Source organism: Chionomys nivalis, chromosome 5 (assembly GCF_950005125.1).
Source record: "Chionomys nivalis chromosome 5, mChiNiv1.1, whole genome shotgun sequence".
Taxonomy (NCBI): Eukaryota; Metazoa; Chordata; class Mammalia; order Rodentia; family Cricetidae; genus Chionomys; species Chionomys nivalis.
The window spans coordinates 86990123-87060703 of record NC_080090.1 but is presented as its reverse complement, the minus strand read 5'-3'; the positions used below and the strand labels follow the sequence as shown (position 1 = coordinate 87060703).

The following is a 70581-nucleotide window of genomic DNA, read 5'->3' as shown; positions in this document are numbered from 1 at the left end:
TATTGTTTCTCTCAGTGACTGTGCTACTGGATTATATTTAGGAATTAGTGTCCTGGGCCAATACTTTCAAGTGTACTTCCCACTTTCTCTTCTTTGAGGTTCAGTGTGGTTGGTTTTATGTTGAGGTCTTTGATCTGTTTGGACTTGAGTTTTGTGCATGATGATAGGTATGAGTCTATTTTCATTCTTCTACATGTTGATATCCAGTTATACCAACCATTTGTTGAATATGCTTTCTTTTTTCCTATATATGTGTGTGTGTGTGTGTGTGTGTGTGTATATATTTGCTTCTTTGTCAAAAATCAGGTGTTCGAAGATGTGTGGATTGATATCCTGGTCTTTTGTTCGGTTCCACTGGTCCTCTTGTCTGTTTTTATGCCAATACCAGGCTGTTTTCAGTACTGTAGCTTTGTAGTAGAGTTTGAAGTCAGGGATTGTGATGCCTCCAGAAGTTCCTTTATTATACAGGATTGTTTTGGCTATCCTGGGTTTTTTTCTTTTTCATATGAAGTTGAGTATTGTTCTTTCGAGGTCTGTGAAGAATTTTGCTGGGCATTGCATTGAATCTGTAGATTGCTTTTGGTAAGATTGCCATTTTTACTATGTTAATTCTGCCTATGCAAGAGCATGGGAAATCTTTTCATTTTCTGGTGTCTTCTTCAATTTCTTTCTTCAAAGATTTTAAGTTCTTGTCATACAGGTCTTCCACTTGTTTGGTTAGAGTTACTCCAAGATATTTTATGTTATTTGTGGCTATTGTGAAGGGTGATGTTTCTCTGATTTCTTTCTCAGCCCATTTATCATCTGTGTAAAAGAGGGCTACTGAGTTTTTCGAGTTAATCTTGTATTCTTGGTTTCTTTTAATGACTGAATAATACTGCAACATATGTACTATATTTTATTTTATTATTCCAATCATAAGTTGGATAAACATTTGAATTGATTTTATGCTTATGATTTATGATTAAAATCTGCTATGAACATTTCTGGTTTTGTTTTTTTGTTTTGAGACAGTTTTGCAATGCATTTCTGGCTGGCTTAGAACTTGCTATGTTAACCAGGCTGGCATTGAGCTCACAGAACTCTACCTGCTTCTGCCTCCTAGAGTTGGACTTAAAGGCATGTGCTACCGTGTAGCTCTTCTGTGGACATTTGTTTCCATTATCTAGATGTGTACCTGGTCATGTGGTAAACTTAGCTGTAGAGGAATTGCATTTAATATTTCTACCAGCAACGTGTGAGTTTCAGTTTCTGTCTTTGTCAGCTTATTGTTACTCTTTCTGGTTACAAGAGGCATACGGTGGGTTTTGCTTGTTTTTGAGTTCCAGTCCCTATTCTTAATGATGGGGAGATCTTTCCTAGAGCTTATTGGCTATTTCCAGCTTTTCTGTGGAGAGACTCCAGTACCTGGCTTTTCTTTTTATGCTATAAGAGTTGTTTACCTGCTTCGGGTGCAAGTTCCTTTTATGAGACATGATTTGTGAGAGTGTTTTGGGGTTAGAACATACAGGGGGGATTGTTTGCTGGCACAGCACAGGTTGCAGTTTTGATGTAGTTCAGTTTGCCTGTGTAGTGTTTCAGTAGAACTGATCTGTCTTCAAACCCTCTTCTGAACTGCTGGGATTTCATTCTTAGATAACGAGGGTTTTTCTGATTTTATTATGAAGACGTTCAGTCACTTTGTCTCGTGTGAATAATCGTATGTTGATTCGGTCAGAGCTGCTGTGTAAGGAATTCTTCCCTTGAAGTTCTGTCTGGAAAATGTTCCTGTGAGAGCACTACCTTTTTGCATGCTGTCTGGGAGACTGGTTGTCAGCTGGGATGATTTGATTGCAGAGATGGTTTCAGTGGCAAGGGGACTAATGTCTAGTAGGCGGACGCCAGGGAGCTGTTGAACCAGCTGCAGTGTGCTGGACAGTCCCACAGCACAGGGTTAACCAGCTCCAGTGCAGGCTAGCTGGAATTGAGAACGGTGCAACTGGAAGACCCCAACATTGAAGGCTTTTTCTTCTGTTCCTGTCCTGATCACTAATTAAATAGAAGAAACTCTGTAGGCTGTGAACGGTAACAGACCTTGCAGATTGAATTGGGGAACATTTTGTTGACTTCCCAGCATTGCCAATTTATATGTAAACTACCCTGCCATGGTGCTTACTATTTGGAGGAGAAATACCAGTTGGACTAGGAACAAATTGTTCCCTCCACCTCAGCCTCCTAGACACACATCTTGTCAGATAAGCGCAGTGGGCTTTTAGCTAGACACTGAAATGGTGGTCTTCTGAGACTTTGAAGGTAAAAGTTAAGAACTGACCCTCTGTTGACTTCCAGTCTTTAGCTCGCTCCTATCATTTATGCAACCGGTTTTATTTTCCTTGGAAGCTGCTTGTTTGGAGGTATCTTTTTTTTCCTGTCATGCTGGAGATGGAACCCAAGGCCTCCTGCTACCCAGCCATGCTTAAGACTTGTGAAGCTGAGGGCTGGAGAGATGGCTCAGCTCTTAAGAGTGTGTTCTGCTTTTGGGGACTTGTTTGATTCCCAACACTCATGTCAAGCACTCCATCCAGCTCCAGGGGCTCTGACAACCCCTTTTGGCCCCTGTGGGACACTGTCATGTCCACAAATGCACACACAGACACACACATACACATGCATAATACACATAATTCAAAATAAAATATTTTTTAAAAGATTCTTAAGGGAGCTAGCAGTAGTAGTACATAATCTAATCCCAGTGCTTGACTGACTGAGGCCGGAGAACTGTGAGTTCAAGGCCAGCCAAGGCCACACAGGAGACACTGTTGAAACAAAACCTAAGTAGCATAGCTTATCTAAGAATGTGAGCTCTGGATTCAGGTTTCCTAGGTGTAAGTCTTAGTGTTAGCATTTGTTGTGTGTCCTTGAACAAGATACTTAGCCCAGTGTTAATCTCCCTTTTGACATGTGGAATGATGATGGAGTAGTATGTGTCTCGCAGGAGTGTTGTGCAGGGCACTTAGAACACTTAACACAGTGCCTGTTGGCATTAAGTGACTGTCTCCCCTGTCCGTATGCTCTTCCAGCCCATTGCTATGGACAGTGCCATCACTCTGTGGCAGTTCCTTCTTCAGCTCCTGCAGGAACCTCAGAATGAGCACATGATCTGCTGGACATCTAACAATGGGGAGTTCAAGCTTCTGCAGGCTGAGGAGGTGGCTCGTCTCTGGGGAATTCGCAAGAACAAACCTAATATGAATTATGATAAGCTCAGCAGAGCCCTGAGATACTACTATGTAAAGGTAAGCACTTGCCCTGACCTGACACTGTGCAGAGAACCTCAAAACAAGGTGTTGAGTACTGCTGTGGCTTACTTAGCTCAGTTTATTTAACAACTTAAATGATTTTGATTATATTCCGACAACCTCCTTAAAAGTTTTTAAATATTATCTTCATCGGTGCCCACGTGGAGGTCAGAGGACGACTTGTCAGAGTTAGTTCTCTCCTCCCATCATAGGGGTCCCAGGGATCAAATCCAGGTAATCAGGCTTGGATGTCTGTGTATCATGTACATACAGTGCCCCTAGGTGCCAGAAGAGGGCATCGCCCCATTGGAACTGGAGTTGCCAACAGTTCTTAGCTACCTGACTTGGGTCTGGGAACTGAGCTCAGGTTCATGCTCTTAACCACTGGGCCATCTCTCTAGCCCAGAATTTTATTTTTTACTATCTTGTGACTTAATATTTTCTTGGAGAAAAATACACATCTCCAAAGAATGGACTTAGAGTAAGAGTCTGAGCTGTTGCTTCCTCCGTCTTGCAGGAGCGCCCTTTTTGGCCTTCCTGAGGTAAGGCCATGCTCTGAGACCCCTTAGCTTCCTCAGAATGCTTATGGTTTACTCCACTGGACCCATTTGAGATTGGAGTGCAGTGAGTTCTGACTTCATACAGGTGTTTGATGGAGAGAGTCAGACAATCACAGCCTCAGCTCCTATGTGCTGTCTTAGTCCAGTTGCTTAGGAGGCTTTGAACTGCTTTAATTTCTCTGAGCAGGCACTGTGTTTGGCTTGGGAAGATGAATATTGATGCTTTTGGAGCTTTTTAAAAGCTATGCATAGTTCTCAAATAGGGCACTCACTGGGTTCCCTTTTGCATGAATTGTGAGATGTAAATTTATAAGTAAGTTTGAGTGTGCTTATCTTTTCTGTCTACAGAACATCATTAAAAAAGTGAATGGTCAGAAGTTTGTGTACAAGTTTGTCTCTTATCCAGAGATTTTGAAAATGGATCCACTGACAGTAGGCAGGATTGAGGGAGACTGTGAAACTCTAACCTCCATTGAAGCCAGCAGTTCCAGAGATGCTGAGAGCGGGGGAAAGGAACGGGCACCTCAGCCTACAGCCAAGACATCTAGTCGGAATGACTACATACACTCTGGTTTGTATTCTTCATTTACTCTCAACTCTTTGAACACCTCCAATAAGAAGCTTTTCAAGTCAATAAAGATAGAAAATCCAGCTGAAAAACTGGCAGAGAAAAAACCTCAGGAGCCAACACCAACTGTCATCAAATTTGTAACAACACCTGCTAAAAAACCACCCATCGACCCTGTTGCCATCACCTTCTCAGCAAGCCCAAGCATTTCTCCGTCTTCTGAAGAAACTATCCAAGCTTTGGAGACACTGGTTCCTCCCACACTACCTTCTCTGGAAGCTCCAGCCTCTGCATCCATTCTGGCTACCACCTTTAACCCCACTTCTCCTGTTCCCTCCGGACCCCTTCCTCTAAAGGACCCTCCTAGGACGCCTTCTCCGCCATTGAGTTCTAACCCAGATATTGACACAGACATCGACTCAGTGGCTTCTCAGCCAATGGAACTTCCAGAGAACTTGTCACTGGAGACTAAAAATGAGGATTCAGCTTTGCCAGAAAAGGACAAAACAAATAACTCATCAAGATCCAAGAAGCCCAAAGGGTTAGAACTGACGCCTGCCCTTGTAGTCACAGGCAGTGACCCCAGCCCTCTGGGGATCTTAAGTCCATCGCTCCCAACAGCGTCTCTTACACCAGCACTTTTCTCACAGGTAACTTGCTCTTCCTCTTAAGTAGGACTGCGTTTATTCACCTTTTAAATTGTCTCTAGAGTTTATACCTGTAAAATTCAATTTCTGCTAATTAGGGCTGTCTTAGAAAGGTTATATATAAACTGGGAAATTCATTACTTTACCTTAACTAGAATCTGCAAAACAAAAAAGATTTGCCGTTTCATCTTTTAAAATTCATTGTTCTTGGGCCGAGGATGTAGCCCAGATGGTGGACTGCTTGCCTATCATGCACAGCTCCCTGGGCTCCATCCCCAGCATTGAATAAACCAGACATGGGCTGCATAATTGCAATCCCAGTACTCGGGAGGTAGAGGCAAGAAGATCAGAGGTTAAAGGTCATCTTTGACTATGTGGCCAGTTTGAGAGCAGCCTGGGCTACATGAGATTAAATAAGCAGAAGTCATTGATCTGCAAGGCTTTCTGTCTCCTTCTAAAGAAAGCAAAATTAGAGACTCCCTTAAAACTGTTGCTGTCTTAGGAGAGAGAAAACAGAAGTGACTGAGAGCCTTGAGAGAAGGAATGTGTGGCTTTGTGCTTACCTAGTTACATTATGTATTAACTTGGTCACCTTGGGGAGCTCTTGGATAAGATCATCCCAGATGGTCTGATATTATAGGGACTTGGCTGTTGTTCTTTTGTACCGGATTTAGGTTTGCTTTCTAGTTTGGAAAGACCAGGTAAAAGTTCGGTTATAAAGTGATTTTGTGGCCTTTACCTTTCCTAGGTTATAAAGGGATTTCTGAGCTTTTCATCATGATAAAATTTTGGGCTTAGAGATGTTTGGGGAGGAGAAGGACATGTTATGTGGATTCTGTTTGTATCTTTGGAATGATAGAGCAATCCTGGCAAGTCCTTGAGCGACCTTCTTGTGTGTTGCAGACACCCATCTTGCTGACTCCGAGCCCCTTGCTCTCCAGCATCCACTTCTGGAGCACCCTCAGCCCATTTGCTCCCCTGAGCCCAGCCAGACTGCAAGGTGCTAATACGCTTTTCCAGGTAAACTACACAGTGTGCCTCTTGTCATTGGGGAATGCGTACTGCAGAAATGGGCAGGGGTTGTGCTCAGTGTCATCGTCACACACGACTGCAGAGTACTTTGCTTTTCCTTGTGGTGCAGTATGTGACTGGGGGACTGTGGCTCTCAGTTGCTGCCCAGCATAGCAAGAAACTTTCAGACTGAAAATTGCTAGCCCAGAAAAATACTGTTCAAGGTATAGTTTCTATTGAATGCATATGGCATTTTTTTTGTGCTCTGTTAAGTTAAACCTCTGTAAATCAGGCAGTCTGTGTACATACACTACTAATGTGTGCAGATACAAAGCCAATATGAGGTCACATTTAATGCAGTTTTGATTGGAATTGCATACCTACACACATACACAACCTAGTCCCCTTGCTTATCCTCCTTCTGTTCTCTTTGGAACCCTTCTTCATCCCTCTTCACAACACATCATCCTATGTTTATGTCTTTTGGTTTTTGTTTTGTTTTGTTTTTTGGTTACTTGCCTTGCATGAGTGGGTTTGGGCTTATTACTGGATCTGGGGCTACACCGCTGAAGAAAAGTGACTCCTTAGTCAGCAGCTCCTAACTGTCACAGCTCCTCTCCTCTCTGTGCTGGAATGTTGACTTGCTTGATTTTGCTTGATCTAGTGTGAGTAATTGGAGCTGCTGTGAGTTAATGACTGAAACACCATGTCACACTGAGAAAAAAGTACATCCCAGCACTGTTCCCATCATCTGTCCGCTCCATCACAATGCTTCCTGAGTCTTGGGGTGTGTGTGCATGTGTGTGTTTACTATAGACATCCCATGCCACAGATACTTACTTGCTGCACTTTTCTGGTGTGAGTTTCAATATTAACCATCATTTATTGCAAAAAGAAGCCTCTCTAGAGCTAGAGAAGCGGCTCAGCGCTTAAGAGAGTGCATTGCTCTTGCTGTGGACTGGAGTTCAGTTCCCAGCCCCCCCTTTGGGCACCTGTACTCACATATACAAACCTATACACACAGACATATATAATTTTTTTTTTTTAAGAAAAAGCTTCTCGTATGGGGGTTGAGAGCTGCATTCATCACTTGCTGAAAATGTTAAGTATTTAGAAGGCTGTTTGACAACATGTCCATTTAGCAAAACAATAATACTATGTCCCTTTAAGTCCTATGAGCACCCCAGCCATGGGCTTTGACCAGATTTATAGTACTAGGCATGGACTCTCAGCTGTGAAGTGGGCTTTAAGTCTAATTAACAAAAGTGGTTGGTTACTCTCATAATATTGATGGTACAATAGCACCAGTACACATATTGTCTGGCAGGTCAGTATTTCAGCATGTAAGATCCATTGCCAGGTAATATCACTGGTGGCTCTTCTCTTCCAGAGGCCTACATACCATGTTCCTGCACTATGAAAGCTAGCCAGCAGGGAGGAAGTTTCTGGGTCAGTTCCAGCTTGATTTCTCTGACCTGCAACCAAAGTGCGTGGTGTCTTTAGCAATAGGTCTTAGCAACAGGTGGGCAACCAAGATCAGTAGCAATAGCCTACATTGTTTCTGAGGACTCCCTGGCCAACAGCTCCTAAGGAGGTATCCCGTGCTTGGCACTGCAATTTGTTTAATTGCCCATGACTTCTGGGCGCAGCATTACTCATACCCATGCAAGGTATCTTCATTCAAAATACTTTTTTAAAAAAATATTTTTTAATTATCTTACAAAGTAGTAAATTCCATTAAGAATTTTAAAGTACTTTGGTTTTGGTTTATCTCCCACTCCCTTCTTTCTCCTCCTTCCTTCCCATTCCCTTTCCTGCTTAAACTTTTTCATTCTTAGTACCCCTCGTCCCCCGCAGCACACGTGTTCCACTGTTGACAGGGACATATTCTGAGAAAGGAATTATTAAGTAGTTTTTGTTTTGTGTCATCATGTTGTACTCATGTATGATGGAATAGCCTGCGATGCTGTGTGTATGTGAGGTGCACGGTGAGGAATAATTCTGGACCTCACGCCTGTAATCCCAGAGTAATCCCAGCACTTGGGAGACTAGGGAGGAGGGTCACGGTGAGCTTGAGCTACGTAGTTCCAGGCCAGCCTAAGATAATGTGACCCTGTCTAAAAACACAGTGGAAACTGAGATTTAAGTCCAAGGCTGCTGGTGCTAAGAGAACACTAAAGTAATAATGGCGAACAGTAAATATATCGACCAGTGACGTTTTCATTACTAAGTTCACAACCCTGTGTGCTGCACTGGTACTCTCCTACAAGGAGCCCAGCAGTGGATGATTGACACAAGCACCTGAGCACTGTGTTACACGAAGACTCGAGGATAGCTATAACGTTACTAGCTGATAGAAAATTTCAGCTTCACAGAAATGTGCTCTGCCTGACTCTGGGTGTACACATGCTAGGTGCAGATTATGCCCGTAGGTTTCTCTCTTTAAAATTTAATTACTTGTTTGTAGGTTCCCACTTTTAATTACATTTAATAAAATTTTCGTTTTGAAAATTTTTAAGTGATTTATTCCTTTTTATTTTATGTGTGTTGGTGTTTACCTGCATGTATATCTGTGAGAGAGTGTTGGGTCCCCTGGAACTGGGGTTACAGACAGTTGTGAGCTGCCATTTGGGTGCTGGGAATTGAACTGGGTCCTCTGGAAGAGCAGCCAGTGTTTTTAACCATTGAGCCATCGCTCCAGCCCCCCCCCCCCTTTTTTTTTTTTTTCGAGACAGGGTTTCTCTGTAGCTTTGGAGCCTGTTCTGGAACTAGCTCTTGTAGACCAGACTGGCCTCGAACTCCCAGAGATCCTCCTGCCTCTGCCTCCCGAGTGCTGGGATTAAAGGCGTGTGCCACCACCGCCCGGCTTCTTTCTTTCTTTCTTTCTTTCTTTCTTTCTTTCTTTCTTTCTTTCTTTCTTTCTTTCTTTCTTTCTTTCTTTCTTTTTTATATTTATTTATTTGTTATGTATGCAATATTCTATCTGTGTGTATGCCTGCAGGCCAGAAGAGGGCACCAGACCTTATTACAGATGGCTATGAGCCACCATGTGGTTGCTGGGAATTGAACTCAGGGCCTTTGGAAGAGCAGGCAATGCTCTTAACCACTGAGCCATCTCTCCAGCCCCCCCCCCCCCTTTTTTTTAAAAGAGGAAAATCTTGAGACTCTTGTATCAGTTACCTCTCAGAGTTGATATATGCCAGCATTTTCCTGCTGAGCCATCCTCCCAGCCTGTATCAGCACTTTAATTATGAAGTTTAGGAACTGAATTTTGTATTATCTCCCCACCAAGGTATTAGGAAGGGTCTTGTATTGAGGTTTCAGATCACTCTTAATGCTCCCCCTCCCCCAGGGAGAACCACTCCTCATATACAAAAAAAGTAAAAATGAAATATTGCAAAACTTAATACTCTTCTCATTCAGTAACGTTTAGTAATCTGATCTCACCTTTGTCCTGCCCCAAGCATTTAGATTATAAACGGCAGGCATTCTTCTAGCTGGCTTATTTACTTCTCGGGTGACTGGCTCTGGGCACTTTTCTTATGTTTTATAATTAATCATTTGTTCTTTCAAGAATAAAATAAGGCCACATCTGCTGTTACCTGCCTGTAATCTCACTTACTTCAAAGGCAGAGTTCAAGGCCAGCATGGGTAGCTTCTTGAGACTTGATCTCAATATTATAAAGGAAGGATGTGGATATATAGCTCAGTGATGACATCTTTGCCTGGCACATGTTACTGATACTGTAAAAAATAGAAATATCATAAGGAGAGCTGGGTGTGATGGCACAAGCCTATGACGGCAGCACCTGAGAGGGACGTAGAAAGTGGATGTTGAACAGCAGGGGATACTAGGCTACAGAATCAGATACTGGGATTTATTTTTTTATTTTGAGACAGGTTTTTTCTGTATAACATTCCTGACTATCCTGGAAGTTGCTTTGTAGACCAGGCTGGCTTTGAACTTACAGAGATCCACCTGTCTCTGCCTCTTGAGTGCTAGGATTAAAGGTGTGCACCACCACTACCTGGCCAGACACTGGTTTTAAAAAAGGAAAAACAACAGCAGTCAGGAGGCAGAAAAAAGCGTATCTCTGTGAGTTTGAGGCCAGCCTGGTCTACAGAGCAAGTTCCAGGAGAGGCTACAGAGAAACCTTGTCTCGTAAACAAGCAAGACAAAACAGAAAGGAAAAACAAAGCAAAAAAAACCAAAAACCAAAAAACAAACGAACAAAAAAAACCTTCAACATCTTAGGCACTGGGGTCTGAGTAGCTCAGTGGTAGTTAGGCTGTGGATTTGGTCCCAGCACCAGATTCCACCCTGAGGCCGGTTCGTTTCTGCCTGATTTGTTTGTTTATTTTTTGGTGTGATACTGGGGATTGGATTTGGAGCCTTGCATGTGTGTGGAATATGCATCACTGGTGTCCTCTGCCCCCACCCCCAATTCTTAAATTATTGGATGTTACTATATGGGAAGAGCATCGAGAGGCTTTTTTCTCTGTTACGTTTTTAGTTCTCCGTATGTGGGGAATGGTTCTCCCTAGAAGAAGTGGAGTGTGGAGCGGTCTGAAACCTTAAGCCGCTCCTGTGCTGTGCAGGTGCTCTAAGAATGTTGGGCCTCTGATTTCTAGGATCAGCATCTGGGAATCACTGTGCCTCTCTGGAGGTCTTGTTGAGGGTTCAGGGTTGACCCTGTTACTATCCCCTGTAGTGAGTATTGTCATTTAATGAATTTCTTAACCCTTTGAGGTTAGATGTGAAGGTCTGTATCAGGATCATTAGGGTAAAGGTAGATTAGAAAGAGTTAGTCTATACATTGTTAGGACAAACACAGTTTTTTAAAAAAAAAATTTATTAAAAACATTTTTTATGCAATATAGTTTGATCATATTCTTTCTGCTCCCCCAACTCCTCCAACGTCCTTCTCACTTCCTTACCCACACAACTACATGTTCTCTCTCTCTCTCTCTCTCTCTCTCTCCCTCCCTCCCCCCTTTCTCACTGTCTAATAAATACATGATCTGTTTATCTCTTAAAAACCAACAAAAAGCTGAATGGTGGTGGCACATGCTTTTAATCCCAGCACTCAGGAGGCAGAGGCAGGTGGATCTCTGTGAGTCTGAGGCCAGCCTGGTCTACAGAGTGAGACTCTGTCTCAAAAACAACCAAAAAAAACCCAACAACAAAAAAAAAGTTAATCAAATAGACAAACTAAAAATAAATCAATAAAACAGAAGAAAAAACTCAACAACAAAAACCAGGGAGTCTGTTTTGTATTGGCCAATTACTCCTTGTCATAGGGTCTGGAGTATGGTTGGTGTACCCAGGAATGGTTCATGGAGAAGACTGATTTTCCCTTTGCCAGCGGGAGTATCGATTGCAAATAGCTTCTGAGAGGACAAAGAAATTTTTGTTTGTATGTCTTTGCCACAATAATATTTTGGGCCTGCGAGATGTCTCAGTGGGTAAAGTACTCGCTGTGCAAGTCTGGCAGCCTGTCTGATCCCTGGAACTGACGTAGAGGTGGAAGGAGAGAACAGCCTTTACAGTGTGGTCTCTGACATCACATCATTGCCATGGTGCCTGTGTGTGTATCACCCCACCCTGCCCCACATGTGAAATGCATTGTAATCTTCTGTGATACAGTCACTGCTGTTACCCTGAGGACATGTCTTGTGTTTGTCCTGCCGTGGGGGAATAGGAGGGACAGAAAGTGGAAGCAGAGGTTGTAATAGGATGCTGATCTGCTTTTGTCTCCTCAGTTTCCTTCTGTGCTCAACAGTCATGGACCATTCACTCTGTCTAGCCTGGATGGACCTTCCACTCCTGGCCCATTTTCTCCAGACCTGCAGAAGACATAACCTGTGCAGTTGGGAACTAAGAGACCAAGGAACTAAGAAACAGAGATGTCCAGCAGGATTGGTTTGAAATGCTCTTATAGACTGTCGTAATTTTCTCATTGCCTGTTGAAAGCCTTTTCAGGATTCTCAAAAGTTGGACTGTATAAAAATGCCTTAATTGGAGTTCAAACTCCGCCTCACTTCTTTTTTAAAAAGGTGTTTTGTTGTTGTTGCTGTTTTTTGTTTGTTTAAGCTTTGTGCAAAAAACATTGGTCTCTTGGGATTCAGCAGCTGTGTTTTGCAAGAAAGTCGCAGAACAAAGTTACTGATCCTGGATGTTAGGACTCTTTGGCCAGGGGGAAAAGTATGCTTAGAATCTGTTATTTAAAGAAATACTTGTTAGCTGTGTATGATGACCTGCTTCTGTGATCCCAGCACTTGGGAAGCTGAGGCAGGAGGAGAACACCAAGAGTTGAGGGCCAGCCTGGACTATAAATAAAGTGGGACTGTCTCAAAAGGATAAAAATACTACTTAAACAAAGTTGATGGTATGTTTAGTGGTCAGTGTGCTCTGTTGAATGACTAAAAGGAGCCACTCCCTAACAGTGGGAGAGAGAATCATTCCTGTTCTGAGGAGGATTAGAGCATTATCACATGGGAGGCTCTCTGTGCTCTACCCTTGATCTCGTCTGAACCTATCAATGGATCCTGGCCCTGAGCTTTTTTAAACACAAGGCTTTGAAAGCTCAGTTTTAATGTGGGTTTCGGTAGGAATTACAGGACCCCACCTGGGGTACAGCGCTCTCGTCTGCGCTGAGTGGTGTGGTTCTGTGCAACACATCTTGGAAAATGATGACTTTCGGAAGTAGAGTTGGGGTTTGAAAATTGAATATTAGAAACAAGCAAAAAAGTTCAATTGAATACCCTGAGACACAGGTGGGGGCATTTTCCAGCTAGAAGACACCCAGAGTGACCGACTCCCTTCTTCCTGCTAATTTTACCCACTCTGCTCTGCACTTACAGGCTTCCTTCTAAACCTATGGTCAGAGGATGAAGCAGCATTCATTCAGGTGCAGTCAGGAAGGTGGACTTCAAAGTGAAATATTCTGGTCAGGAAATAAAGATGTGCTTACTTGTTTCCAAAAATGTTTTAAATGAAGGAAGATCAGATTGCATTTGGGCATTCTCATACTTAAGAATATGGCTGTTAAATTAGTAGCGAGAACTACTTTTCATTACTACGGACCTTCGTCTGCAGATTGTCATCTATAAAATGCTGTGTGTAAGTCAGAGTCAGGTGCACACAGGTACATTGATCTATCAGTCTGAATTGAGGGCCATATCACAGCAGAATCTTGAAAATTTCTACTCTACAGTCCAGAACTGAATTAAATTACATGCCCTGCCCTCCACCCATTAAACCCCAGACATGACCAGAGTGGAATGACGTAGGGACCTGCAGGCTTAGAATGACACTGATGCAGAGTGACATCTTTCAGGTGCACAGCATTGGCTGTCCAGTGCAGAGATGCTTACGTATGGAAATGTGTGCTGGCTGGGTAGTGAAGGGCGACAGTTGGAGACCTGTTACTGGTTCATTGTGGTTATCTAAGTGTCCTGTTCCCATGATGTGCAATAGTAGGGCTGAAAGGTAGTGCTCAGAGTGGGGGGAACAGGCACTGCAGTGGGCTTTCCTCCCATGGCGGATATTTAGTTTGCATGCATATTTGGAATTACCCGCAGCAGCACTTTGTAGTAACTTAGTGGGTTTTCATTTTGTGTACTAAGTAAATATTGAGAGTTGACCTAACTAGATGTTTGCAGTTCTGAAAACATCAAGTTTTATCTTCTTGAGTTAAAGGAGAAAAGCCATTGTTTTGTTTTGACAGATGATATATTTGATAATTTACTGTTTTAGCACAGGGTGCCAAGGGCCCAAGGGCACCATTTAAACTCTGGCTGGGTGTGGTAGCGAGGTCTGTGATCCCAGCACTTGGGAAGTGGAAGCTGGAGGATCAAGAATCAGGGATAGCCTCAGCTACATAATGAGTTTGACACTAGCTTGGACTACATGAGACCTTGTCTTAAAAAAACAGAAGCAAAAAACTCAGAGCAAGTTAATAAGAAACCATGAGGCCTTGGGGAGGGGGGGTAGATGGACCTGCTCTCTTCTTGAAATGAATGAATTCCAGGAAGCGTGTGCTTGTTCTCTGTGCATGTGCGTTTCCGCCTTGCTGTGTGTGTGTGAGGCAGACATTTCTTTCTGTAGACTACCTCCTTCCTGAAAAAGTTTGAGCTTTGTATAGAATTCTTAGTGTCAACAGATCAGTATTCAGGGAGAATTCTGGACCTTTGGCTCACATCTGGTGTCCACCCAGCCACCTTGCCAGGCGAATGGCGCTGACCGTCAGTAGCCTGAGCGGGGTCTCTAGGTCCTGGGAATACCTGGGTTTGAAGGATCTGCTGGTTTCCTTGTTTTTCTGTGGCTCGGTGTGGTGGTGCCACACACCCCTGTGTATACGTCTCTGGGTGTGTTTTCACTTGGCCTTTACTTTTGCTCTTACTCATGCTGATTTTTCTTAAAATACAAAATGAAAATGTCAGGTCTAACTTAAATAATCTTTTAATGATTTCTTAGAGTATTATTGTGATGTTACAGTCTCTGTGGCGTAGTCTGTGTGTTTGAATAAGGGTAGAAATTTCCACTGATTAAAAAAATATATAATTATATAATTGAATCTAGAAGCCCTCAAAAGGCCAACCTTAAGCTTCATCAAGTTAAAATATAAGTTTTTTTCCCTTACATTTTAACAGTTAAAATAAAAATTTTTTCACTGTGTTTTTTTGTTTTATTTTGTTTTTGAGATAGGATCGTTCTTTATCACTCTGGCTGACTGAACCAAACCCCAAATGCTCAAGTGTCCACCACCAGGTCTGTTTTTTCAAATTTTGGTGGAGAAAGTAAGGCATGAACTTGCGTAGAGTACTGGATTTTTCTTCTTAACCTGGAAAATTCCTTTCAGATGTGTACTATACTAGAGATCAAAAGGGGCAGAGTAGCTGGCCGGTATACTGGAGGATTGGTGTTCATGGCTTAATGCCAGCTGTTGATATTGCAGTGTTATTTCGTTCACCTTGGCCTTGTGCCGCGTGAGGTCAGGTACTCTTACTGAGGCCTGTGGTTTTAGCATCTGAAAGGCAGCTTTGTGTGTGAAGTCTTCAGCACCGTGGAGGCCTCAGTGGAGGCGCAGAGCAGTCAGCAGTCTTCTGGACACATACCTTGATTAGGAAAAGGTTTTCTTTTTGGTTTATTTTCTTTTTTGATTTTTGAGACTGGGTCTAAGTCTTTAGTCTAGGCTGACCTCAAACTCTCGGCAACTTTCCTGCCTTGACATCCTAAGTACTGAGATTATGAAAGTGAGCTACTGTTTGGCACAGTAGAAGTTTGTCAACATAGAAATTTCTCTCAAAAAATATATACATATCTCACTCTATTAAACTCACAGTCCTGCTCTACTGTACATACAAAGTGGAGGTTTAGCATAAGAAGGAAATTCTATAAAGCATCCAGGCCTCTGAGCCCTTCCTGTACCCAGCAGATGCCTCTACACCTAGAATTAAACAATTTCCTAAATCATTGACTCAACATGAAGGTGCTCATTTGGTTCTCAATACAGATTTTTTCTTTTAATGTGGAGAAATTCTAACTTGAAATTTTCTGGAGCTTTGTCATAGCTTTTCAAATTTCCCAGTAATTCTTTCTCGTGGGGATTCATTCCCAAATGCTTTCTGGATTCCGTGCATGTCCTGACAGCTTTTCCTTTTCATCTGTGTGTTACCCATGACTGACATTTTTATTTGTATAGTCTTCTTTCAGGCTTCTTTGGCCTTGTGTTGTATTTTACCAGCAGCCTCACAATTACGTTAGGACATTTTATGCTAAAGTATATGCCAGCTTCAGCTTTCGCTGGATTAGAAAGTGCTGTTTTTGTTGTGTTTTTTTATTTGGGACATTTAAGCATCTGAAGGAATAGTTTACTCAGTGGCTTGCTCTGTTTATCACTTATTTACTACATACGTGTCATTAGCCCGTGCCGAGAACTGGGAGTCATGCCAACGGTGCCATTCTTTGGCTTGGGAAGGTGTGGAGACAAGTGCAGGCCTGAGCAGAAACCCGAGGCGCGGAGTGGATTCCAAACCAACAAGATTGAGAGTGTTGATGCTGTAGTCTGTTGTCGGGTGGGGGCGGGGTCTTCGACACACAACACTGGGAAGGGACAAACACACGGACACACGGTCTGTCTCCGGCAGACTCTCCCAGACACTGGCTTCTGTGGGAAGCGCTTTGTTCCTTTCCTTTCTGGGTCTGCTGTTGTCAGTGTGGTGCTGCCCGTCTTCTCTTACGTTATCAGAACTACTTACTGCAGGCGCGGGCTCTTAGGGGTGATGGTGTGTCTTGTGCTCGGTGGAACTGGTCACTATCAGGGTCATGTCTTCACCTATGAACAGCAGATGGGAGAGGTCAGTTGTCATCAGACTGCAAGTCCAGCAAGTGCTCCATCTCAAGCTGACAGGCCTTCAAGCTGCCTTGCCGTTGCTGAAACAGAAAGTGACATGTGGCCAGCTTGCCAAAAGGAAGCCATTTCTTAGGTGCTGCTGTTTGTAGTTAGCCCTTGTGAAAGGTCGAAATGCAGGGTGGCTCGTGGGAGAGTTACTCTGCGTGTTAGATGCTGCGGTGCTGGGGACAGAACCAGGCCCTCACACGTGCTAAAGAAGTGACACTGCTGGGCTGCGTCCTAGTAAACTCCCCTTAACTAAAGGGCAGCTTCGCCAGGAAATTCCTGCGGATTGCAGCAGTCTCCTGAAGGTCAAGTGTTCTGCACACCTGCAGTCTCCTGAAGGTCAAGTGTTCTGCACACCTACACGCTGGAAAGTTTCAAGAAGTTAACTTGACCTTGAAGTATGTACCTGGGAACCAAGCACATTTCTAAGTCCTGCCAAAGTACTGGCTGTGGACATCTTTATACTACCATGTTGATGGGGCTATGCGAATGTTTTCCCAGGAGAGGCATCTTTATCCCCTAGGATGGAAACCCCTTACTGCTGTCTACAGGTGGCACGTTCGAAGACAGTGCCCTGCTCTGTTCAGTTTTCAGTGCACAGTCATAGGCCTTCCAGACCAGTTGCCGCTGTGTTGAGACCCCGACCTTAGACTACTCTCAACAGTCATCTTACCCTGCACGCTTCTCTTCATCAGTAAGTGTAAGGACATCTTTCCTAAAGCTCTCTGCATGTCTGTTTGCTCCTAGGTCGTCTGGGAAGTTTCTCATGAGGAGTCCAGGGTGTAAGTGGAGGGAGGACTCCTGGCTTGTTGGCATAATGAACTCTTTAAACCCTATATTAGCATTAGCAGAAACCTCCCAGGGGGTCAGGCTGAATAGCCTCAGCTTTGCCTTGTTCCCATTTAGTAAGGTCCACCGATTCTCCTCCCTCCAGGGATGTGAGCTGTGTTCACATAGTCTGGAATCTTCTTGATAAGGTGAGAGGGAGATGGTGTGCCTGGCGGCTGGCCCACGACTCCTGCCAATAGAGTCATTCACTCTGCCAGTTTTCAGGAGTGGGAATTCTGTGGACTGCTATTAAATCACTTGGCACTTTCTTGGGATTTATATTAGCACTGTTTGCTTATTTGTTGTTTTTTGTTGGTTGGCTTTTGAGACAACGTCTCGCTGTGCTATGTGAACCAGGCTGGCCTTGAACTCACATAGATCCTCATTCTTCTGCCTCTAAGTGCTGGGATTAAAGGCACGCACCACCATGCCAGCTGTTTTTGTTTTTAATAACTGGAAGCAGTTAATGGTTATTTTGCTTGATTTCAGCTTCAGGACATTGAGGGTCAGGGAAATATGGCTCATTTCTCATTTCTAGTTTTGGGAACCTAGGTGTGTCTGGAGAAGGAGAAATGGATTACCTGATAGGTCTTCTTCCAGGCTCCGTAAGGCAGCCTCTTCCAGCTAGGATGTAAATGACTCACAGACTTTTAATATTGTTCTTTGTAGAAATTTAATGATTTTGAAAGATTTGCATTGGTAGATTGCACTGTAAATTCAAAAAGTATACAGCTGCAAGGGATTCTAGTTGTTGCTTTCCTTCTTTGTTTATTTCTGTTACGTAGGGAACACAGTCCCTTCTGAGACATTTCATTGTTTGCTTGAGGACAGTATTACCAGTGGGCTCTGTGTGACAGCAGTTGCTGCTGCCATTGCTGGCATGTGTGATGGAACAGCGTGTTTCAGCCCTCCCCGTTGGGCGTTACGGGGATTAGCTAAAATGCACACCTAGGCAGGTCTTTGAGTTCCTGGAGGCCTGCTTACCAGTGTGGCCGAGGTTCTTTCCTTTGCTTCTGGTGGTTTCATGTATCTTTGTGGGCAGGAAAGACTAAGTATAAAAGCACATGCCTGTAATCCCAGTGCTTGGGAGGTGCAGGAAGGAAGATTCTAGAGGTCAGGGTCATCCTTGGCTACAGAGTGCGTGGGCAGCCTGAGTCATGTGACAGCCTGCCTAAAAATACATTTAAAAAGACGAGGCAGGGGTTCAGTGGTTCACAGCACTGGGTGCTCTTCTAGAGGAGCAGAGTGTGATTCTCAGCACGCAGGTGGCTCAAAACTGCTGTACTCCTGTGCTAGAGGATCTGACACCCTTATAGCCTCTGTGGGCATCTGCACACATATTGAACACGCGCCACCCTTTTTTTTTTTTTTTTAGAAGCTTTGGTTCATTTTGATACTGATTAGTTTGGGTCTAAACATAAAATTTTGGGTTAAAATTAGTTTATTAGAATTAAGTCCTTTATTCACCAAATAATTAAATTGACTTTTTTTTTTTTTCTTTTTTGGTTTTTCGAGACAAGGTTTCTCTGTAGCTTTGGAGCCTGTCCTGGAACTCCCTTTGTAGACCAGGCTGGCCTCGAACTCACAGAGATCCGCCTGCCTCTCTGCCTCTGCCTCCCAAGTGCTGGGATTAAAGGCGTGCGCCACCACCGCCCGGCTTTTTTTTAAAAGTAGATTTTGTTTTCATGTGCTGGTTCTTGTCTTGCTTGTCTGGTTACAACAGTCTCTTCAGTCAACATCCTGAGTAGCTGGGACTGCAGGTACATGCTACCACATCTGTCTTAAGTCTGCATTAAGAACAACCTAATGATTTCCTGTGAGTCCTACTAGAACTTCTTTGTAAAGAAGACCTCCTAAGCAGGGACTTCAACTCATTTGCTAGAGTGCCTGCCTGACACACTAGCCCAAAGTTTGATCCCCATTATGTCATAAACTGGGAGTGGAGGCAAAGCCTGTAATGTGGAGTCCAAGGTCAAGTGGCGAGTTCAGGGCCAACCTGGGGTACAAGATCCTTATGACTAATGGGAAATAACCACGGGTTATTTTAAATGATGTGTGCCAGGTGGTTGAGTCCCAGTGAACCTGGCAGTTGCTGCAGTATAAAGAGTGAACGTGAGCTAAAAGGTAAATGGCATTAAATAACAAACTCTTACTTTCCATTCAGTTCATCTGTAATTTAGTAAAAAGCATGTGTTCTGCCATAAAGTGATTGCAATGTATACCCACCAGTGTTTGCACAGGATGGTGAGTGGGGACAGGTTCCTGTGTGTGAGTTTGGGGTGGGTGGTAAAGAACTTGGCAGGGCACTCAGCTCCTTAGAGGAACTGTTGCCTGTGTGTCCACCCCTCCTTGCTTATTTTATTGAAATCTATATCTCATATTACTCAATGTCACCACTTGGTTTAGTAGATCTTAGATGGGTGTAAGCAACACCTGCCCAAAAGAAGAGCTGTCAGGGCGATACTAGTAACATGTCTTAATTTAGTTTAGTTTATATTAAAGAGATCTGCAGAGTATTAAATCACTTTTTGTGTTTTTCAGGAAAAGCAGTTGAAATGGTAACTGCTAACAGTCCTTAAAATTAACACTGGTGGTTCTTACACCCGGACAGACTGTGTCATCTCACCCAGCTACAGAGTAGTAACACTTAACTGCAGAGATAAAGGGGTGTTGTTTTCAGGCTGGTGTGGAGTCTTGAATTCTGCCTTGGGGTGACAGAAATGTCATGGAGTTGAGGGAGGGGGGGTGAAGGACGCATGCGCACTTTGAGGGCTTTCTAACGCACTGCTGTTCAAAAACAAGATGGTGGTCCACTGGGTGCCATCTGCAGGCATTGCTAGGGACCTTACTTCTGTTGCTTCTAAGCTTTATGCAAAAGCTTTGTTAACTTCTATAAATATCATGTGTATTTTGAAAAAAATGATACATTTTTTAAAAACTTTTATGTAAGAACTGACAGAGGGATTTACTTGTTTGTGGGAAGCTGGCTTTGAGGAAGCACTCTGGCGTGTTTACTGTAAGCCCAGAGCTGTAGAGATCTGTTTATAGATATATGTGCAACTAGATATGGACAACGTATTTTTTTAAAATAAATATTTTTAACAAAATGACGTGAGTTGATCATTCCTTCCCCTGCCTCACATCCATCACAGTATAGCTGAGATTTTCATCACACTGACTGAGTAAGGACTGAATTCAGTGGGTGCTGTTGAAACCTGGTCTCCGGCTGCTTGACACGTCTCCGTGAAAGTGTTTAAAGCCCAGGTCAGAAGAGGTAGTGAGAAGGTGAGATGGCAAAATGATTGCTGGCATGGAACAGATGGGCTGGGGGCCACCTCCACAGTGACACACCTCCTCCAGCAAGGCCACATCTCCTAACAGTGCCACCCCCCTTTGGGGTCCATTTTCGTTCAAACCACGATAGAGACGATGCTTGAGAGTCATAAGATCACCATTCATCGTTACTACCGAGCGATTCGCCGACCAGGGTACACCCGGACGGAAGTACAGTGGTTTGTCAGCGAGACTGCCCAGGAGTGGGAATTTCAACATGAGTGTAGGCGCCTGGCAGAGGCTGGCGGTGCTGCTGGAGCATAAGTGTGTTGATCCCACATATTTGAACACACTGCTGTCATTTACCAAAGCGCCCCCGTCTGGCCCAGTGGTGGCTTGGTCCTCCTAATGACCTCTCCTTGAGATGCTTTTTGCATACCTACCAGGAAACCACTTTGACCCTGAAATGTCCCTACCCCTGGCTTCTCATTTTTATTCTACTGCATCTAACTCTCTAGTTTTGGGAGAACTGCCAGGGTTCAAACTCTCCCAGTCCCTACAACCACTATCTAGGTGATTTCATTTGGCCCTTGGCTTTGAACACTATAAGTTATTTGACGTATATAAAACATCATAAACGGATGTGTAAAACTTTTTGGGGGGAGGTTAAATTCTTTTAATATATTTTTATTGAGCTCTACATTTTTCTCTGCTCCCCTCCCTGCCTCTCCTCTCCCCTTTAACCCTCTCCCAAGGTCCCCATGCTCCCAATTTACTCAGGAGACCTTGTCTTTTTCTACTTCCCTTGTAGATTAGATCTATGTATGTCTCTCTTAGGGTCCTCATTGTTGTCTAAGTTCTCTGGGATTGTGATTTGTGGGCTGGTTTTCTTTGCTTTATGTTTAAAAACCACTTATGAGTGAGTACATGTAATAATTATCTTTCTGATTCTGGGTTACCTCATTCAAAATGATGTTTTCTAGCTCCATACATTTGCAAAACTTTTTAAAAAGACATGGTCTCACTATATAGCTCTGGCTGACCTGACTCAATATGTAAACCAAGCTGGCTTCAAACCCACAGGTCTGCCTACCTCTCTCTCTTGAGTGTTGGCATTAAAAGTGTGCACCATCACACATATCAGCTAATCTGACTTCTGGTAGCTATTCTTGAAAGATAAATATTTCCACTTTTTATGTGTAGAAGTGTTTAGCCTGTGTGTGTATAAATGTAGCACACAGGTGCCTGCTGCCTGCGGAGACCGGAAGCAATAATCAGATCCCCTGGGAGGAGTTAGAACTGACAGTGGGTTGTCAGGTGGTGCTGGGAATTGAACCTGAGTCCTCTGAAAGAGCAAGTGTCCGCAATTGCTGACCTCTCTCTGACCCTAACAGCTCTTGGGTGTTCCTGGGTTTCCAGTGTTGGAGCTGTTACCAGCGGTCTCTGTCTGGACGGAGCGTTTCTAGCTCCATAGCATCCTTCAGAGAGTTCAAGTGAGGCAGTGAGAGTGTGTTGGGGAGCTAAGTGAGTGCAGAGTAGATAAACCTAGATACACCGAGCCAGGGAGATGGCTCAGTGGATAGCGGTGCTTCCTGCACAAGCCTGGCAACCTCAGTTCAGATCCCCGGAATACAAGGAAAAGCCACATTTACAATCCTAGCTTCCTCTACCCCAGTGGTTCTTAACCTATCGCTGCAACCCTTTGATAGGTTTCCTGGTACTCACACGTGGGTGTGTCTGCATGAGGGTGGACTGGCCTGGAGAGAGGAGCAGTGTCCCAGTTCCTAAGGCCATCGGAAATTGTGTTTTCCAGTGGTCATAGGTGACCCCAAAGGGGTTGTGACCCCCAGGTTGAGAACTGCTCTACCCAGAGATGGGAAGCTAAGGCCGGAGAATCCACTGTAAGTTTTGGGCCCGATAGCTTGGCCTATGCAGCAGCAAAGAGCCCTCCCTTTTCAGACAGGATGGAAAGGCAGGGACCAGCACCTGAAGGCTGCTTTCTGACCTCCACAGGCGTGTGTGGATGCATGCACTGTACATGCCTTTCCCATGATGCATCTGATTCTAATCTCATGGACATTCAGTCATGCACAGGCATGATGATGGTAAGTAGGGCTTTTTTCTACATGTACTCCAAACCAGTCCAGGCTGCCTCACGTTCCCAGCCAGACATGTTTCAGACTGCGTGGCCACAGAAGGGAGGTTACTAAGGATTGCTAGCAGACTCCAGGTCAGTGTTTCTAGGTACTTTGTTTAGGGAGGGGTGTGCAGCTCCTGTTGGCAGGCTCTCACTGGTAAGTGCCGCGGGTATAGTTCAAGCTAAGTGGAGTCTTCCCATTGCGTGCCTGCCTCAAAATGGGCCAGACACCTGGGGCTTATCTGGGACTGCCACCTTCCTCAGACACACCCAACCCATCAGCAGATTCCGCCAGCTTGACCTTCAGACTAAATCCAATCTCACCACTCCTGCTACCCACGCTGTCACTGTCAGTTCTCTAGCTGGGCTGTACGCTGTACCTGAGCTGATCTCAACCCAGCCCTGCAGTTGTTAGACAACCAAAGTCACCATTTTAAACATGGAAATCATGCCATGTCACCTGCCGATCCCCGCATGTCCCCCAGAAGAACCAACATTCTTAGCCTGGTATGTGTGATCTGGGCCCCAAATAGCATGTCATCCTGTTTCTTTCTTTTTTTTTTTTTTTTTTCCGAGACAGGGTTTCTCTGTGGTTTTGGAGCCTGTCCTGGAACTAGCTCTTGTAGACCAGGCTGGTCTCGAACTCACAGAGATCCGCCTGCCTCTGCCTCCCAAGTGCTGGGATTAAAGGCGTGCGCCACCACCGCCCGGCTGTCATCCTGTTTCTTGCCACCGTCTGTCTTCTTTGTAGCTGGTCCACACCGGCCTGCCAGTAACTTCTCACAATCTATGAAGGCTATTCCAACTCAAAACCCTTTCATTCCCCTGCTGTAGCCCCCGCCTGGCAGGATTATCCCCAGGTACCCAGCTGGCTTGCTCCTGTGTAGCACAAATGCTGTTCTCTTGGCAAGGTAGCCTGAGCATCTCTAGGCATCTCCGTGCCTACGCCTTCCCTGCTTTTTCTTTACTCCACTAGCCGCATGTTATCTATTTATCTGCTGTTTCTATGGCTTTGACCTTTAGTCCTTGCGAGGCAGGGACTTTTCTCATGCACTGCTGAACCTGCACTTCAGCTTCTGCTTTGCCGTGGTGGGTGCTCAGTCTTCTCTTTCTTTCTCTCTTTCCTTCTTTTTTTGATTGGGTAAATGCAGTCTCTAAGAAACCAGACCCCTCTGGTATCCTCTGGTAGATCACCTCCCTCCCTCCCCTCGTGCACCCTGCGTTTGGTTCCCACACCCACGTAAACTGACTATGATGAGGCATGTCAGTAATCTTAGCATTCGGGGTGTAGATACAGAAAAATCCGGAGTTCAAGATAATCTGAACTACATAGCAAGCAAGATCTAGTCTATCTTAGGCTACGTAAGACTGCTTTCAACAGAAAGACCCTTTCCAGTGGAGACAACCTCCCTAGAACTTGCCTCTTGCAAAGATCTCCTTCATCCCTCTCCAGAAGAGGAGAAGAGGAAACATAAGAAAACGTGCCTGGAGCAGAGCCCCAGTTCCTAGTTTACGGATGTGAACAGCCCAGGATGCTATAAAATCACCATGGTCTTTAGCCATGCACAAATGGTGGTGTTGGGTGCCCCACTGTCCCATCAGCCTACAGGTGAGAAAGCGGGGCTGACAGAAGAGATGCTCCTTCAGGAGGACGCAGCACTGAAAACACCTGATTCAAGATGAGTCGGTACCATCCCAAGAAACAAACTTTGAAAAAAAATATATGAAAGAAAAAAATAAATATATGAAATAATAATAATAACCCTCATTTATGTTACTGGGCCTTCCTCTAGGGAACAAGGTGTGCTGGCGGGTTAGGGTCCCATGTCTGCAAAAGGAATCTGGGAACAGGGAGACTTCACAACACTCTGAAATGACAAAAGTTTTGAGAGCTAGAAATGCGGCTCGGGGGTAAGTGCATGCCTAGAATAGAATAGTGATTGCACAGAAATCCCTAGCACTGCCCCAGACCCCCAGTGTTTACATACATACATACGCACTTGTCATGTATGTGTCGCAGATATGAGGTGTGTGCATGTGTGTACACCATGTGAACCTGTAAGAGAGACCTGTCTCCGGGGAGCATTAGACCAGTCGGGTTTCTGTAGAAAGGGTCACCTGCCTTTCATGATGGATCACACACCTACTAATTTTAAAATAGTTTATTTTAGGAAAGTATTAGATTTGTTTAATCTTCTCTGTTAATACATCAATCGTCACCAATGTAGATATAACCAGTGATTTTTCTTTCTAAATCTGTATAAAAAGGATGTTTTCTTGAAAAACTACAAGAAAAATACAACTGCTTTTCTCCTTACCCAGGTCAGTTGCTAGAGTTAGATTGCAAGTTTCAACTTGGCTAGTTAGCATCAGGTGCTTCGGAAAGGATTTATAAATAGAGTTAAAAGGATTTACTTAGGCCATCAGCGTTTCAAAGTGGCCTTTGCTTGCGTTACAGTTTGTACCAAACGTGAATGGCGTCTAAGCTGCTCATGAGGCTTGTAATAAACGTGAAAAGTTGAGCACTCGGAAGGTAGTTCCCATGTTGGGCATGTAGCAAATACTCCATACACACTTAATTCTCTCAGAATTCCTGTGAGGTAGGGTGCTTTTAGAAAGGCCGCCATACTGGTAATGCCTGGGGTGGGGCAGGGGGCGGAGCTGACGGGGCGGAGCCGGATGGGGGCGGGGTCAGGCTCACAGCTCCGAAGGTGAGGCTGGTACTTGATCCGGGTCTCTGCTCTGTTGGTGTCGGGTGTGTGAACAGCCCTTAGGGCTTTCACATGAACACATGTCTACGCACAGAGAATGTACAGGTAAACACATGACTGTAACGGAATGTTTCATTCCTTCCAGAAGTCTGTAACAGCCACACCAGTGATTCCAGAAACCTTGAGCTCAGCCTTGTCCAGGCTGGTGAGCCTGCATTCTTGCATTCTCTGCCTTACTAACCCTATGTGTTCTGTATAGAACTGCGGACTCCTGACAGACACCGCTCTCTGTATACTGCATGGCTTGAATTATTCAGTAGGCCTAGATTTCTATGAAAAAAAAAAAAAAGACTTTGACACCGTATAAAATTTTCCTCTATGAAAGGTACAAAACGTCAATGAGCTGTTTTTTAAAATTCTCAGCGCTGCTTCTGCACCTTGTAGATGTCAGTAAAGAAAAACAGGATGTCCATTTCATTCTCCTTGTGCTTTCTGAACCAATTAAACTTTGCTTATTAGCAGTGAGATGCTGGCAAAACCATCTGTTCCCGGGGAGGGGGGAGACACGGTCGCAATGTGTAGGTTTTGCCATTTTCTGTGCCGTGGCTGACCTCAGACTGCCACTGAACAGCTGAGAGGAGCAGCAACATTCTGTCACATAGAAATACCACCCCTTCTGTGTCACAGACCTCAGGAGCATCAGCCATGTAAAATTAGAAAGTGGTGTCTTGAGTATTACCTCCGTTTAGCTGCAAATTAATTCACTTAGAAATCATGGCTGCACGACTAGCTCTCAAAATGAAAATTTAACATCCGGCTTGTTTAAAGCTGGTCCGAGTTAGCCCCGTGTGCCACTGACCTAGGGTCTCAAAACAAGATTCAGCATTTCCTTTGCTGTCTTAGGACACAAGTGACCTCCTGGTTTCTGCAGGAGTAATGCGAGGGACTTTGGACCATGGGTAAGGGAAGAACACATAAATCCTTTTCAACATGCCAGAGGGTTTTGATTAATTTAAAGTATATCTAAATATATCTACACCTTGCAATGATTAAGCTTTATGATTTCGGCATTTTTGTCAAACCTCAACTAAAAGTGATCTCAAGCCCAGAGTGTAGCCCATGCACAGGGTGATGGGACGGGGAGGTGTGAGCGCTGTCTTTTGCCCTCCCATCTGGTTACTGTGGGCTGTAAGTCTGAACCAGAGAAGACACTAAAGTGCCAGGCAGGTGCTTGATTTGTCCAGGGAACACTCAGGGAACAGGACCCAACTTCTTGGCTAAGTGTGAAAGGAAAAGATAAAAAGCGAGGTGTCAGGAGAGACCCCTCAGTGACCCTTGGCCTCCTGTGTCAGTTTGGTCACCCTGTCGCTCAGAAGGCTGAGGTCTTCACCTCTGGTAGCTCTCAGGGTTCTCCACGCCAAGGGGTTTGTCTTGGGTAAGGACTACGAAAGAAAACATAAACAGCACAGGTAGCAGATGTGGGTGGCCCCAGCTTGCTCCGCAACAGCTCGCTTTAGAGAGTGAATTAGGTTTTTGCTTCTCTGCTGTTCTGGGGCTCTGTGGCACACACGGTGGGAGGTCAGACCAAGTTCTGGTGAAGTGCTGATAGGGGCAGCTAGCCGAGACTAGTGCCTGGGGCTGGGGGAGACACAGGGGCCGTCAGTCACTGGATATTTGACAGAATGGTGTGCCTCTTTTTCCTTCTTCCTTCCTCCTCCTCTCGTTCTCCTCCTTCTTCTGCACTGTCTTTATTGGGATATTTGTGTGTGTATGTGTGTGTTGGGGGAGCATTGTTTGTGTGGAGGTCAGAGGCCTGCTTACAGGAGTCAGTCAGTCCTCTCCTTCCACCTTGGGGGTCCCAGGAGTGAACTTAAGTGTCAGTCCTGGTGGCCAGCACCCTCGCCTTTACACGTGCACTGAAGCGCTGTATAAGACTGGACTAGACAGTGGCCACTACTTCCCATCTCAGAGGTTGTCCTGGGGGGTGGGCAGTTCTTCCTCCTGCTAGGCCTCTACAGTTCTGGGGGCTAGGGTGTCTTCTCTCCTGTTGGGCCAGTATAGTTAATTTTTGTTGGTTTTTGTTTTGTTTTGTTGAGACAGAGTTTCACCCTCTAGTCCCGTCTGACCTGGAACTCACTCTGTAGACCAGGCTGGCCTTGAACTCACAGAGAACCACTTGCCTCTACCTCCCAAATGCTGCCACCATGCCTGGCTCAGTGCTTAGTATGTAGAGTGGACATGGCTACTTAGCAAGAAAGGGTAGTAGTTCTTCAGGGTGTTTTTTTTTTTGTGTGTGTGTATGTGGGTGTGTGGGTGGGAGGGTGTATTGTATGTATTATTCTGCTTTCATAGAAAGAACGCTGGTTCTGCTTGGGCACCTTCTGCTAAGGACAGCACAATGCATGGCTGAAGTCCCTGGGCAAAGGGACATGCAGAGTTACAAAAATAGCCTTCGTACTACCCTGGCCTGGGGTCTTCAGGAGGGAGACTATTCTTAGGAGTATCTCTGTCCCAAAGGAACTCTTCCCTGCCATTTGGCCAAAATGATTTCTTTTTGAAGAAGCAATTTGGACAAGAGTCAAAACCTCAAACTGCAAGGAAGTGGCCAGTTAGGCCACTGGGCCAAGCTCCAGCCAGGGAAGCAAGCTCTGTCCTCTCCTGCTCTCGACTTTTGGCCCCAGGACCCACTGTGAAAGGAACTGCAGGAAGACAGGTTCACAGTCCATGCCCCTCTGCTAACAGGGAAGCCGTGAGTCAGCCTGTTCTACTCTCGGCTGCCTTCAGACTCCAGCGTGAACAATCAAGGAAAGCAGGAAGAGGGGAAAGGGCAGCAGTAGGAAAATAAACACTTCCTTGCACTTCATTTGGGACAGAACAGCTCTTCTGACTGTTAAAATCACAGTCTTTCCCCGCCCCCGCTGTTTCCCCCTCTGCGCAGAAACAAGTTTTCTCCTTACCTGATGAGAGTTCAGGGTGTATCCTGTGGAAAAACAGGAGTGAGATGTAGAAGATAAAAGCCAGGCAGCCAAAGATCACCCCACAGACCAGGAAACTGTAACTGCCCTGGGCCTGGAAGATCTGCCAGAGAGGAACAGAAGAATGGCCATTAAATTCCCACGTGACCGTGCACCAGAAGATAAAATGGCCACCTTGGGCCCTGGTAGGCTTCTCAGTCAAGTTGGGGCCATCCTACCAGACACAAGAATGTAGGGGAAGTCTTCCCAAGGTTACAGGTCTGGTGAAGACAAAAGCTCTGCTCTAAAGCCAGGGTTGGACCTGTCTATACCCCATATACTCTTTCAGTTCCATCTTCTAGAACTTTCTGGAAAACTCCATATGATAACTGAAATTTCAAACGCATGAGATGTTTCTATACCCATAGGTCTAACTGAAACTTTGCTGAAGGGGTGTGTGTGTGTGTGTGGGGAGGATCTTTTAATTTTTTATTATGGAAATTTAGAACATGTCAAAGTAGCAAATAGAGCTTTCCTAGGCCACCAACTTAAGAAACCACACTGCGTCCAGTATGGTGGTACATGCCTTTAATTCCAGAGGCAGGTGGATCTCTGTGAGTTCAAGGCCAGCCTTGTCTACCTAGTAAGTTCCAGGACTACATAGAGAAACTGTCTAAAATTTAGAAAAAGAAAAAAGAAAGAAACCACATCAAATCAGACCCCAGACATGGCATTTCAATGCAGAAAACAACAAAATTAATTCTTCGCCTTCATCAGGACGGAGGGAAGAGAAAGGAGGCTCCAGGAGCTGGCGGGAATTTTGGAAGGTATACATCCTATGCTATACACCCCTGCTGGCTGTTACTAAGAGCCAACTGACCTAGGGAAAGCTGCTCTGTTTATTTATGTTTTGGGGTCCTGTGCTGTAAAAAGCCTGGCCTCTCTGTATGGTAGTCAAGGAAAGCAATGTTGATTTTAACATTTGATTTCCTGGGAAACAAATGTAACCTGGGCATGTTGAAGGAAAGCTAGGGCAGGCCCTAGACGTGAGCGGGGGTCCTGGTTAGCAGGGCTACAGACTGGGAGACATGGACCTGGGCAGATGGCTAAAAAACACTGCCAGACTCGGGCACACCATCTGGACTCTGAGGGCCAACAGCATTCTCATGGGGCCCCCCTGGCCTCAGGCCCAGACAGCCGTGTTTGCTTTGGATTTGTGCATTCGGTCATTAAGGTCTCCGCGTCCCACATCCAGAGGCCTGGCTTTTGAGTCTGGCTGGCGTGGAAATGGGAAGCGGCTAGCTCCAGCCTGGTGGGATTCAGGAAGTGAGAGCTTGGACTTAAAGGCGGTTGGCCGAATCTTCTCATCTACCTGGAGGAATGCTCCCCTACTACTGCCCTCCCACCCCGAGAGGACCCCACTTACCAAACCAACCAGCATCTGCAGGACCATCTCGCCAATTCCTGCCCCGGTCACCAGCACTGTAGTCGCACAGCCTAGCCAAACGGGAAGGGAAGGTTGGGTGAGAGCAAGCCAAGGATGCAGGAGTGAAGCTATCCGAATCCAGAGCATCCTGGGACGCCTCCGGAAGGTCTAAGAGAGGACTGTGGGTTCAGACATCTAGGGCTCTGATCTGTGACTACCTCAGGATGGTCTCCCTCCAGTTATTCCTATGTCTCTTTCTTGTTCTCAAACCTTCAATCGTTCATAGTTGTGTAGCCTGGCATTCGGGACTCTTCTCAGCCTGACCACTGTCTGCCCTTCCAGAGAGATGGAGACCTTCAGAGCACAAGCATAGCCTCAGAAGCTGAAGTCCAAGGCCAGTTATAACACCCCTCGCCAGGTGCCCTTCGACAAGTTGCGTCTCTAGAATGCTGATCCAGGACAGACACTTGAGGCCAGAGTTTATCAGTGGCACTGTGGCCAATGATGACACATCTCCTGTGGGCCCTACCTTCTTCCAGCTCTTTCTCCCTCAAGTCAATCCCTGCCCTGCCTGTGCCTGCGCATCCTTCCTCCACATCTTACTTCTGTTTCCCACCCTTTTTTCCGTGCAGGGCAGCTCAGACTTCTAAACTGCACGCTGCTCACTCTCCTCTCTGAATTCCAAGGGCTCCCCACTGTTGTGTGTGTTCTTTTGAGTCACCCTGGGACCCTTCTGCACATCAGCAATAGTGTCATAAACGTGCAGCTAGGGAGCCCTGTGAGCCGTCAGTGATGCCAATCAACCAAGAGCTTTCCATTTTCTACCATGCAGCACATTCCTATGGGAACAGCATCTGTCTTTGGGTTGTTTTCGTGGTGCTGGGGAGCAAACCCAGGGCTTCCACATGAAAGGCAAGTGCTCAGCTATTGAGGTGCAACCAGCCAAGCAGAGGAAGGCAGCTGCTGCTTCCTCCTCCGTCCTCTTCCTCCTCCTCTTCTTCCTTCTTCTTCCTCCTCCCTCCTCTTTCTTCTTCTTTCCTCTTCCTTCTCCTTCTTCCTTCTTCTTCCTCCTCCTCCTTTTTCTTCTCCTTTCTCTTCCTCCTCCCCCTTCCTCCTCCTCCTTTTTAGAGATCAGGTCTTACTACGTAGCACTGACTGGCCTAGAACTTACATAGCTCTGCCAGCTTCTGTTTCCCAAGTGTTAGAATTACAGGTGTGATCCACCATATGACAGAGAAGCCACCACCATATGACAGACAAGAAAACTGAGGCTTAGTGAGAAGAAAGAAATGAGGTCACTGGAGGTCATTGACCTGAAAATACAGAGGTGGGACTGATGCTTGCGTCTGCAACGTCCTTAAAGCCTAGACTTTCTGTTGTCCCTTTCTGGGACTGTGTTGGAGAGGACACAGCCTAGGTACAGGAGCTGTGAGATGGGCCACACAGCAGGGATGGGCCTGAGTCAGCGGTCCACAAAGAAGGCGGCCATTCCTCTCTGTGGAGATCAGAGATACTTCCTGGAAGGGCACAGAGTGGGGGACCTGATGGAGGCAGTCCAGATCGAGAGGGGTTATGGCCAAAGCATGATGGGTCAAAGTGACTGCTGTGTCATCAAGGAACTCCAAGTAGTTAGTGTGGCTAGACTGCAGGCCTGTCACTCAGAGGGCCCCCTAAGGCAGCACAGAGAGTGGCCTTGTGACATTCCCACACCTAGATGCTGTCAGAGCAGGCCACCTCCCGCTCTGTGACATCCCACTCAGAGGAGCCTGGGTTCTGGTTGTAGATTAGAACGCCAGGGAATCCCAATGCTGAGCCAGTGGGTCAGAGGGGGGCAAGATTGAGGGACAACGAGCAAGTCCAGACCTACAAAGGCAGAGGAAGTGACTGGAAAGGGCAGCACTATTAATATTAAATATGCCAAGCAAGTAAATGATGAGGCAGGCTGAATTAAGTGTGGACCGTGGGAAGTGACAGGCAGGAAGTGATGGGGCTGAGCGTCATCCGGCAGAGCCTGTTACCGCCATGGGGCTGAGCGGTCATCCAGCAGAGCCTGTTACTGCCATACTGGCACACCAGTTCATCTCTCAAAACCGACATGGGACGTTGTCCATCACTTAATTGACTTTCCTGAGTTAGAGTCTGAGAACTTGGGTCTCCTGGGGAGTTGCCCTCCCTGCTGCCAGGATGAGCTGGGGGAAGGGACTGTGTCTCCTGGGCATGTCCCCTGTTCTTCATGATGTCCTCAGTAGCACACAGGTGTGTTCCCAGGATGGGTGCTGACTCTGTCCTCAGTTCCACCAAGGTCAAGGCTGCTTCTGAATCACCGTTCAAAAGAATTCTTCCTGATTTGAGATGTGTCTCAGCCATGTGCTGAACCCCACTTAGAGGATCCAGAAGCCAGAAACTCAAAGCCACTTGATTCTTCAACTCATCCTATCTCTGGATTGTTTTTCTTCTAAGTTGATCACAGACATGACACTATGGCAGCCAATATATCAGCTGACCCATAATGTTTACGAGGAAGAGGAAGGAGATGGACGAGGAAGCCACAAGACTTCCCTGTGGCCTACAAGGACACACACAGGAGACACAGAAAGCCACGGACCGGACACACAGGAGACACAGAAAGCCACGGACCAGACACACAGGAGACACAGAAAGCCACAGATCGGACACACAGGAGACACAGAAAGCCACAGATCGGACACACAGGAGACACAGAAAGCCACGGACTGGACACACAGGAGACACAGAAAGCCACAGACCGGACACACAGGAGACACAGAAAGCCACGGACTGGACACCTGTGACCAAACATGCTTGCTCTCACAGGCCAGGGGGCGTTTTAATTTTCCCAGTAAAAGAAAGTCCAGGCCTAGAATACCACAGCAAGCTGGGAGCAGGAGAGGAGGTGGCCACCAGCTGCAGAGAACATGCTTCTGTGTTCCCCCGCCACTCACCTTTGTACTGGAGGATGTCCTCGGTGTAGGCCAGCATACTGGGGAAGGTGCTACTCAGAAACAGCCCCAGGCTTGCGGTCCCCACGAACAGGAAGATGACATTGTAGGAGAAAATAAGCAGCAACAGGAATGTCACCACCACTCCCACCTGTCACAGCGGAGGCAGAGGCAGTTTAGAGAGGGCACAAGGCTGGGCACCTTAGAGAAAGGCAGGCGCATCCTCGCTGGCCCCAGGAGAATGGTGTAGCCCACGCGCCACCCTGTGGTCTCATTGATACCTGCAACATCGCTAGTGCAGGCTCCGGGAAAGACTGCAACCTGAGCAATCACGCACTCCTACCCCCGCCATACAGTGAACACAGGGATTAAGCACTGCTGGTCCCCAGGGTATTCTATGAATCTGGGTCATCAATATTTCCCTTCCCACTGGTGGAGGGGGGTAACACCCCACTCTTCTATGAAGCATTGTTTCTTGCCCCTGAAACCTGAGTTCCAGGGTCCAAAGTGGGGAAGCCATGAGCCAGCAGGATGGGTGGTGGACATTGGGTCCCCACTCTCTGGGAATCAACACAAGCACCCAGGAGGACCAATGGTGGTGGCAACCAGCTTGGTGCCTCCTGGATTTCTCTTAAATCCCATGGCTGGAGCTGAGAAGTGGATAACTCAGATTGCATGCTCAGACATCTTTGTGGCTCAGCCGAGTCTCTGCCCTACAGGCAGAGTTTCACGAAAATAACCCAGTTTCTATGCTTTTTAAAAATGTTTTTTTATGTAAGTGTTGAATGATTTCTATGTGAAACCCAACTGGGAAGAAAGCAGAACAGCACAAGGCTGGGAGTCCAAAGCCCCAGGAGCGGGTCCACACTGGGAACCCTGAAGTGGCAGTCCCCGTGAACCCTGTAGTCTTCATCTCTACACCAGGCGCTAGCAAGGGGATGGCAAGGCTGGTGGTGAAATGATTTGAGACTGGAAGTGTTGAGCTTCCAATGAATGTCCCATTACTCTAGGATTTCTGTGTGATTTCTCTACCCTGAAGGCTGGGAGACAAACCCACCACTTGGTACCCACTTGGCAAGTCCTGCACCCCTGCACTGCAGCCCCAGCTCTGTGCTCTAAAGACACTCCGTGTTCTATGCCAAGTCCTAGCTTGGATGAGAAAATGTCCCTGGATTGGGGCTGTACATGTAGATCAGCATTAGAGAGCTCAGCCTGGGTGCCCAAGGCCCTGGGTTTGATCCTCAGCACCACAAAGCAAATTGTATCCTAGGATGTGCCTGTATGTCTGTTTCTAGGACCTAAAAGTCATGCAAAAAATCACAGCCAAAGCCGGGCGATGGTGGCGCACGCCTTTAATCCCAGCACTCGGGAGGCAGAGGCAGGCGGATCTCTGTGAGTTCGAGACCAGCCTGGTCTACAGAGCTAGTTCCAGGACAGGCTCCAAAGCCACAGAGAAACCCTGTCTCGAAAAACCAAAAAAAAAAAAAAAAAAAAAATCACAGCCAGTCCCAAACCCATTCCTCCACTCGCAGATGAAGGACTGGACAGGCTGAGAGGAAGGGACCTTCACAGAGTCACAACAGACCTTGGGGGAGAAGGAGGCGAGTGACCCCAGCACATGAACCCCATTAGCTCTGCCTCAAGATCTCTCAAAAGTGAGGTGTTCTAGAATCACCCTCCCCCCTCCTGCCCGAGAGAAAGCCATCAGGAAATAGAGGTTGAAGATAAACATGTCCCTTCACCATGGAGAGGCAACTTCAAGGCCTCTTTCATGTGGTAAAAACACAAGGCAGCAGGCTATGGCGGTGCACACCTGTAATCCCAGGGTTTAGGAGTCTGAGGCAGGAGGATTATGAATTAGAAGCAGCCTGGGCTACACAGTAAGACCTTGTCTCAAACAAAACCAGAAAAGCAGGCGATGGAGCGATTACTCAGCAGTAAAAGAGCACTGGCTTCTCTTTCCGAGGACCTGGGTTTGAGTCCCAGCACCTACATGATGACTCACAGGCAGCAGTAACTCCAGTTCCAGAGAGTCTGATGTCCCAACCCTGCCTCTGTGGGCACCAGGCAGGCAAGGGACCTGCACAGACACATATTCAGGCAAAGCACCCACACACAACACTCTGGAACCCTCATAAAGGTGGAAAGAGAAAACCAGCTCTTCAGAGTTGTCCTGTGGCCTCCACACACATACCATGGTCCAGGTATACCTCCTGACATCTCTCTCTCTCTCTCTCTCTCTCTCTCTCTCTCTCTCTCTCTCTCTCTCTCTCTCTCTCTCTCTCACACACACACACACACACACACACACACACCTACTACTACTAAATTAAGTTAAAAGAGCAGAAGTTGCTGGGCGGCAGTGGCGCATGCCTTTAATCCCAGCACTCAAGAGGCAGGCGATCTCTGTGAGTTTGAGATCAGCTTGGTCTACAAGAGCTAGTTCCAGGACAAGCTCCAAAGCAACACAGAGAAACTCTGTCTCAAAAAAGAGAAAAAAAACCAAAAAACAAAAACAGAAGTCACAGGTATATCTGTGGTTCCAAATATAACACATTTCTTTGGCACGATGACCCCACAGCTCTGTTTATTCTTTCTTTCTCTCTACCCAGTTCCTGGGCGTGACCAGAATTCTATTGTGGGGTCTCCACTCACATCCCATTTGCTGCAATCACAAGGTTCAAATGTCTCCATGCTAGGGACACTTACTATCCTTACAACCATGATGTTGGTCCACAAATCCAGACACACGTAAGAAACTGCTCCACAGACACAGCCATCCCCTGGACCACCGACAGTGTGATCCCCACTGAACTTGGAGTTTCCACTACCTGTCTGTCTCTGCCCAGCAGCTAACTGAAAACCCTATTCATTCTCTGCTGTCCACCAGTCAGCAGCCCTGACAGTTAGGAGTTGACTCTAGGGGCTGGTATAGCTCAGCAGTCTAGCACATCCTCAGCACCCCACCCCCTGAAAAAACAAGACTCCACACACCTGTAACCCAGAAACAAAGCGGACATTGTTCTGGAGTCTGCTGAACATTGGAGGAGGCGCTGAACAAGAGGTGCTGAAAACCATCCTGACCCCTGGTGGCCCAGCACTTGGAACTCATGAAGCTGTGAAAGCCTCTGACTAGCGCCAAGCACCTTTTTGTGCGCCTGCACCTAACTGTGAGGAGCTGCGTTTGTCAAGGTGGTGAAGCCTTTGAGGCTGGGCACATCAACCTGGTGACTAGGAGACAGGAGAGGATTGGTGGGCTGGGGAAACCCCCAGGGTGGTCAGCTGCTACCGGTTAAAGACTAGTGCAAAGAGTCACCTCAAGATGCCATCAAAGATGACTTTCCGCACAGGAAATGAGCAAAGAAAATACTTATCTCTGAGGGGCGGGGGAACACTTCCGTGTCGTCATTTGGATTTCAGAAGACCCACAGGTACAGGCTGCGTCTTTAGGGTATTTTTATAGCTTGAACTTACAAGCGGTAGGACCCTGACCCTGTGGGAACTCCCTAGGTTCCTGGAGGCATGTCATTGGAAGAGACTGTGGCAATCCCACCCTTCCTTTCTGCCCCTTTCCCCGCCTTATGACACTAACAATATGCCCAGCCCTACTCCAGCCTTTGCCATCCAGCACCCCATAGACTAGATCATAGACTAGAACACCCCAAAGTGAGAGCTAGACTAACCCCTTTTTCTTTATAGTTACCGTACACATGTTACTGTAGTGATGGAAGGGCCTCATCCATGTGGTCGCTCTAGCCCCCTCCTTGAATCCTGTTTTCTTCCTCCTTCACTCAGAAAAGTCCTGTCTCCCCTGCCCCACGAAACGTCAGAGAACCTTTCTGCCTAGTTCTGCCCTCTCTCAACTATTCTGCAGGAGCGAACAACCTCTCCCTGACTAGGGTCAGAAGCATTTTAATTGCTGCTTGTTTATTCATAGGTGAGTTCTCTCTGTTGCCCAGGCTGACCTTGAACTTAACCCTTCTGTCCCCTCCCAAGTGCTGGGACTGTAGGGATGCACCATTACCACACCTAGCTGGGAAGTCTTTTTTTGTTTCTTTCTTTTTTTTAATGTTATGTGTATGGGTGTTTTGCTTGCATACATGTTTGTGCACCAAATGTGTGCAATGTCAGAGGAGGACACAAGAGGGCGTCAGATCCCTGGACCTGGATTTACAGAGTGTAGTTAGTCATCCCATGGGTACTAGAAATCAAACTGGGTCCTGGAAGGGCAGCCAGTACCCTTAACCACCGAGCCATCACTCCATCTTGGGAAGTGCTTTCTTTCAGTGGATTTCCTAGAAAAGCCTCCCTGGAGGTTTTAAAACAGAGACTGGCAGGGATATCACAGAAGTGATCCAAGACTCAGAGGAAGTTTGACAGAGATGTACCCTAAGGGTTCTGTAATCTGGAGTCCTTTGTCATAGATGGTGACATGGACGTACATCAGGACACAAACCTTTATCTATTGCTTGGCCCAGACCCTGTTCCCAGCCAAGTTAGTTCCTTTACCTGGCTAGATGCTAGTCTGGCCATCCAAGACTCTCCTGGAGAGCTGCCAAAGGCAAATCCTAGGTCAGGCCAGAAGCATTGACTCCAAAGCCTTGCTCCACTGGCGAGAGGGCTCCGAACAGCCAGACACAGTGAGGAGTGCAGGAGGACCAAGGCTGAGACCTACATCCCTCATAATCCTGGCAGATGTCAGCTAGGGACCACTTTCCACACCATATTAATCACCCACTGTTCCTTCTGTTGAGGTGTTTAAGGACGTCAGAGGCCCAGACAGGGGAAGGAACTCTGCCAAGGATACACAGCAGGTTCCTCTTCCTTGATCTCCACCCTCCCTTGCCGGCATCTCCCCTCCTCCATTTCTACCTCCTCACCGTTCCAGCAGAATACAGTCCTGAACAAATGTCTCAGGCAGTGGTAAGGGCAGGAAGAAACAAAGTCTGTGTTCCTAAGAAGGGAAAGGCGGCCGCTTGGCCACTTACCACGTTGATGAACACCATGGTGGCTGGCCTCATCCTTGAGGAGACAGGGATGGAGATGAGCCGGCCCAGGGTGATGAAGCCCCAGAAGAGGCTGGGGAGGTACCCAGCCGTCTTGTGTCCGACAGACAGTGGCTTCTCCACAGCATAGCTATACACAAAGGCGGAATATGCACCCTGTGTGAAGAGTGGAGAGAGCAAGCCTCACTGAGCACGCCAGAGCCTCAGCTGGGACAGGCTGGGGAGGGCGAGCAGAGGCCATCTGGTCTTGTCCCTAGTGGCTCAGCCCAAGATGCCCTGGGAGCTAAGATCATGTGGTACACTCACACCCAAGCTGAGGACAGAAATGGTGCCACATAGGGCACCTGAGATGTCACCAGGTCCCCATGGACAGGCCTGGCTAAAAAGAAAAGGGCTTAGCCTCTTGCTTTACAAAAGAAAGAAAGACAGGAGAGGGGTCCACATTCACCCTAGAGCCGTCTGCTGTGGGTTGGGGCTTGTGAATAGGGCCTTCTCTTAGGAAAGTCCCTCCTACAGCAGTCAATCACAGCCAATCAAGACGTCCCTAACCTAGAAGACTTCTGGAAAGGGCACTAAATAGAGTTCACAGAGTCATCCACTGGTTGGACAGATGGGCTGGAATGTGGCTTGTTTATGACATGAGCTTGTGAAGCCCCATTGACAGCACACCGGAGTTTATATAGTGTGGCCTCTCACAGGGCAACAGGGCTGTGAGCTGTCAAAACTGTGGGTCACAGCCAGGCATGGTGCTTTTGGGAGAAGGACCAAGAGTTCAAAGCCAGCCTAGGCTACCTTTGATCTTGGCCAAAACAGAGCAAAGCAACTAGAACTGAAAAATCTTGGGTCACATAGAATTGGAAATAAACAAAACACCAGACAGGCCTCTTTCTAGAATTCACCAATAAAACTGATTGGTGAGAACAGAATAGACTCCTGGTCCTCACGGGCTGTGGCCACTGCAGGAGATGAACAGGACCCCAGTTCATTGCTCTGTAGGCGAAGTTCTGCAGACCCCTTGTGCTTTTATCTTCTTGCCAGTCCAGACTGGGTACCAGGGTAGAGGCCTCTCAGCAGAGCATGCTTTGGAGGAAGGCTCACCATCATCCCGTCCGTCATGAAGAGGACCAGAGCGGCTGTGATGTGGATGGCGAAGAAGGAGCACGGGGCACCCCGGAAGTTCCCCCTCTGACAGCAGCTGAACAGGTCCTCCTGCCCTGAAGGAGGCACAGAAGGGCAGGGAGAGTCAACCCTTGCTCCCTCCCCTCTGCTCGCCTAGTTAGGGGCGTCAGCAGGGGCTGCTTGCTGCCTCCACCTCCCCAGCTTTCAGGTACCTGTGAGGAGCAGCCACTATTCTTTGCCCACTCCTGGTAGAACTCAGGCTCACAGAGGTTAGCTAACTCCCCTAAGGTAACCTGGGAGAGAGTGGAGAGGATGGAGACAGTCTGCCCTGTACCTGGGAGAGAGTGGAGAGGATGGAGGCAGTCTGCCCTGTACCTGGGAGAGAGTGGAGAGGATGGAGGCAGTCTGCCCTGTCCATTCTTTCTGCCAGGTAGCTCCATCTCTTACTCACCTTACAAGAACTGCCAGGACCAAAGATTGCTTCTGACCCCTAGCCCTGCGCTCTAGGTTCATCTTCTGGGTGTGGGATTTCTAGGCAGCCAGAATAGATTACGAGAGCCCGCACCTGAGTGTGACTGAAACCTGGGGGCCAGTGAGGAGGTGTCGTCCTTCTCAGCGGGCCGGGTCTCCAGTGCCAGCTCGTCTGCAGACAGGAGCAGTGGCTTCCGCTGGGGGCAGGTCAGCAGCCGCTCCTTGGACAGCAGGAAGAGAACAGCCAGGGGCACTGGGAGCTGAGGGCAGTAGAGGGTAAGGAGGGTCTGGCTTGCTACATGTGGTCCATGCGGCAGGGTCACAGTCGAAGGTGCCCACCTCACCAAAGAGCCTTTGCCAACCCATGAGCCAGGCATCTGGGTACCATCTAGGCTTAGTGTAAGCACTGCTGGCCTTGGCCACACCTACTTCTCACAGGAGATAGGGAAGCCTTTCAAAGCCTGGACTTACAAGGGTCCTGACTACTGAGGCCAGGTGCCGGGTGACTGGCTACTAACACCCTTTCTCCCAATACTGCTACAGCACAGTGCCTCTTGTTCTGTGTGTCACAGCCTGATAAAATGTGACTGGGGGTGGCAGTCTGGAAAGAGCACGTGCTGTTCTTGCAGAGGGCTTAGATTTAGTTCCCAGTACCCACATGGTGCTTCACCACTGTCTATAACTCTAGTTCCCGGAGATCCGACACCATTCTTTGGCTTTCGCAGTCACTAGATGCACCCGAGATACACTGACACACAGGCAAAATACTCATATGCATCATGTCGTTTTTGAAAGTGCCATTAGGGGGCAGAGGATGCGGCTCAGTGGACGGTACCTGTCTACCAAGCACGAGGCCCCTGGGGTTATCACTGGTACTACCAAGGGGTGAGAAAAATGTGCTGAAAAGATTTGTTCTCACATTTCCCAGATGGGACAAACGAGGCTCAAAGTTATTATACAGCCACATACTGTTAGGACTGGTAGAGACCTGGGGGGTCGACTAGACACAGAGAGTGCAGGGTTCCCCCACATGGCCAGCACTGGTTTTCGGATTCCAGCTTACATGCGTGTTCCTACCTCTGGCTGCTGGAGTGATGCTGTATCCTCAGAGGGTACTGAGCTCTGTTAGGAGCTAGATGACTAAGCTAGAAAACACAGGCACAGGAAAGTGTCTGTTTCCCCTCCCCCTGCCCACTCTCTGTTCTCCACACGGAGCCATTTAGTCCCAAAGGTGCTCCCTAACCCAGTAGGAAACTCCTCCTACTTCTGAGGTTGCCTGGAGAAGCGGCCACTGCCTCCCACAGGTGTTCCTGCCCAGGCCCAGTCCACCTTCACTACCAGGAAACTTTATGAACTCTAACTGCTGTTCTTCCTGGTCTGGCTGTAAAGATGCTCACACCAGTCTGAAGACAAAAAGCCACCCAACCCCACGCCCTCCCCGTGGTGCTCTTGAGAGCCTATTTCAACACTCTAAAGGCAGCCAAGGTCACAGTTAGGTATGTTGCCACACACCTGGAGTCTCTGCTACTCAGAAGGCAGGAGCTGAAGATCAGCCCAGGGCACCCCAAGTGTAACCCCAACTCACAATTTACAACAACAGGGTCAAGTTCAGACAGTCCTTGGAGGTTATAAAGCCACACACGGAGACCTGCATGGCAAGAGACCTGTGTCTCTGTGCTGGGGAGACTCAGCCCTCCCTCCAGCAACTGGGGAAGGAGGAAGCAGGCATGGAGGCCTCAGCAGCAGAAAGCCTGACAGAAAGCCAAAGGGAAGCAGCTGAACCCCAGGGCTGGCACTTGGGAGGCCTAAAGAGGTGGGTGAAGGGAACGGCTTCACGACAGATTAGCTGGCAGGAACATACCTCGCTTTTACAGGACTCCCATTCGGGGACACGGGTGCCACCCTGAAGACCAGCTAGTGCCGGGCAGGTGTGTATGTGTGTGAACATAAGGAAGCCAGTCCATCTACTGCTGTAATTCTTTCGGCCGTGGGCTATTTATGTTCAGACACACACAAATAGGGAAATTCCCGGAAATCTTGTAGCAAGCAGCCTCGCCAGTCTGCACCTTTGTGGGGAGAACAGACCCTGGGCCTATGCAGGGCTTCCTGCATGCAGAGTCATAGCAGGGATCCTTCCCTAAGCAGGGATGCAGGTTCAAAGCTGCCTTGATCCAAAATGGTGGCCACGGATATAAAAGGGACAGGAGAGAGGAAAAAGTGGTACCTTGCTGAGGGCATCACTGATCTTCCAGCCCAGGAAAAGGAGCAGACTAGGCCTCTCTCAGTTCCCTATCAGGGCCTCAGGCCAGTGAGGTGTGACACCCCTCTGCATGCCCAGCACTGATCTGGTCGGGGCTTAGGGCCCTTTCAGTCCTTTATGCAGGCATTCCTCTGAAGCAGTGCAGTAGCCAACGGCCTCTGGAAGACCGGGAAGGCCTACGGCAGAGAGGCCCTGGGCGACAGTGAGGAGGCTCACACAGGGACTCTCTCCCACAGCCTGGCTATCGGCCACCTGGAATATCTTCACTTCCAGCCCATGATGAGGCCGGTCATTAAGATGGCTTGAGCGGTCACTCCCAAGCCTGGTGGGTGGAGGACCAGCAATCTCCCCTGGTTCACAGGGGATCCTCTTGAGGTGCAGAGCACTGGAGGGTTCTAGGTGGAAGCCAGAATCAACGCTGACTTGGCCATGTGCATGAAAGGGGCCTGAGCGGCTAAGCTGGTCGGGGTCAGTGGTCTCTGTGCTGTCTAGTGTCTTGTTTTCTTTTTCTTTTTGGTTTTTCGAGACAGGGTTTCTCTGTAGCTTTGGAGCCTGTCCTGGAACTAGCTCTTGTAGACCACCACCCGGCTTGTCTAGTGTCTTGTTAATGACCCAAACTGGAGTCACATGGAAACAGGGAACCTAAATTGAGAAAATGCCCCATCAGATTGGCCCGAGGTCACGTCTGTGGGGCACTTTCTTGATTTATGCTTGGCGTGGGTGGTGTTGCTCCTAAGCAGGTAGTTCTGGGTTGCTTTGAAAAAATGAGCTGGAGAGATGGCTCAGCAGTTAAGAGCACTAACTGCTCTTCCAGAGGTCCTGAGTCCAATTCCCAGCAACCACATAGTGACTCACCACTACCTGTAATGAGATCTGGTGCCCTCCTCTGGCCCGCAGGCGTGCATCCAGACAGAACACTGTACATAATATTTTTTTTAAAAAAAAGCGAGCTGGGGCCTGAGGTCCCGAGTTCGATTCCAGGCCATCGCTCCGATGAGTAACTCGCTGTATGTGTATGTATGTAAATATGAGCATGCATGCATAATTAATCAGAAAAAAAGCGAGCTGGGGGAATGGGGGAACTGGGTAGATGATGGTTCAGCAGTTGAGAGCACTGGCTGCTCTTCCAGAGAACCCCGGTTCAATTCCTAGCACCCACATAACAGCTTACACACGTCTGTAACTTCAGTTCCAGGGGTTCTGACACTCTCACACAGACATACATGCAGGTGAAACACCACAGAACGTAAAATACAAATAAATTATTTTTAAAAAGCAAGCTGAATAAGCCACAGGGAGCAAGGCAGCAAGCAGTGTTCCTCCATGGCTTCTGCTTCAGTTCCTGCCTCCAGGTTCCCGCCCTGGCTTCCCTCCATCATGGGCTATAAAGCGAAACCAAAATAAACCCTTTTCCCCTTTAGCTGCTATGGTCACAGAACAAACCAAACGAGGACAGTCTCTCTGTCTTTTCTACCACAGGAAGCAGGAACTCAAGGCGCAGGGCCCCGGAGATCCCCATCAGTGATGAAGGACCCCAGAGAAGAAGCCACTATCTGCCATGATGGGCCTCTTGGTCATGGAGGAACAGAAACGATTTTCCACAGGCCTCAGAGAACTTGGAAGCTGATCCTGATTTTCACTGTGTAAACATAGCCACAGGCTTCCTTTCTTGAGAACTGCCAACACAGAGTCACAGTGCGGGACTTTGGAGATGATCCCTAAAGGTCACTAATCTCCCGTGACTGGGGCCAGGCATGTTTCCTGGGTCTGAAGATTCTGTGCTGGGAAGCTGGACTGGGAGGCCTGCATTGTCCCCAGCTCCTTACCCTACCTGCACCAGCGACACTTACGTTGATGAGAGCCATGATCCAGAAGGCATAGGATACGTGGTTCTCTGTCGAATCCTTTGGGGGCAGCCTAGGGATCGTCTGGTTTGACCAAGGCTGGGTTGCTGCATGATGCTGGCCCAGGACCGGGGATGCATGGAACAGGTGGCTTCTGGAGGTGGCATTGGCTGTGCTATTAGCAGGAAAGCAGTTGGCCTCTGACAGGAAGGGATCAGCAATCAGGGGGCTCAGCAGAGCACCAAAGCCCACGAAGAAATGGAGGACCTGGGTGGGGGGTGGGTACCACTCAGCCTGCTTCAGGACTTGCTTCCAGAGGGTGCAACCTCCCCTTACCTTTTACCTGGTGTCCCAGCCAGGGTCCCCCTGCCTGGCCGGAGAGCTGGGAGGAAGACTCAGGAAGCAGGAGAGAGAAGGAAGAACGTCGAGAAAAGCCCCCTTGCACCACACTCGATACCTGGGGTAACTGGTGTGGCAGGAGTCAACCCTTCCTCCCCCTCTCCCTTCCCCAACTCTATTGGCATTGGTGCTGTGCCCGTTATGGTGGTCAGTTTCACCAGCTTGATTGGACTAAGACACAGCTGGGGCACTAGGAAAGCACCCCTCTGGGGATGTCTGTGAAGGTATTTCCAGGGAGGCTTAACTAATGAGGGAAGACCCACCCCAAATATGGGTGACCCCATTCCATCAGCTGGGGGCTGAGGCTAAGTCACAAAAGGAAAAGGAAACAGGCAAAACCTGGCATTCCCCTGTCTGTTCCCTGGTTGGTGCCAAGGACTGAGCCACTCCTGACCACACTGTTCCTTCCCCCTCCCACCATCATGGACTGCATCCCCCTAAACTGTGAGCCAAAATTAACTCTATTCCCTTAACTTGCTTCCTTGGGTACTTGGTAACAACCACAAATGCTGGGTGACTGGAAGGAAAGAGGAGAGGAGGAGAGAGATGTGAGAACGGACAGCGAGCCCTCAGTAACACTGCCTTTCCTCGTTAGAGAACTTTAGTTAACACCGGGATTCCTGGGAGAGGCCAACAAGGTAGGCAGAGATCACCCCTGGAGAGAGGGAGAAAGCCAAACCCAGGTATTAGGTTACTGATGGTGAGTGGCCCAGCTAGTAAGTGATCAGGATAGGCTGAGCCACCGGCATCCCTGGGGACTGCCTGGGAGCTCCCTACACTCTGCCCAGTACCCAGCCTCCCCCTGTGCAGCTCACCTGAAGGAAGAAGGCTGAGTCCTTCTGGTATATCCTCACCAGCTGCATGTTGGCCACGGTGTCGATGCAGCCCATGGCTAGGCCCGCCAGCGCTATGACCGAGGCCAATACCTTCACATCATGGCAGAAGGGGATGACAGCAAATACCAGGGAGATGGCCAGGGTAGAGGTGAAGAGGGCCCATAACGATTGGGCCAGGCTGGGCAGGGGAGAGCTGGAGTCAGCAGAGGAGCCCAGAGCCGCCCTGGAAGGCTCCTGCTCCTCGCCATTGCTCTGCTACCAACCGGAAGGGAACTGCTCACAAGCTGCGGGCTGCAGGCAGGAGCATGAGTAAGCGTTTCCTAAGTGCAGCAATAGCCTCTCATGGCTGCCACGGGTACTCCGGATGTCGTACTGGTGCTCACTAAGCTCAGCTACCACGTTATGTTGCTAAAACCTTAAATTATCCACTTTAAGCAATTCTGTGAGACAATATTCCTGTCCCTCCCAGGGAGACTCCTTTGAGCATCTTCAAGGGACATCTACAGATAAGGGCTGGGGACCCAGGATGAGCCTGAGCTTGGCAGTCCTCAGCTGGGCAAGAGTAGGGCCAGGTAAGCTGTCTTTCCAGGCAGAGCCAAGCTGCCAGGAGCAAAGCTACAGCACAGAGTCTGCTTAATTCAGTATGCCTCTTCAAGGACAGAGGTCAGGGGCTATCCCCACGGAGACTAGTCTGAGCAGTTCCCGGTGCAGACAGACATCAGAACACGCAGAGGGCTATCCCCATGAGAGATGGATGTCAAGATCCTTTTGGCAGGGAGTTCTACCTTATAACCAAGTGCCTAGCGACAGGATCAGGCTTGTGTGTTTAGGACCACTCTATAGGCTAATGGGTTGGGGGAAGAGCTTGGGCAACAAGAAGGTTCTGGAGGTTGTGGAAGAACGTCCTCAGATTATGAAAAGGGAAAGGGGTGATTCCAGAACACTGGAAGAGCAGAGGGGACCCCCAGAGGTGGAGCAGACTGTCTTTTGCCAGCACTTGACTCTGGTCTCCCGGGCACTCAGCCACCTCATCTCCTTGCATCCGATTAAAGCCTTTATCAGAGCAGTTCTGTTGATAGCAGCGGTTCATTATTTTGTTATTTTCTCATTTCCAGGCTGATCTGCTGAGGAGATCACTGTTCATGACCCCTGTCTGTTCCCACTCAGAACCTGGGGGTAGACTTGCTTCAAGGCCCGACTGAAGAGGGTAGAGGGAAGGTGGCTGCAATGTGGCTGCAGTCTTGCAGCTGTCCCTTGGTCCCTGCTCTGACAATTCCCAGCCCTCACCACCCAGCTACCTTACTCCAGTGCTTGCTTGTGTTCCTGCTTCCTGCTCTGTGATAGCACATCTCACTGGCCTCTTCCTCCGGACCCAGTTCAGAGGGGATGCCTATGCACACAAGGCTTGACGAAAATGGTAGACCTTAACTTTCCATTCTCTCCCTCTCCTTCCACACTTCCTTTCCTTGTCTAAGACAGGCAGGCAACCTCTTGCAGACCAACTTCGGTAATAGCAAGGGTCACTTCTATATGTACCTTCACCAGACCGTTACCACAACCTCACTCACAGGCCAAGTACAAATATTCTGAGGAATTAACCCATTACGTATGGCGGCTCTCCTAGCACACTGAGGTAGAAGGAGGAAGACGGAAAGTTCAGCACAGCCTGGGCTACACAGCGAGACCATTTATCAAAAATGGAAAAGAAACCCAACAATTGGATGAGACCTGGGGGGTGGCCACACTGTGTGTCTAGTGTGTGTCTATCGGATGTCCTGGGGTACGGCTTGTGTGGAAGTGGTCCAGGACAGCCCTCAGGCTTCTCGCAAAACCCTGAGGGCATGGAATCTAAGACCTGTAAGCTGTGACAGAAGAAACTACGGGGAGGTAGGGAAGGGAAGGATGGGTAAGGCCTGGTGTTGCCATGTGTGCAAAAGCCACCGGCATTCATCCACAGTGGTACAGACTTTTAGTACACGTGAGCTGAGCATACTGGGAGGTGGACCTCACGCTTGTGCCCATTTGACTCATGAGTGAACCCAGGCTAGGAGGAAGCAGACATGGAAAATCCCTTCCCTCTGTCTCCTGCCAGGACTTGGGCTGTGGTTGGAGTCTAAGCTGGCCACCAGAATCTGGAAGGCTGACCCCACATTTGTCCTGAGAGTAGACCAGTGGTTCAGTCTTGCAGGTGTTGTAGGGCTGCATGTAGACATTTCAGAAATCCTTCAGAATGGAGCCTGGCTCCCAGGGCCAGGCTAAAGTATATGCACTGCCGATTTTAAATCCCTTTCAGGAAGGTGGGTAACTGGAGATTACAGAGTAATAACGTTAAAAAGATGTGTGATGAAAACACTTGGCTCACCTCTGATTCTGCCCAGTGTGACCCGTGGCAAGTTACTGCTCTCCCCTCTTGAGCCTTGGTTTCCTCCCCTCTAATTGAGGATAGCCAAGTGCTCCATCTTTTTTTTTTTGGTTTTTCGAGACAGGGTTTTTCTGTGGTTTTGGAGCCTGTCCTGGAACTAGCTCTTGTAGACCAGGCTGGTCTCGAACTCACAGAGATCCGCCTGCCTCTGCCTCCCAGAGTGCTGGGATTAAAGGCGTGCGCCACCACCGCCCGGCCCAAGTGCTCCATCTTAAGGCCTCATGCGGTTCCCTCTCCAGTTCTCATCCCTCCTTGCAGCGCTGGACCCAGGATATGTGCCAGCGAGAAGGAGGCCGGGACCAGTGCCAGCTCTAGGTGCCTTCCCACCTTTCTCGTGAGTGATCCTCGTAGGCCGATCCAGGAATGCCCCAGAAGCCCACCTCCTGGCCACACGATGTGTACCAATGAGAGCAGCTCAGCTAGCACCTAGGGACCTTCTCACCTTACAGACCAGGAAGCTGAGGTCCAGATGGGAAGACAGTACTGTGGAACTGAGCCCAGGGGGCTTGACGCCCAACTGAGGCCAACATCCAGCAGAGCACCACTGACCTGCCCTCCACTGGAACTCAGACATGAATGTTAAATGAATCTCTTTCCTCCAGGGCCTAAGAAACATATGCCAGAAAGTCTGATAAATGGTCAAGTTACTTATTAATGACTTCACAGGAAGCCGTAAATGGGAGTGGAAAGAAGGAGGGGCCCCCGGCATCCTCCTTCAAGTTGGCTGAGATTACGGAGGCATTGCCTGCTGGGCCACTTTGGCTCTGTGACCTTGAGTGAGCTGCTCTAAACCCTCTCAGCACTGGTTGCCAGGTACACATGTGACCACCTTGGTGTGTCCCTGCCTTGGGCACCTGGTGCCCTGAAAAGACTGCATGGCTCTTTACAGGCAGAGCCCTCTCCTGCGCTCTGTCTGCAGCTGGGGAGAACTCTGCTGAGGCCTAATTCCATGGCAATTTTCTCTCAAACCAGGCTGGTGGGGGCAAGAAGGGCTCCCTATACCTCAGTCACCTCAAACCTCCATATGGATGTTCATGGCCCCATGTTGGGGAGGCAGGACTGCCCTGTTTGACCCAGGCTGTGGCTGCACCCTGCCCCAGTGTCTCTCTGGGTGCTGAACATTTGCGAAGTGCCTTAGAGCCAAACCTTAGGTCTGTCTGCCCAGACACCTCTCCCCCAGTTCCTGACATACCTGACCTGTTTCTCAAGAGGCAGTTCCTCTTTTTTTTTTTTTTTTGGTTTTTCGAGACAGGGTTTCTCTGTGAAACAGTCCTCACGCTGCAGACGAGGCTGGCCTTGAACTCACAGAGATCCACCTGGCTCTACCTCATGAGTGCTGGGATTAAAGGCATGCACCATCACTGCCCGGCTAAGAGTCAGTTCTTAATGTCACCTCCCCAAAGTGGCCCACAACTCTGTCACCCTCTCTCCCTGTTCTAATTCACTACCACACACTGCCTTCCAGAAGGGACATTTAGGAAGAGCAGGGACCTTGTCTGGAGCCCTCAGCCCTGAAACAGAGCGTGGCTCAAGGAGCATTTGTTGATGAATGAATTAATCCATGGGATGAGTTCTGAGATGCTTTAATTAAAACTATAAAAATCACATATGGTTTCTATAGTATAAAATTCACCTACTTAAGTGTATAACTCAATGTTTGTTTTTATTCATATCGTGAATAGTGAACCCATTATCATAGTTTAAGTTCTGAGGTTTGCTTATTGTCTTTGTAAGACAGGGTCTCACTATATAGCCAAGGTTTTCCTAGAACTCACAATCCTCCTGCCTCAGCATCCCCACCCCCACCCTGTCTAAATCTGCCCCCACCCCCAGACTCCAAGTGCTGGGATTATCTTATTTTCTTTTTTTCTTTTTTGGTTTTTTGGAGACAAGGTTTCTCTGTAGCTTTGGTGCCTGTCCCGGAACTAGCTCTTGTAGACCAGACTGGCCTCGAACTCCCAGAGATCCGCCTGCCTCTGCCTCCCAAGTGCTGGCATTAAAGGCGTGTGCCACCACCGGCCCGACGTGCTGGGATTATCTTAAATTTAAAAATATTTCTGTCATCTCAGAGAGAAATGTTCCATTCATCAACAGTGACCCCTGTGTTTCTCCACACCTATCTCCAGCCTCAGGCGACTTCCTACCTCTTTCTATGAGGCTTTCTGTCACTCCGATCCTCCGTGCTGGACAGCCCATGTGAACGGTCTCATTCCCTGTGTGGTCTTTCCTGACTGGCCATTTCAGGACTAGAACTTTGGCTGCACCAGAAACCCTTGTAAGGACGGCCCCATAGGCTTGCCTGCCCCTTTTCTTTATGCATCGTTTCATTTACCTGACCACCGACTTGTGAAAATCTGGTTATTTCCACTTATTTATGACGAGTAATATCACTGTGCACATCCAGGTACACATTTTGGTGTGGGCAAATGTTTTCCCTTCTCGAGCGTAGACTGAGGAGCAGAACTGTTGGGTTCATGGTAACTCCATGCTGAAGCTTTGCTCTTGTCTTAGTTTGATTGAGACAGGTTCTCAGGTCGTCTAGGCTGGCCTCAAAGGCCTTATGTAGTGAAGCGTAGCTATGAATCTCCATCCTCCTGTCTCCGTCTCCCAAGGACTGGGACTACAGGCTTACACCCCTATGCCTGGCTTTCAGATGTTTTTACACAAGAACCTTTCTGGTGCTGAACTCCCAGTAGGACTCTGGCACATGGTGGACAAACAGAGGCTTCTGGAAGTGAGGTCAGTCAGAGCCCAGCCCAGAGAGGGGAACTGGAGGTGTTGTGTTCCCGGGTCTGCAAGGGGCCAGTGACTTGAGATGCAAGGGGACTTGGAGCTGGCTATGAGGAAGGTGTGAAAACTCAGTTTGCTCTAAGGGTTTGCAGGAGGGATTTTTAGCTGGGTCTAGGCAGCAGGAGACTTGATGATAAGAGGGACTTAGATTTAAAAAGATAGATAAGGAAGGTGTCAATTGGCAACGTGTAGCTATCCAGCCCTCGACCACTCAGTGCAGGGGAGAAGCCAAGGAGATGCTGGCAATCTTAGATTGTCAATCTACTGATGTCCTGAGATAAGGGGGTTTCCCAGCTGACCACCGGGGTGATTAGACAGGTCCCACAAAATCAGAAAAAACCTTTTGTCTAAATACCCCTTATCTGTCCTGTCAATCACATGCCTCCTCAGTCTGCCAGCCATGTGGCTTTCTATGTCTCTTCTCTAGATTTCCTCTTTGCACTAAACAAGATTTTCTAGGGAGGCTCCAGTTCAGGATCCAGTGGCTGTTCCTCCTCTGCTGGCCCTGCAGATGGCCTTCTTTAAAGGCCAAGCTCTTTGTCTCTGCTAAGCAGAGGGAAGGAAGGCTGGTGTTGCCCTGGGGTCCCACTCCAACGCTTGCCCTGCAGAGGCATCTAGAAGGCTCCCTGTGGCCCAGGGCCCTCAGATTAGGCAGGGGATAGAACCTAAGCAGAACCCTAAAGCAAAGCATCTGTGTATCTCTCTCCCCCACCCCTTCTACAGCTGGCCCCTGAGATTTGTTAAGGCAATCCCCCATTCTGAGTGCCAGCCTGGCGCACTGACTGGTAATCACTTAAGCTGAAAAGCACTTCCTTGCAGGGACATTAGCATTTCAACAGACGGGGAGGTTGTGCTCCCCACTTTAGAGGCCACGTCAGGATTGGCTGGGCTTCTGTTCATTTCGGGAGGGGGGGTGGGAATGGGGAGACTGCTCAGATTTAGACAGGTGGGGGCCATCATCGCAGACACTCAGAATTCCCCCTTCTTCCCCACCAGAACCCTGCTTTGCTCTGTACCAAAGAAAACAGTTCTTGGTGACATTTGGTTTTGAAGCTGTGAGGGCCGAGACTCAGAATTTAAAGGCCAACCCCAAGAGCCCTGCCTGGCTCTGGAAGAGCCCAGAGGTCCACACTGCCTTCCCAGACACTGTCAGAGCTCAAGAAAACTCAGCTCATGAAGAATGACAGGATATCTATGCATCTCCATCTCCTGCACAGACCTTAGCAATGGAGCAGTCACAACAGAGCGGGAGCCCCTTCCAAGGCACCTGGGACTACGGACAAATGCCCACATGCAAACCCTGGAACTGTGCAATGTGGGACCCCTTCCCTCCTTCCTTCCCTCCTTTCATTCTTTTCTTTCTTTCTTTCTTTCTTTCTTTCTTTCCTTTTCCTTTTTTTTTTTTTTTTGTTTTGTTTTGTTTTGGTTGCTTGAGACAAGGGCTTGCTATGTAGCCCAGGCTGGCCTCCAACTCAGGTTTTCCTGACTCAGCCTCCGGAGGGCTGGGATTACCACACCTAGGTGAATTTCATAACCACTCTATGCCTCTGCTTCCTCGTGTATAAAACAGAGACAATATTATTACTTTGCAGGGCTGTAGTGAAAATGAAATGGGTTGATACAAGAACTAAGAAAGCCCTGGCACAGGCCTTCTGCACAATGGTTTAGTAACCACTGTTGACATGGCCGTGGTTTCCTGCTGCAGGGCTCTCTCTCTTGCCTTTTCCGAGCCCTGGTGGATAAGGAACCTAGAGACAGGAGCAAAGCCAGGGAGAGGTGGCCCAACTAGGTGTGTATGTCTTCTCATTTCAGAAAGGCAGGCTTGCCAACCTGCCACTTAGAATGATCCTCATTCGCCTTCCTGTTTGCGCTACATGTGTTCCTAAAAAGTCCTAGGAAGGACAGCTTCTCCAAGTCACATCCGTGAGGATCAGGAGGGTGGCCCAGCAGCAGGGAGCTTGCCTGACACACATGCATCCATGGGTTTCATGCCCAGCACCCCCCACACAATGACAGACTCCCCTCCTCTGACAGTCAGAGATATTCCCTCTTTCTCTTCATTAATTTTCTAGGTTAAACAGGTCTTTAAAATTCCTGTATGTCTGATACTATCCCAAACCCACACACACCACACAAAATAAAACCCAAAAAATCAAAAAGCAACAACAAAAAACAAAACAAAATAAAACAACAACTGGAAAATTCTTGCATTTGCAAGAGAATATGGGGGAAATGAAAACCATCACTTTCCAATTCTGAGGTATGGCAGGCTCTGGATCGCTTTGACTGGGGTCCACTTTCTGTGGACATCTGTACCGCATCTTCCCACCGCTGCTGCACACACAGCTGGAGGATTAAGCACTTAGAGCCTTCGGGCCCAGAATGGTCTCTACACCCGGTTTTTTTAATTACTTATTTTGCGATAGACCTCCCAACCATGGTTTTACGATCCAGGTGGAATTTGGAGGACCACACAGCAGCCTCAGCTCTAGGACTCTCTCTGCTCCTGACTGAACAGAGAAGGAAGGCTGCTGCCCTTCTGGAAGAGGGACTCCTATACAGTTAGCCAGGAGAATAACACTCTGCTTGCCAGATAGAGATCAGAGCTCTGTCCTGGAAGAGGCCAGGGAGGAGTAACAAGGTAGAGGGGTACAGAGGGGACCCTGGGCACCATAGATAGAGGATGGATGAGAAGCTTTATATTTCTCTACCTGGCCCTCACTATACGGTCTCAGAGGCCCAAGGGCTCAACCTCCGCAGGCCAGCGCTGGCTCCCTCAGGAGACCCCAGGGGCCTCACCACCTGTGCCAATTGATGTGGCTGGGTGCCTGTTCAAACCCACAGGCCAGTCCTGTCACCGAGAACTGCTCCCTGAACTGGCACCACCAACTGTCTTCCCATCTCAGTGCCAATTCCACCTCCAGTGCTGGGGCTACAAAACCTCAAGAGGAGCAGCGAAATAAGGGTCCTAAGCAGCTCTGCACATTCCATCACTTCTTGGCTGGTGGGCATGGAGAGCGAGGGCGGAACGGTTTTAAGCTCTCTCAGGGGTGAGTGAAGGCAAACACAGCCCAGAAGTCACCTTCAGTCCCGGGAGAGTTTTCCGGGAGAGCTTGTGGTGGGGGAGGGAGGCAGCCCCTGGGCTAAGACCCAGCCCAGCAGGGCAGGTGGTCGCAGCTGCGGGGAAGTGGAGGGGCGCGCGGGCGCGACACTCACGTCCTCTTGAAGACGCCCCCGAGGGCGCTGCCCAGCAGGAGGCAGAGCTGCTGCGAGAAGAAGACCCAAGAGATCTGGGGCAGCGAGCTGTGCGTTTGGCAGCGGAGGTCCAGCAGCGTGGGCCCCAGGAAGGCGATGCACAGGCCGAAGCTGAAGAAGACGCTCCAGTAGGTGAGCGTGGGCTGCAGGTTGCGGCGGAGCAGCCCCGACACCCGGCCGTCGCAGCCCATGACTCGGCCGGCTGCTCGCAGCGAGCCCAGGGCCGAGTGAGGCGGTCGACAGGAGGCCGGGCGGGAGGAGGAGAAGAGAGGAGGGGAGCGCCAAGCGGCTGCCCCGCCCTCGGCCAGCGCGCACGGGGACGCCCGGCGGTCGGGGGCGCCGTGGACGCACGTGTCCCGCCGCGGGGACCGCCCTGCCTCGCCCCGCCTTACCTCGAGTCCCCGGGGGCCCCGGGCTGGAACCCACCCTGGCACGACCCGCCGGCTAGCGCCAAACGCTCCACGAACCCCACACTGCAGCCTTTTCTCTTGGAGACCTGAATCCTCTTCAGTTGATCCTGGGGGTGCCGCAGGTGGGCTTCGAGGATCTGCCAGTGCCTCCCTCTACCCCACCCCGAGAGAAAAAGTAGTCTCTTGTGTACATTGTTTTCTTGTGGCTTTCATTTGTAACCTCAAGGGGTTTAGCATATTGTCCCTTGGAGCCCCCTTTCCCACCCCTAGAAACTTGGACCATCGTTTTGCTGCTTTTAGGTTCTGGGATTGATTCTAAGGCCTACAGCATGGTAGGCAAGTGTCCCCAGTCTTAGAAACTTAGGTCTTCTCCACTCTAAACTTGGGGATAGGAGGGCCAGCACCAGCACCTGTCGGATAGCAGGTGTGATAGCAGGTGTGACATGCAGGAAGACTATTTCTTCCCAGTACATGAGGAAGGGCAGAAGCCCTAGGACTTCTAGAATAATTCTGAGATAATCCTCCAGAGTTCTCGTTCTTGAAAAGGTCTGCATAGGGTGGAGGGGCTTGTTTATGCTCCAGGACCCTGCTGAGGACCCCAGTTACCCTGGATGGTTGTGTGTGGTCCCGCCTCTGATGGAGCTAGGATGTGCCTGTACCAGAATCTAGGAGCAGAGCAATAAGGCCCTTCGGTGTCTTTTTACCACGTGTTCTAATAGCGGTGGAAGTAGAGACATCTTGCCCGCTTGTTTCTAGGGGTACCAGGACTGAAAGTTCCCGGACAGTGTTTGGCTGAGTGACCCACATGGCGACTTGGCATGAAGTGGAGACCATCAGCTTCTCTTGCAGGCACACTGCCTCAAAATGCTACCCCATACCTGTTCCATCCTGTCCTGAACACGTCCTGTCCTGGGCTGTATTTATCAGAGGAAGGCTCCAGGAAGTGTCCGGCTGTCTCAGTCACGCTGTGGGTGATGGCAGGAACTAACCTAATGGTAGTAAGGGTGGGCTTTGCAATACTTGTTATAAAGTACAAAATTACCATCTAGAAAAAATGTATAATCACCAGCCTTTGAGTCCTCTCAGCCACCATTGCAACATTCTAGAGCAATGGAGATCAGAAATGGGGAGGATGACCTCGGGTTCAGACCCCTGCCTCCTCCCGTTGGCCCAGTGATAGCTTGATTGCTTTGTTCCTGACTGACACTTCTACTGATGGAGACTTTGCTTGCCATTTTCTTCTCATTTTTAATGTTTTTAAAGATTTATTTATTTTATGTATGATTTGCCCGCAGTATGTCTGTGCACCATGTGCATGCCTGGTGCCCGTGGATGTCAGAAGAGGGTGTCAGATCTCCTGGAACTGGAGTTACAGATGGTTGTGAGCCACCGTGTGGGTGCTGGGAATCCGATATGGGTCCTCTGGAAGAGCAGCCAGTGCTCTGAACTGCCGAGCCATCTCTCCAGCTCCTGCTTGTCATTTCTTGGAGACCAGCTTCCATCGTGACTCAGCTCTTGGATAGGCTGTCTTCCACTGAGCCGAAGTAGCTAGCCGTTCCCCAAAGCCTCACACAGAATGACCCTCCTGCTCTGCACCTGTTAGTCCTTCCAACATGTGGTCTGGATGCAGGGACTTCACACGTGACCTGGACACGGGGATTCACTTCTCTAACCAGGTTCCCTGGAGCTCTTCGTGATTTTTCCAGATGGTGCATTCCAACTCCCTTGCACTACCTACCAGCTGGCTTCTCTGCCACAACGGCCATGACCCTGATAACTGGGAGCAGCCCAGTGTCTGGGATGATAAAAATATTTTATAGTGTGGTCTGAATAGAAGTTGCTGTTGACTTTAGAGGATACCTCCAATATATTGCTTTTTTTTTTTTTTTTTGGCAAGCTGAGCAATTCAAATTAAACAGAAAGCAAAAGTCTTAAAGGGTTTGAAATCAGGACCCTGTAGCCCGTACTTTCCTTTCTTCTCCCTTCTCCCTTTCCCTTCCACTCTCCCCTTCCTTTTCCGCTCTTCCCCTCTTCACCCCTTTCCTTTTTTCTTTCTCTTTCCATCTTTTGTTTTTGTCTGCCTGTCTGTTTCCCCACTTGGTGCTAAGGACCAAACTCAGGGCATGGTCCATCTGTGTGTCACTCTGCCTCACACTCTACAGCCGGCCCTTGAGATTTGTTAGGCAATCCCCACTCCATACTACATGCATGTTCTGTCACTGAGCCAAACCCCGGCCTTCCCTGAACCCTTCCCTGCCCCTCTCCCCTAAGCACAGAGAGAGAGCTCTGTGGAAATCCCTTATCAGCAGTAAGGCCAGATTACAAAGGGAGTCCATTGTCCATCTCAAAAGACTGAGGACCGGAACACACACAGAATAGCAACTGTCCTTGTGCCCATTTGAACTCCAGAACCAGATACTTCCTGATAATCCCTTAAGAAGCTCTTAAAATTGTCTGTGTCTCTTCTCTCCTCCTCTATAGAAAGAGACACCTAAGCTTCCAAGTGATGTCGTTTGGGTAAGTTATCACACCCCTGTGATTTCACCCGTGTCGGGGTTCAACTTTTTATCCCATTTAATGTCCCTCAGTTTATTCTAGCAAGCTTTCAAAGGACAGAGGGAATCTCCCTTTACCCCCACATTACCCATCAGAAGCATCTGTAGAGGCTTACTGGGCTGTAGACTTATGAAGTGGGCACTTTATCCCATGTAATTTGTACTGTGGTAAAATAGTCAGAGAAGAAAGTAAGCAGGAGCCTGTGCTCAGTCCTCTTACATCACTGGAGGCTCTGCTGTACGAGGCTTTGGGTGGAGATATCGGGCGGGCGAGGGGGTGGGTAGCTAGGGGATGCACTCTGCAGGGGGATAACTAGAGATCAGAGGAGCTCTGCCTGGGAAGAGGACATGCAAAGGTGATGGAAGCGGATCGAGAAGATGAACTGGGGGCAGCAGGGTGAGGCTCGTCCTTTCTTTCTTGTCTTCGACTTCACACATTCTCCACGTCCTCCTGAAGAATTCAAGCTCGGACACTGTAAAAGCCAGGCGACTTCATCTGGGGTCTAAGAACTGCAGCCGGGAAAGCCCGGATCCCACAGCGGTGAGTGAGCCAAAGGGCTCGTCTTACAGACAGACGTTAAGGACAGAGGGAGTGCCACAGGTACCTGGGAGGAAGGCGGCTGTCAGAGACACAGGCCTCTCACCCACCAGGCTACTGTTCCGGGCTTGCACACGATTGGCTGAGCTGTATGCACAGGTATAAAATTCGTTAGTCGTTTATGAGCCTGTTATAGCTACCGTATCCAATAAAAGACATTAATATCTTCCAAGGCCTTGACCCAGCTCAAAGTTCTCGTTCCCATGCCATTTTCACAGCCAGTTTAAGAATTCTCTCTCCCTTGCCAGGAGGCAAATGCCTATGTTCCCAGTACTTGAAGGATAGGGGGAGGAGTTCCAGGTCACCGTAGATGCAGAGAGAGTTGGCTAGGCTACCTCAAAAACTAAACAATCAATCCCTATGCGGCAGCCCAATATTTGCACAGATCAGTAGTTCCTTAAAGTTCCCCCAATTTCACCTTATTTTTTATTTATTTTTTTGTCTTCCTGAGGCAGGGTTTCTTTGTGTAGTCCTGGCTGTCCTGGAACTCACTCTGTAAGCCAGGCTGGCCTCAAACTCACAGAGATCTGACTGCCTCTGCCTCCTGAGTGTCGGGATTAAAGATGTGTGCCACCACCTTCGATTTATGGCTCCAATTTTATTTTAAAATCTCCTCAAGAGTTAGCATTTATGAGGAAGGGAGGCTCACAAGGCCCCATCCTTCCTTGAGGATCCTTAGGTAGTTAGTGGTTGCTAACTAAGGAGTTGGAAGAGACATTTTCTTCAGTGATGTGGCTTCTGGTAAGTCACTCATGTTTCTATAAATAGCCCTCTCCTGGGGTCCTGTAAGTAACCCTACTTAAATTCATTGGATCGACACCCCCCCACACACATGACACAAACACACATACCACACACAAACACTCATACCACACACACATACATATACCACACACAAACACACATATGCATATTACATACAAACACACCAAATACACACACCACACACAAACACACACAAGCAATAGATTACACATATACACCACACAAACACATACCACACAAGCATGCACACAAACACACACACACAGGAAAGTACCAGGAGGACTAGTAGGGAAGAGGAAAGGGCTCTGTGGCAGTGGAGGGGATGAGAGAGTAATAAGGAGGATGAACATGGTTAAAGTGCATTTTGAACACATATGAAAATATCATAATGGAACCCATTATTGCTACAACTAATGTATGATAATAAAAATTATTTTCAAAGAGAAAATAATGTTTTAGTCTGTGATGGTTACTTAGAATGCCAAGGTGTGCCCTTCTCTTTCATTTAAAATAAAATCAAACTGGGGGCTGGAGAGATGGCTCAGTGGTTAGGGGCACTGGCCGCTCTTCTAGAGAACCAGGGGTCTGTTTTCTAGTACCACGTGGCAGCCCACAACCATCTATGACTCCCGTCGCTCTTCTGATCTCAGCAGGCAATGGGCACACAAGCGTTGCACAGATAGACATGCAGGCAAAACATCCATTCACATAAAATAAAAATGAAAAGCCTTAAAGAGAAAAAACTGAGGGGCTGGAGAGATGGCTCTGTGGGTAAAGGCACTTGCTGCAGAGCCTGGTGACCTGGGTTCGATCCTTAGGCCCATATGGTGGAAGGAGAGACTGACTCCTTTAAGTGGCAGATATGTGTCCACACTGTCCCCCACACTAATATAAATACATAAAACGTGAAGATTGAATAGAAACAAAATGCAAATGAAAGACCCCCCCCCATCTCCACCAAAGTTAGTCTCATGGTAATTTTCTCTTCGACTCCATGCTCCTTAGGAACCTTCCCAGATAAACTCTGCCCGACTCCCCTCCACCCTGCACATCTTCTGCCTCTGCTCTCATTCAGGACCGCTCCAGCTGCTGCAGACTCTGCACCGCATAGGGGGTCTTCAGTGCTTCAGAACTGCCCCTTGAGCTCTTGGGCCCCAGGGCAGTACCCTAAGTTCCAGCTTCCTGCTCCTTCCCCTTTCCCAGGATGCCCTGCCTGCCAGCAGAGCAGCAAGAACTGGATACACAGCGGGGAGCTGTTATTTGCACAACTTCTTTACAACTTTTGGTTTTATGTTTCTATACCTTATCGCTCAACTAAAACAAGTTCCTTAAGAACAGAGGCTGTCATCGTTTTCTTGTTTTAAGACAGGTCTTGATGACTCTTGAGACAGACCCAGATGCCCTTGAACTCACAACCATTCTGCCTCAGGATCCCAAGTATGAGGATTACAAGCATGCGCACCTGACTCTATTTTTCAATATATTGTGTATTTAAACCTTTTAATTGATCCTGGGGAGCCTGGGGGTTCCAGGGATGGAACTCAGATCTTCAGGCTGGTCAGCCCGTATCTGCTGAGCCATCTCACCAGCTCTCGGTTCTGTACTTAAACGTCTATTCTTCGGGCTGGGGTAGAGTATTGCCTGACGTGTGTGAGGTCCTGGGTTTGACCCATAGCATCACAAAAACAAAGGACCTTGCCTGTGATCTCTTTCTTATAAATTGGAAGGAAACTGCCCCCACCCCTCACAAGCTCCAGGGAGGAATTTAGGATACCCCCAAATGTGAAGAAGCTGGGAGGGAAGAGTGCTCAGGGGTGAAGGGTTTCTAGCTTGGAAATAAACCTGCTAGTTTTCAAAAGTCACCTAAAGCTCCTCTGACCTTCCTGGGTCCCTTCACGGGACTGGTGAACTACCTCCACCATCACTACCTGTTCACTGCTGCTCTTCGAAGACAAGGATGTGGAGTTTGGTCCTTGCTGGGTGCCCAGGTCTCCTAATTCTTCACACTGAAATCCTGCACGCCACTGGGAAGCTGCATCAATCTGCAGTCCTTTACACAGGGGTGGGAGTGGGATTGGTGGGAGGGGGAGAAACTGACCACACACCCTGACCGCCCTCCTTTATGTTCACCCCTGCTGCTGGATTCCTTAGTGTCTAAATCCACACCACCCAGCTTAGGTTTGCTACCATTTCTATTAGAACTGAAACTCTTCACAGTAAAAATAACGTACAAGGAGAACAGGTCTGTGCCCCAGCCTTGGGCCTGTCACTATTCTTGGCTGGGTCATCTGAACAATACTGAAGTCCTGTAGAGTCACAGGGCCCTACCTGGTGGAGCAGCACCAAGAGGTCTGCTCAGTTCAAGGTCAGTCAGTACACTCTGCTGTTCCCGTGGCTAACCTGGAGCATGCGGTCACCCTGTCCACACCTTCAATGCTGTCATCACAAATGCCACATCACTGCCCTGCTGGCAGCAGCATGGAACAAGCTGTGCATAGGCTGTGCATGGGGGGGCAGGTGGCGGCGTGGGGCAGGTGAGATAGCTGGATGCCAAGAACATTACCCTGGTAGTTAGGCCACCTTACCACACACGAACTCGAATAGAGCAGAGGCAGGTGTGTGCACAGAGAGCCTCCTTTACCAAATATCCACGTGAAGTCCAAGTACCCAGCCTGCCTGGAAAGGGGAGGGTGTAGTCGCAGGTGCCACGGAGGACAGGTGAGGTGGGAAGAAGTGAGATGGCCAGGAAGCACCGGATAGAGAGAGAGCTGAAGACCCTCTGGAGAGACTGTACAGGAACTGCTATTTTGTTGGTGCTTAGTATGTGCTCAGGTTTAGACGTACTGGCTGTAGACAGTCCACCTTAAGAGTCCAGAGGATCTGAAATTGTCTCATGTAATCTCCCACTGGAAAGTGGAACTCTACCCTGCAGAGAGTCACTCAGTCTCAGCTAGAATGTGCCCAGGATTATGGCCAGGGGCGTCTCATCTGCAAGAATGGAGACTCAGTGCACTCCTCTCTAAAATGGGGAGACTTGTGACTCCTACAGAGAGGAAATGTCACCAGTATGCAACATAGCAGCCAGTCCCCATAAATTCTTTTTGGAGGGAGGGGGATGAAGAAAGTATTCTTTCATAAGTCATTGGGCAGCAGAATCCTTTCTCTGCTCCAAGAAGCCAGCCCTCCTAGTTTGTTGGTTTTTTTTTTTTTTCAACACTTAGCCAAGGATGACCTTGACCTTCTGATTTTCCTGCTCTGCCTCCTGAATGCTTAGATTGCAGGCTTACACCACTGCACCTGGTTTAAACAATGCTGGGGACTGAACTCAAGACTTTGTGTGTGTTAGGCTAGCATTCTGCTACTGGGGCTATATCCCCAGCAATCCCTGTGAATTCTTACTGTCATCAGCATCACAAACAGCCCTGCCCGTTTGGCACACCAAAGACTAGCAAAGTGCACTCACGGCCTAGCAGCAGAAGCATGCCCAAAGAACTTGCCAGAAATGCAGATTCTATGTCTTGCTGAGTTAGAAACAGGATGGACTCAGTAGCCATGCCTCAGCAGCCTTCCAGGAGAAGGTTTAGATCAGTGCTTTAGGCTAGGAAGAAGAAGTCTGCTTCCCATCCACTATTCAACGATGGCAATCACTATTTGAAGACACTGGCTACTCTGCCTCCCAGACCACCCTTGCCACTTCCCGCAGACACATATCATTTACCACAGTTCTCATTATCATTTAGTCCTCGAGTAGCGCTCAGATGGCCAGTGACTTTAAAAGCGACGTCCCCAGGGCTCCTAATGACTGTTGTCTTCTTTGTTCTGGAAATTCTAGTGAGATGGTATTTTACTGTTATTTTGTTTGTTTGAATAAGATGGCCTGGGTCCCAGTGCTGGGGTTATAGGTGTGTGCCACCATGCTCTGGTTATACGGTGCTGGGTGAGGATAGCCACACACACTAGCTCAGTTCTTACCAACTGAGCTACATCTCCAGTCCTGCACTTTGGTTTTGTCTTTTGTTTGTCAGATGAGGTTTTGTACTGTAGCCCAGGCTAGCCTCAAATTCAAGGCCCTCCTGTTTCAGTCTCCTGAGTACTGGGCTTACAGGTGTATATTACCGCTTCCACCTTTATTCTGGAAATTATGACAAGTACTACTGTCAGGGCTTCTCTGTTCTAAACACACAGCATACAGCAACTTCTTGTGTTTTGGGGGGATGAGTGGTCTCATTTTGTTGGAAGTGCCTGAACCCAGAGTCTTTTTTTTTAAAAAAAAATATTTATTTATTTATTTATTTATTTATTTATTTATTTATTTATTTATTATGTCTACAATGTTCTGACTGTGTGTATGCCTGCAGGCCAGAAGAGGGCACCAGACCTCATTACAGATGGTTGTGAGCCACCATGTGGTTGCTGGGAATTGAACTCAGGACCTCTGGAAGAGTAGGCAATGCTCTTAACCACTGAGCCATCTCTCCAGCCTCTGAACCCAGAGTCTTGTGCATGCTTGGCAAGCTCTCGTCCACTGAGTTATATACCTAAGCTTGTTTTTCTTTTAAAAAATGAAGTTATGCTTAAATATACTAAAATGTGCAAGTATCAAGAATAATAACATGGTGAATTTTGACGTGTGTACACATCCCTGTGATCTTTGCTCAGAATGAAGTCTAGGACAATTCTAGTGCCCACCCAAGAAGCGCCAGAACATATGTTCAGCGATGTCAGTGAGAAAGTCTCTGGTTCCTCTGCATTGCCTGTTCTATGGTCCCACCATATATCCTTGCCCCTATTCTTGGTGGACATTCAGATGGTTTCCAAATAAAATCTACAATGCACAAGGTTTTTCTGAATACCCATACACTGTCTTGTGGTAGACAGTGTTGGAGAAGGCCGCTTATTGGTTTTTAGCTGCCCAGCTAGGTCAGTTGGTAGAGCATGGGACTCTTAATCCCAGGGTCATTTGTTTGTGCCCCACGTTGGGTACCAATCTGTTGTAGGAAAGAGGCCACTAGTTAGTTCCTGGCTGCTTAGTCCCAAAATGATCACACAGAAACTGTATTAATTAAATCACTGCTTGACCCATTAGCTCTAGCTTCTTATTGGCTAACTCTTACATATTAATTTAACCCATTTCTAGTAATCAACATATTGCCACATGGCTGTGGCTTATTGGGTAAAGTTCCCAACATCTGTCTTCAGTGGTGGCTCCATGGCTTCTCTCTGACTCTGCCCTTCTTCCTCCTAACATTCAGCTTAGTTTTCTCTGCCTAGCTAGGTTCTGCCTGCTATAGGTCCAAAGCAATTTCTTTATTCATTAATGGTAATCACAGCATACAGAGAGAAATCCCACATCACCTTACAACAGATTGGTGCATCAATGTGGTGGACTAAAATCTACATAAAACCTGAGAAAGCTTGGAAAAGAATCCTAGACACAAAAGAACAGAGTTAAGCATGGCTCTTTGGTAGCCAGCATTTTGCTGGAAGCATGCTGTGGCTCCTTTAAGAAAGGTTTTTCTGATTCAGTGGTAGCAGGAAAAAAGTGTCGATTTTGAAATGCTGGCTTTCTGGGCCATACTGCCCGTGTGACCTCTGACTCTGGAGGTCAGCTATGGAGCACTTGAATGGGGTTTGTGGGCCCGGGTGCTTGTATGCCCACTTGGGAAAGTAGCTGAGACCGTGCCCGCAGCTCAGCACCCCCCATCTGGGCAGGCAGTGGGGTCAGGGCTGCTAGGAGTGCACAGGCAGGAGAGCATGGCGGATTCCTGCCACCACACACAGAGATGTCTTCAGGCCATGCAATGCTCTGCATGGCATATCTAGCTATTACTCAGATAAAAAGGGTTTATGTGCTGCACACCCATTCTCAGAGTTAAAGTGCTGAGCAGGGCTCCTACCTGGTAGTCCCAGAGCTGGCAGTAATGGTAGCTCCACAATATTGAAAGTGGAGAGAGAGGTGGAGCCAGCATATAGAGCCACTGCAACCAAGCTGCTTAACATTTTAAAAGCTTTTCAAGACAATAAAGAATTACAGGTACACAATAGGACAGATTCAGACATAAAAGACCTCTAAATGGGTCACAGTGTTGAATAAATGTACATAGGCTTGGGAGAGAGAAGAAAAAGAGTAGTTATAAAAAGAAGGAAATGTTTTGTTTTAAAAGTAAATCAAAGTCTTTAAAGACAGACAGAGTACAGATAGTCATAGATTAAAGGAGTAAAGATAATAACATAAATATTAAAGTTGTAGAAAAAGTAATAGAGTAAAAACAAGCCATGTAAAGATGGAAAATTCACAGAGAATCTGGATTATGCATACTATTGTGTTTTCTTTGAATTTTTTGACTGCAGAGAGACATTTGATTCTGGGGACTGCTAAGCTAAGCCAACATATATATTTCAAAGGTATTTTGAATTCAAAATTTGAGTCTAAGGATATGTTGCTTTGGAAAAGAGGTTCTTCTTTTGTTTCCACAGAGGATGAGAACCTGTGGATTGCTTCCAGACTAATATGGTTTGATGGACCAAGACTCCCAGAAAGGTTGACTTGAACACCCTCAAAAAATTATTTCTCCCAATAAACAGCAGGAAGCAGTTTGGAGAATAACTATGCCCATATTCTCAAATATTGTTTGTAAATGTTTCTTTACATTTAAAGGAGGATATGATATAGAGATTTGCATTGGTATGGATCTTGGTTTATTGATACAAACTTAAGGTCAATTTTGTTATATGTATATTTCTGCTCTTGATTAAGGTATTGTGTTTGTGCAGCTCATTAAAAAATGTAGTGTATAATTAAGAAATATAGGTAAATAGAGAGTCATCTATAATAATCAAGCTTGTAGTCATGTTAATTAGGTTTTCTAGATATATACAGATATATTTCAGTTATATAGGTATTCTTCAAACCTTCCAAAGTCTACAGAATATGGCATTTAAAATGTTTAGGAACTTAAGACTTTTCATGACAGTGAGACACATTTGTTCCTAGCAGCACCAAGCTACTTCAAGAGGATGATGGGCATTAACGAGGCTCCTTATGGAGTTGGTTAGCCTTTTGGGAAAGAAAGTGCTCTTGCTTGGACTGCTTGATGAACTGGACATGCAGGACCCACAGAGAAATGACTGCTGAACTTGCCTAAAGGTGAGACCATCCTTCAGGGTTCCTGCTTTGTGAAAGAGTCTGCAAGACATTATGCAGGGCACAGAAGAAAGTGACTGACAAACTGCCAATATAGGCAGAACTATCTTTAAAATTTCCTGCTTCATGGAAAATTCTGATGGATACTATGGGCCTGTAGGCTGAAGATTGATGCTCCAACAATACAGAAGAACTTTGGGTGATTGTCCAGGCAGTGAGATGTCTCTGTCAATTCTAGAGTTTTGGAAGTTGTTTATAATGCACTTCCTGTTTTCTTCAGTAACATTACATCCTTCTGGAGTCTTTGATGGAGTTGAAGAATTTATAGTTATAGTCATGATAAAAGATAGAATAGATATAAATATTGTAACTGTAATTCTTGCTTGATAGTTGTTTTGTTATATGTAATTTTACTATGTTAAAGTTAAAACCTTCCTTTTTATTTAAATAGAAAAGGGGAGGTGATGTGGGATTACCCTCTGTATGCTATGATTACCATTAGTGAATAAAGAAACTGCTTTGGACCTGTAGCAGGGCAGAACTTAGGCAGGGAAAACTAAGCTGAATGCTGGGAGGAAGAAGGGTAGAGTCAGAGAGAAGCCATGGAGCCACCACCATCAGAGACAAATGCTGGGAACTTTACCCAGTAAGCCACAGCCATGTGGCAATACACTGATTATTAGAAATGGGTTAAATTAATATGTAAGAGTTAGCCAATAAGAAACTAGAACTAGTGGGCCAAGCAGTGATTAAATTAATACAATTTCTGTGTGGTTATTTTGGAGCTAAGCAGCCAGGAACTAACTAGCAGCCTCTCTCCTACAACAGGACGGTATGCCCAGAAATGGAGTTGTTAGGTCAGAATATACAGCCTAGTCAGATGCCACTGTGGTTTTTCCAAGTGTCTATACTAATGTGAATATTGTCATGGCTTATTGGTATACCAGTTGTCCCACGGGCTTTTCAACATGTTAACGTTAGCTGCTTTTCTGGGGAGCACTGAAGTCTCAGGGCTCTTTGTGTTCATTTCCCTTCTGCTCATAAGACTCAGTGCCTTCTGTGCATATTAGCTATTTGTACATCTCTTAGAAAATGCTCCTTAAAGACGTCGACCTACTTCTTCTTTGCACGTGAGAATCTTCAATTTCTGTTTTAAGTATTATGGCTATAAGGTATGCTGTGATATTTCAATGTAGTGTGCTGCATAGTTTTTGGCCTACTTATCATAAAGTAGGGTCATCTGGGAGAAGGGAGCCTCCATTAGGTTGATCTGCAGGTAAGTCTGTGGGACACTTTCCTGACTGATGGTTGATGTGAGAGGTCCAGTCTATGGGTGGTGCCACCCCTGGGCAGGTGATGCTGGGTTGAATGAAAAAGCAAGCTGGAGGCTGTGTATAGGGATGCACACCTTTAACCCTCACATTTAGGAGGCAGAGGCAAGCATCAAGAGGTGAGTTTGAGGCCAGCCTGGTTCAGTGAAACAAGCTCAGTGTGCTATACAGTTCTGCTCTAGTCCCCACCTCCAGTCTGCATTGAACTACTGTGCCATCTTCCCTTCACAAGGGACTATAAGCTCTTTGTTCTTTCTTAAAAAGGTAATATTATATTTATTTATTTGTGTGTTGGGGAGAATGCTGGTGTGTGTGTGTGTGTGTGCTATGCCACACATGTGAAATTTCTGTGCATAACCTCTTAAAAATATTTTTCTTTCTTTATTTAGAGATACAGGATCTCATTTTTCTCTATAGTCCTGGCAGGCCTGGAACTTACTACTGTGTATGTAATCCAAAGGCATCTTGAACTTCTGGCAATCCTCCTGTCTCAGCCTCCCAAGGGCTAGGGTTATAAGCATATGTTTACCACACTTCACTTACGTACCCATTTTTATGGCAAGGTCGTGCTGTTTGGCTTTTTATGGCTTTGTAATTTGTTTTGAGGTGTTTGATGAAAGAGGTTCTTGCTTTATAGCCTCAAACTAATTATCTTTTAGCTCCGGCTTCCACATGCTGGTAGTAAAGTCATTCCTCTGCTATATGGTTTGAAGTCGGGCTTTGATTCTCCCCTTTATTATCTTTGCTCAGGATTGCTTTGTCTTTGGAAAGGTCTTCATGGTATATGAATTTTAGGAGTGTTTTCATATCTCTAAAGAATGCCATTGGTATTTTTATAGAAATTGATTTTGCTTGATTTTTTTTTAACAAACAAATAAAAAATCAGGGTTTTTTGCTATATAGTCCAGAGTGACTTGACCTCATGAGCCTCCTGCTTCATCCAGGTTCTCAGACTGTAATACGTGTTGCCATTCTGGGCTAAACATTTTGCATAGTTTTAAAATCAGACTGTATGTGTTAGTTGTAGTTTTGTGGCTGTAATAAACACCCAAGAGAAACAATCCAGAACAGAAAATGTTTATCTTGGTTCATGGTCTTGAAGGTCTCTGTCTATAATCACTTGGCTCACAGTCTTGGAGGTCTCTGTCTGTGGTCACCTGGCTCACAGTCTTGGAGGTCTCTGTCTGTGGTCACCTGGCTCACAGTCTTGGAGGTCTCTGTCCGTAGTCAACTGGCTCATGGTCTTGGAGGTCTCTGTCTGTGGCCAGCTGGCTCTGGGGCTTCAAGCCTAAGGTGGAGCAGAGCATCATGGCTAAAGGTTGTGCAAAAGCAAATTTTTTACCTTGTAAGGCCAGGCAGTGATTAGAAACAAGGCATGTCTGTCCAGGGCACATTCCCAGTGACCTATTTTTCGTATTTCCAACACATGCCCATTGTCTGTTCTAATCTTGAGTCTATCAGTTGATGAATACCTTGATAAGGGCAGAACCCTCATGACTCAACCCTGTCTCTAAAGCCATGCCTCCAACACTGCCCTTAATATATGAGCCTTCGACAAATATACGTTAACAGCACCTGCCCCTTTGATATCTACTTTAATTTGTGATATATTCTTGCTCTGAGAAATTCACATGTTCTAATTTCATTTCTGTTTCTGTGATAATACACCCTGAGGAAAAGCAACTCAGGAGAGAAGGGATTTATATGGCTTATAAATCCTTCATTGTGGGGAAGTCAAAGCAGGAACTTAACTTGTACCCTGACAGTCATGAACAGAGAGAAATAGAACCAAGTATGCTGCTTGCTTGCTTGCTCCAGCTAGCTTTCTCTCTTATGCTGGTTAGGACTCCCTGCCTAGGGAATGGTGCCGCCCACAATGGGCTGGGTCTTCCTACATCAATTAACAATCAAGATGGTTCTCTGAAGACATGCCCACAGGCCAACCTGATCCGGATGATGTCTCATTAAGAATCTTGTCAGGTGATTCTAGGTTGTGAAACCGACAGTAAAAACTAGCCAGAGCACATGTATCACAAATGCCTTCTTGTCTGCACAAATACCATCTTTAATCCTCACAGTGATTCAGTGAGGTAGCAATCATTATCCCTGTCATAGACAAGGAAAGTGAGGCTCAGGAAGGCAGAGTGCCTTGCCCGCAGTCACATAGCCGGATAGTACTGAAGCTGTGTATTGAGCCCAGATCTGCCTCCAAATCTAGATCTTTCCCAGGAGCCTGTCTGCCTCTCAGTCTGCCCCAGTTTACAAACCTACAGCAAGTGGTAGCCGCTAACACATCCTCCTCAGGAGTTGCCATGGAATCAGCCTTCTTGCCTGGTCTATATACAGCCCATGTTTTCAATCAAAGTGCAGGGCTTGACCCATGTGGAGCAATGGAATGATGTGGGATGGAGTTTGGGTGGCCACACACTTGCTGTGCCAACTTGGGGCTGCCACTTTGGCATCAGGAGCCTAGTTGCTCATCTCTGACCGTTGGTGGGGGATGAAGAAGAGTGTGTGCTTTGGAAGCACTTGGTTTCTCCAGCTCCTGTCCTTAACACCTTGCCTGGCTCCAGCCTCATCTAGTTTAGGGCTCCTCTCCTCTGCCAGTCAGCCATGCATCATTGGATGCCCCTCCAGCTGCTCTGGAGTGAGGATGGTACCTCACAGGCCTGGGGGATGGAACTGTTACTCATCCAAGTTCTGAGGAAACGCTGTATTATCCTCTCTGCTTTTGTGCTGATGTAGGAGATCTGGGAGCCCCCACCTCAGCACAGGGCTGCCTTGGTGCCTGCCTGTGTTCCCTCCAGCCCCTCACTGCCCTTTCCTGTGCTGACCATTTGCTGTGTCCATGACAACAGAGTGAGGTCCCATATTCATCATGGAGGATTTAGTGGGCAGAGCTGCATTTGTCTATGACCTGGGAGGCTCAGAACTTGGCAGCAGTCACTCGGTGTGGCCCTGTGTTGGTATTTGGAAAGCCCCTGGTGATCCAGGGAGACAAAGACCTTCTGTCCTGGTAGTAACAGAAATGAAAACAGAGGCTTGACATGGGGGCTCAATGCTCAGAAAACTGAGGCAGGAGGATCACTGCAAGTCTGAGGCCAGTCTAGGCTTCACAGTGAGTTCTTGACCAGCCTAGGCTACAGAGTATGACCCTAGCACATTTTTTTTTCTGAATGGGAGAGAGGCTTGGGTACAGCCTCTGCACATCAGTCTGATGAGCTCAGTCTGCTGCACATCAACAGAAAAACAGGCCCCATTGTCAGGTTTCTGTGATGGCCTGGAGTCCTGCACATTTTCTATGAATAACAAGACCAGCATATTTTTTTTCAACATGATTTATTTATTTTTATGTGCATTGGTGCTTTGCCTACATGTATGTCTGCATGAGGGTGTCAAATCACTTGGAGCTGGAGTTACAGGAAATTGTGTGCTGCCATGTGGGTGCTGGGAATTGAACCTGGATCCTCTAGAAGAGCAGCCAGTATTCTTAACCACGGAGCCATCTCTCCAGCCCCAGGATGGCATCTTAAGACATTTCTTTCCTTACATTTTAAGACTGGCTTGTGTAAGACACAGACCAGTTCTTTAAGGACCGAATGGCATCATCCTGCTTCTGGAAGAATTTCATCCTCACAGTAAGAGCAGGAGTCTAGGAAAGACATAGTTCATACATACACTATCAACCGGAGAGGTGGGCAGACATATCTTCCTTTTACAGAATATGAGTTAAGAGCTCAGAGGCACCCATGATGGCTAATTTTGGTTGTCAACTTTATACATCTGGGAAGTGAGGAACGGCCTCCATCAGATTGGCCTCTGAGCATGTCTGGAGGGCATTTCCTTCATTGCTTACAGATATAGGAGGACCCAGCACACTGTGGGTGGTGCCAGACCTAGGCTAGCTGTGTAGGCAAGCTGAGCAAGCTAGAGGGAGCAAGCCAGGAAGCAGCATTCCTTCATGGTCTCTATTGCAGTTCCTGCCTCAGCTTTCCTCAGTGAAGGACTAGAAGACTATAAGGTACAATAAACCCTTTCCTCCCAGGACTGATTTTGGTCATGATGTTTATCATAGAAGTAGACTTCAAACTAGAACGGTCCCTGCGAGCATCTTTGCCTCTTCATTCACACCTCAGAGTTCTTCCTCCTTAATCTTAAAGGACACAAAGAAGCGCAGCTCTCTAGCCTTTGTGGCTATTTCTGACGACTAGATGGACATCGCCCATGTCGCTAAAAGATGGACATCGCCCATGTCGCTAACAGATGGACATCGCCCATGTCGCTAACAGATGGACATCGTCCATGTCGCTAGTATATGGACATTGCCCATGTCACTAGTATATGGACATTGTCCATGTCGCTAATATATGGACATTGTCCATGTCGCTAATATATGGACATTGCCCATGTCGTGAATAGATGGGCATCGTCCGTGTCGCTAATAGGCAAACATTGCCCATGTCGCTAACAGTGGACATTGCCCATGTTGCTAATATATGGATAGCGACATAGATGGATATCACCCATGTCTCTAACAGATGGACATCGTCAATGTCGCTAGCAGATGGACATTGCCCATGTCTTTCCTTGGAGACAGTGATTTCTCTTCACCTGATGTACTGG

The 70581-nt window shown here is 47.6% G+C and overlaps 2 protein-coding genes across 5 annotated transcripts in view; one reads left to right on the top strand and one right to left on the bottom strand.

Moving 5' to 3' along the window:
* Positions 1 to 12134, top strand: part of Elk4 (ETS transcription factor ELK4) — an 18881-nt gene extending 6747 nt beyond the window's left edge. For both annotated transcript variants that reach the window (XM_057769712.1, XM_057769713.1), the window contains exons 2-5: positions 3060 to 3275; positions 4187 to 5056; positions 5957 to 6073; positions 11828 to 12134. In XM_057769712.1, coding sequence (XP_057625695.1) covers positions 3069 to 3275; positions 4187 to 5056; positions 5957 to 6073; positions 11828 to 11926 — 1293 coding nt within the window. In that variant the 5' untranslated portion in view covers positions 3060 to 3068 and the 3' untranslated portion in view covers positions 11927 to 12134. The remainder of the gene's footprint in view (positions 1 to 3059; positions 3276 to 4186; positions 5057 to 5956; positions 6074 to 11827) is intronic.
* Positions 12135 to 14632: 2498 nt separating this feature from the next.
* Mfsd4a (major facilitator superfamily domain containing 4A) lies at positions 14633 to 53469 on the bottom strand. Of its 3 annotated transcripts, XM_057769709.1 has the most exons (11): positions 53117 to 53469; positions 44668 to 44866; positions 43460 to 43720; positions 39444 to 39609; positions 38858 to 38973; positions 37742 to 37915; positions 32757 to 32904; positions 29797 to 29867; positions 28374 to 28494; positions 16328 to 16404; positions 14633 to 16172 (listed from the first exon to the last, which is right to left on the bottom strand). In XM_057769709.1, the coding sequence occupies exons 1-10, from the start codon at positions 53344 to 53346 to the stop codon at positions 16343 to 16345; spliced, it is 1548 nt and encodes a 515-aa protein (XP_057625692.1). In that variant the 5' UTR covers positions 53347 to 53469; the 3' UTR covers positions 14633 to 16172; positions 16328 to 16342. The 3 variants fall into 3 exon arrangements, with proteins under 3 accessions (XP_057625692.1, XP_057625691.1, XP_057625693.1); XM_057769708.1 differs by having other exon boundaries at positions 14633 to 16404; XM_057769710.1 differs by lacking the exons at positions 14633 to 16172; positions 16328 to 16404 and adding an exon at positions 24872 to 26858.
* Positions 53470 to 70581: the final 17112 nt, after the last annotated feature.

What these genes read in the sequence shown, in the direction of transcription:
- Mfsd4a (XM_057769708.1), bottom strand. Translation starts at nt 53,346, where the DNA reads ATGGGCTGCGACGGCCGGGTGTCGGGGCTGCTCCGCCGCAACCTGCAG. An exon ending in GGATCATGGCTCTCATCAAC is followed by an intron (nt 39,610 to 43,459) that starts GTAAGTGTCGCT and finishes TACTGCCCTCAG; the next exon opens with CTCCCAGTGCCCCTGGCTGT. An exon ending in TGCAGATGCTGGTTGGTTTG is followed by an intron (nt 28,495 to 29,796) that starts GTAAGTGGGGTC and finishes CCTCTCTGGCAG; the next exon opens with ATCTTCCAGGCCCAGGGCAG.